At 37.6% G+C, this 72,089-nt stretch overlaps 5 protein-coding genes across 7 annotated transcripts; 2 read left to right on the forward strand and 3 right to left on the reverse strand.

The window, feature by feature from the left end:
- The first annotated feature begins 24,108 nt into the window (after nucleotides 1-24,108).
- Nucleotides 24,109-28,246, forward strand: LOC113311088 (ethylene-overproduction protein 1). Its single transcript, XM_026559938.1, has 4 exons — nucleotides 24,109-26,462; nucleotides 26,627-26,918; nucleotides 27,006-27,315; nucleotides 27,522-28,246. Exons 1-4 carry the CDS (start codon nucleotides 24,427-24,429, stop codon nucleotides 27,755-27,757), a joined length of 2,874 nt encoding a protein of 957 aa, XP_026415723.1. The 5' UTR covers nucleotides 24,109-24,426; the 3' UTR covers nucleotides 27,758-28,246.
- A 66-nt stretch (nucleotides 28,247-28,312) lies between these two features.
- On the reverse strand, nucleotides 28,313-32,883 carry LOC113311089 (sorting and assembly machinery component 50 homolog A-like). Its single transcript, XM_026559939.1, has 4 exons — nucleotides 32,271-32,883; nucleotides 30,863-31,348; nucleotides 29,109-29,606; nucleotides 28,313-28,841 (listed from the first exon to the last, which is right to left on the reverse strand). Exons 1-4 carry the CDS (start codon nucleotides 32,781-32,783, stop codon nucleotides 28,758-28,760), a joined length of 1,581 nt encoding a protein of 526 aa, XP_026415724.1. The 5' UTR covers nucleotides 32,784-32,883; the 3' UTR covers nucleotides 28,313-28,757.
- Nucleotides 32,884-46,239: 13,356 nt separating this feature from the next.
- Nucleotides 46,240-48,028, forward strand: LOC113309424. Its single transcript, XM_026557856.1, has 2 exons — nucleotides 46,240-46,542; nucleotides 47,114-48,028. The coding sequence occupies exon 2, from the start codon at nucleotides 47,116-47,118 to the stop codon at nucleotides 47,905-47,907; it is 792 nt and encodes a 263-aa protein (XP_026413641.1). The 5' UTR covers nucleotides 46,240-46,542; nucleotides 47,114-47,115; the 3' UTR covers nucleotides 47,908-48,028.
- LOC113309425 (non-classical arabinogalactan protein 30-like) lies at nucleotides 48,026-48,730 on the reverse strand. The gene has a single exon (XM_026557857.1). It carries the CDS (start codon nucleotides 48,691-48,693, stop codon nucleotides 48,142-48,144), a length of 552 nt encoding a protein of 183 aa, XP_026413642.1. The 5' UTR covers nucleotides 48,694-48,730; the 3' UTR covers nucleotides 48,026-48,141.
- A 564-nt stretch (nucleotides 48,731-49,294) lies between these two features.
- LOC113311029 (inactive receptor-like serine/threonine-protein kinase At2g40270) lies at nucleotides 49,295-52,967 on the reverse strand. 3 transcript variants are annotated; one of them, XM_026559873.1, is made up of 9 exons: nucleotides 52,633-52,967; nucleotides 52,389-52,536; nucleotides 51,791-51,862; nucleotides 51,535-51,678; nucleotides 51,302-51,442; nucleotides 50,708-51,216; nucleotides 50,421-50,626; nucleotides 50,210-50,342; nucleotides 49,295-50,072 (listed from the first exon to the last, which is right to left on the reverse strand). In XM_026559873.1, the coding sequence occupies exons 1-9, from the start codon at nucleotides 52,742-52,744 to the stop codon at nucleotides 49,477-49,479; spliced, it is 2,061 nt and encodes a 686-aa protein (XP_026415658.1). In that variant the 5' UTR covers nucleotides 52,745-52,967; the 3' UTR covers nucleotides 49,295-49,476. The 3 variants fall into 3 exon arrangements, with proteins under 3 accessions (XP_026415658.1, XP_026415660.1, XP_026415659.1); XM_026559874.1 differs by having other exon boundaries at nucleotides 49,477-50,072; nucleotides 50,421-50,611; nucleotides 52,633-52,966; XM_026559875.1 differs by lacking the exon at nucleotides 52,633-52,967 and having other exon boundaries at nucleotides 52,405-52,532.
- Between the last annotated feature and the right edge of the window lie 19,122 nt (nucleotides 52,968-72,089).

Consider the following 72,089-nt stretch of genomic DNA (forward strand, 5'->3'; position numbering starts at 1 on the left):
GAGTGTCCTCCGATGGCTGAGGCATAAATTGCTTTTAATATTTTCTGCTTGAGGCAACCACTTTTACCAACATAAATTCTATTTTTGAACCTCATGATTCCTTGTTGGTAGTTATAACCCTCAACTGCATCAGATTGAATGAGCAACTTGGAGATAATGTCCTTTGACATCAGATCTTCTACATAACTTTGTTGGATGTCCTCTAACCAAGTTGGTTGCACTTGAGTTATAGCATGAAAACTGGAGTCTTCATTTAATACAACTCTGGAAAATGCATCTTCCACCTTATTGTCGGTACCCTTTTTGTATCTCAGTTCATAATTATAACCCAAAAGTTTGGAGATCCATTTCTGTTGTAGAGTTGTGTGAATTCTCTGCTATAGAAAGTATTTAATACTTTGGTGGTCAGTGTAAATGATAAACTGATTTCCCACTAAGTATGTCCACCACTTAGTCATTACCATAACTACTGCCATCATTTCTTTTTCATATGTTGAAAGAGCTAAGAATCTGGTTCACATTTCTTTACTAAAGTATGCAATAGGCCTCTTGTTCTGCATCAGAACAGCTCCAACTCCATTGTAACAAGCATCAGTAGACAAATCAAAGGGTTTTGAGAAGTCTGGTAATATAAAAATAAGAGTAGTTGTCACAGCTTCCTTTAATTGTTCAATTGCCAGTTGTGCCGCCTCATTCCAAAGAAAGTTATACTTCTTAAGTAAGTCTGTTAAAGGCTTACAAATCAACCCATAGTATTTTACAAACTTTCTGTAGTATCCTGTGAGGCCTAAGAATCCCATAAGCCTATAAAGTTCATGAGCCGTTTCACCAACATTACCCAGTGAACGTTCAAAAGATGCTCAAAGGCTTATTTTTAAAATATGTTTAACAATACTATGACTCTCATAAATACCTCTAAGACATAGTTGATAACTAAAACACCTTGTGTTTGTTTATCATGATTAAATTTCTAAGTGTTTGAATAAACATCATATTGCTTTAGTTCATAAGGCATACTTTCCAAAGAACGATCATTCTATACAGTTCCATAACCAGGCCACTTTGTATATTCTTCTATATGATTTCAAGACTATCTCACATGCTTACTTGAAACCCTAATTTAGTTTCATCTAAACAGAAACTAAAATAGAGATGCTCTCAAGCAACCCTCAGTCTTGAACATCTATAAATAGAAAGTGTTTAATTGAATCTCAAGTTATCTTAGATTGAATTCTAAGCAACCCTCAGTCTTGAACATCTATAAATAGAGATGCTCTTTCAACTAAGAAGTTTAATACCTGAAACTTTGTGTCCTAGTGGATTTTTAGAGTCAGTACTCTATTGACCTAGGTTTCCTCTTAGAAACATAATTAGATCCACGACTTAAAGACTTCACTTGGGGAATCGTGAAGCCAGGTCCAACTATCTTTACCTTGATAGTTCATGTATCCTGACCTTGTTTTTTTATTGCCGAGGTTCTCGTAATCTCTTTCAGGATGATAAATAGAAATCACAAAGCTAACATTGACTCAGACTTTGTGATTCCTCAAGGTAGATATCTGAAAACTATTCTTAATTGATTAGTTAACGATTTTTTTTGAGAGGTGGTTCAGAATCCAGACTTCCCAGCTAACTGAGTTTAAGTGTTCCGGATTTGTGAGGTTTGCTAGCTTTGTCTATTGCATTTCCAAGCCTTAATCTTTGATATAAATGAAAATTAGATAGGCTTATCTGTTATAGGAACATTGGTATAAAAAATGCTCTCTTTGGATGAAGAAACTCTTAGGATGTAAAGGACGTCAACTAAGGGAATCAATTGCGAGCCATGCGAGGTTCAAGAGACGTAAAGAATGCGACTGTAACTGAATCACTTGGAGGGTAGATTCAATCTCAACTACATTCAATCTGAAGCTTGATAGTAGACTAATGTCGGTATCGCCTTAATACAGTTTGGTGTTTAAATCTGGATGAGGTCTCGGGGTTGTTCTGCTATTGCGGTTTCCTTGTTAATAAAACTTCTGGTGTCTTGTGTTGTTCCTTTTCCACATTATATTATTTATCTTTATAATAAGATTTATACAAGTAGTACGTATTCAATTATAGTGGATACGTCCATATAATTAAGATCGATTATGAGACTTGTTTCTTGTAGAATTCGTATCTTGAAAGATTGATAACAAGTTTCACACTTGGCATAGTTCAGATCTGAATATTTGGATATGACTAGATTGATCTTGGATATTGATTACTGGAATTATCAAAGTATTCTTCTTAACAATCAGGTTCACGGACTCCATTGTCTAGAATTTTTGATTGAGAAGAGATAGATATATAAACTTTGTATACATATTATAAAAATTCATTAAGTTTGTTTTCCTGCATTTGTATTAGGTTTTGTCCGTACAGGTTACTGAACGAAAAAATGGGTGGTTTACTTGGTGTTAGAGCATTGCTCGGTCGAACTCACAAGTGTTGTTATCTCAAGCTTGTTGTCAAGTTTAGTTGATGAAAACTATATCTTGATTTATAGTCTACATTTAGTCAAGTATCGTATTAGGATAGAAGTTTGTAGTTGAGTACCAGACATCACTGCATTCTACCGTTTGAAGGCGAAGATCAACCGAAGCTTTTGGAGAAATTCATCAACAAAAGGTAAGTGAATACTGAACGACCTATTTCTCAAGTTTTCACCTTTTTATCTATGAGACATTGTCGCATGATTAAATTAGACACTACATGCATAACAAAAATTTCGAGTCAAGTTAATCTTGATAATCGTTCTCGAAATATACTAAGCTTAAGAACATTTTTTTCATACTTGATGAATTTGGTTAAGAAAAATTTATTGTTTATGACCTAAATTATGATTCAAGATTTAATCATTTGAAAATAGCCTGGAACAGTGATATGTATCATTGATGTTATTCGGGAATGTTTCAAATCGATTATTAGACAGATATAGAACTGATGTAAATATGGATACATGGCATTATGCATACCAGTTCACATACTAGGAGACTGTTATAAGTCCGGAGCCGCAGTACATGTACCCAGTACATTTACCAGCATAACTATAGTTCGGCAACGACTTTTTGGCACGCATATCTATCCATACAATAAATAGTCTACTGACTCGTGAACCGGGAAGGTACACATACTTAATATCCAAACCTGAAAAAATTTGTTGGTTTCTAAACCGAAAAGTTACGCATACCTAGTATGCAAACTGAAAAAATATGTTTGTTCCTGAACCCGTTTTTGTCTTAAGGATATACATACCCGGTACACGTACCATGAAAAAAATATTCACGAATAGGTATACAATACACGTACTTACCCGGTCGAGTATTTTCAGATGCAACAAAATTATTTCTATTAGATAATCGGCATTTGAACAACTCTTAGAAAACATTATTTATAAATGTTTGATCACAATTGTGACTCAAGATTGAAATCTTAAAATGTTATATGAAAATGTTAAGCTTATCGTTCAATTAGCTAGTTTCGGCTCACATTTCATGAACAAGTCATTGTACACGGTTCAGTTATGGTTCATCTTAACCAGAGTGTATATTCTATTATGTTAATCTCAAGTCAAGTTTTTCATCTAGCGGTGATTATTGATTGCTTGATTCCAAAGATACCTTAACTTAAATCTAAAGCAACCTTGATCTTGAAAGTCTATATGAGGAGAACCTCAAACAACTGAGATTTTTGAATCCCTAACACTATTCTTGTGTGTCCTATTTGTAAATTAGAGTCATCCTCTCCTTTAAACCTTTTTAGTTTTAGCGACTAAAATGACTTCACCTAGGGATTCGTGAAGCCAGGTCCAACTATCTTTGTATTGATAGTTAGTGTATCCTGAACTTGTTTTGATTGTTGAGCCTTTATATCCGACAAACAAGATAGATAGATATCACAAAGTTTCTTCGTCTCAGACTTTGTGATTCCACAAGTTTATACTTGTGAGGTGAATAATAATCTAGGATACTCTTCGGGAGTCATAAGACCGGACTTTGAGGTTTTCTAGACTTTGTATATTGCAATTGATTTCCTACTTCACCTTGATCCTTGAACAGAACGGAAATCACATATAGGCTTATATATGGGAGGCAGACTGGTTTAAAGTCTTCAATTGCGTTGAAGCAACTCTTAGGTTGTAAAGGACGTCAACTAAGAAAATCAATTGCACGGAGTCCGGATGGGATTTAAGAGGCGTAAGGAGCGCGACTGCACTGAATAGTTGTGACAGTAGATTCGGTCTCAACTACATTCTAGTCTGAAGTTTTGATAGTAGGCTAGAGTCTGTAGCGGCTTAATACAATTTGGTGTTCAAATCTGGACTAGGTCCCGGGGTTCTTCTACATTTGCAGTTTCCTCGTTAACAAAATTTATGGAGTGTGTGTTATTTCTTTTCCATATTTTATTGCATATCTTTATAATTGAAATATCATAGGTTGTACGTTAAAATCAATTCAAGTAGATAAGTCCATCGCAATTGTTGTATATGAATTGATTGATCTTGGATATTGATCTTTGAAATCGTCCAAGTACTCTCATGGAATAAACAGATTCACGTACTTGTCTATGTTTGCATTCTGATTGTGAGATAACAAGATATAAGCTCTTCATATAATTCCTGATTGAGATTCGTTAAATTGTAACTCTCGGAATTGTATTTAAGTTTAGTACATACAGGTTGCCTAAGAAAAAGTTGGTAGTGTATTTTGGTACCCCCCATGTTTTCAATTGGTATCAGAGCAGACAAATAAGCGAAAGACCTAATAAGTCTGTGTTTGATGCAACCTGACTATATGGACATAAAATCTCTGATAAACGTTTCACCAGTTTAAAAGAAAATGTTGTGATGAATTTTGTAAAGGAGTATGAACTTTCAAACTCTAACATATATGAACACTCTGTTCCCATAAAACAATTGAATATTGATAAGTACTATCCCTATTATCTTACTGATGAGTGTAAATCAGAAGTGGAACGGGAAGCAGCCAAAGAAAGTACTGAAATTTTAAAACGTGTAGGATTTCAGTCTTCTGAGGTCAATCGGCTGAAACACAAAGTCAATAATCTCATTGGTATAATTTTTGAACGTGATTCTAGAACAAGGATTCTTCTTGAAGAACATGCAGAAGTGAAATTGAAAATTATTTTACTTGAGGCTAAACTTAAAGATAATGCCTTAGAGATCGAACGATTGTTGAGTAAGAACACTACTCCATGTTGGGATAGTGAATCTAAAGAAATTACCATGAACATAGTTTCTGAAAACGACGATGAGTTAGAAAAAGTAAGAACACCAATTGTTCATGATAAGCTAACAAAATCGCATTCAGAAACTGATACACAAAGTATTAGTATTTTGTCAAGAGACAATCAGTTAAATTCCTCTGACCAAGAAAAAATTGTTTCTCTAAGAAGGAAAAGTTCTTCACAGAACGAGTATGATAATATAAAACTACCTATTGTGATTTTATTGAAACTCAGAAAGTTTGCTTTTATTGCAACACTAAAGGACATGTTCAAAGAAAGTGTAAATTGAGGTTGGAAAACTATCAGTTCGGCTGTCTCCAAAACACCTTAGATTTAATTCTGAAGGGTGTGACTGATATCTGAATGTCTAAACCACTTGGGGTGAAACACATATTCAAGCAAATTTGCTTCTAGGAATGCCAGTTCTGCTTGGTCCACGAATATTAGAACAAGTCAAAAAGGTAGTATGCAAAATCGGTTAAACAAGAACTTAGAAAATCCGTCACAAATATGGGTTTGTAAGGATACTCATACTCCTCCTTTGAAAATTGGTGCTTTCATCAATGAAACGATTTAACAAGCTCACATGAATTTGATCATTACAGGATATAAAGATCTTATTGATATACTGTCATCGTCTTCCAGACAATCAACCTCAGGTAAGGGTTCTAATCTTGTCTCTTTTCATGATGACAATAATTTCTATGATCACTTCTCTTGTCAAAAAATATTTTTCTCAGTAAAAGGAAGACGTAAAAACAAAGGTAAACGTCAGCATAATCCCTCTGGTGAGAGTTCCGCTCACCCTTGTGCAAACTAGTCACAAGTCTTAGAACCTTATCCATAAAAATCCTGTTGGACAAGGAATTGTTGTGTAAGAGGTGTACTATATGTCAAATAGTGCTTTGAGTGATGAGCTATAATCTTTTTCATACTACAACCTTTACGTATTTCTATGATTATCCCTATCAGACAAGATTTTTATAATTTCCCATTGAGCCAGGCTCCAGAAAAGATAAACATTCAATGATTTTTCTTTCATTAATATTAATACTCTTGTGCTCTAAACTCATTTATTTATTGAGCTAAGAATAATTTTATATTTAAAAAGGAATATATTATCATATAAAAAGGTAGAAAATTGAAGTATTGAAAATTATTTTGTGCTCTCTAAATAGATATTCTTGTTTACCTCTCAAAAAAAGGGAGTCCCTGTTTTAAAACAGTTTAGGGACGTCGGTTTGCGTACCCTAGGTAATTACATGTTTGTTTTGGAGTTTCCATATAAAACCCTTATTCTAGGAAAGGCCACGAACCGGCTTTGTACCCAGAGAATACCTTTTACAAACTTGTTTCTATACCCTAACTTGTGTTGAGAATTTATTATTCAAGGAGTTCCGCAACCAAGCATATCTTCTGTGTCACAAACCTTTGAACGCATGGAAGAAGTTGTTAAATTTTGCGGTGGTATTGAAACAAGAGGAAAGAATAGAACTCTGGTTGATGACGAAGTGGTTGATTCATCTGAAGATTTTCCTGGTTTGAATTATTATTTCGCCTATGATCATCAAGATGTTGAGCGTAAAGAGATGATCTCTGCTAATGTTTTTTATTATTTTCTTAAAAAATTTGAGGAAGTAAAGTTGGAACTTGTTTAGACACTAAATATATTCTAGATTATTTTGTTTTCGTTAATGTACTAGGAAACTTCTTGTGAGAATTTATTCTTGTGTTCAAGAAGGATAACTAGGGCTACGTATAGCAAATATTGTGAGTACTAGGATAACTAGGGTTTGCATGTTTTTAGATTTATTTATTTAAATTCTAGAGTTTTTGGAAGATGAACTTGCAGTATTTAATCATTATTGGTTTAATGTATTGAAAAATAAATAAATATGTGTCATTTACTTTTTGTGAATTGAACTGATATCTCACATATGCTCAAAAGTTAAATCTATTAAGTTTTATGAACTAAAAATAGAACAAGCTTTGTGAGAATTTTTCGAAGTATTGATCTATCGTGATCACACTCTTGTGTAATTATTGCATTATCTACTCCGTAAGATTTTCTTATGTTGAGTCATATTGATTAGAATTATCTCATTATTAATAACTGGCGTTGAGAATAATCTATGTCGGTGTTTAGGACACAAATCCATGTGATTTTTTAATGTTCGGAAAAATCGTTATTTTTATTAAAGCAAGGTCACTCATGTTCTCTTGGTAATGACATCAAAATTTATTTATTTATTTTTTTTTGGGGGGGGGGGGGGGGGTGTTCTTTATTGAACTTGTGCTTAATTGTTATATCTTTGTGGGGAGAGTGGATGTGGAACTTACAGGGGATGCATGTATCTTAAATCTCCTAGATGAGATGCTAAGTATTTTATACTCTTTGATATCATCTAAATTAAAAGTTTATATGTGTTTCGTTTAAGTCTTGAAGTATCTTTTGTTTGAATTCATTACGATCTCATAGTTTTCGCACTACATACATATAGTTTACGGATCATTATGTAAGGGGGAGTGAATCAACATCTATAGGTTTCACCTATTATATAGAAGATGTAAGTATTGACTAATAGGGAGAAACATATCACCTTAGTATTACTTAGAAGTTGTGATACAATGAACTTTGTAGAAGATAATAATACTATGTTTCTGTATAATGACGATTGAGAATATTTGTTTTCAAAGTTGTTATTGCTACGGATTTTCAACAACAATGATGCTGAATTGAACACGTTTAGAATCATTGTAATAGAACCAAGGAAATCAAGCATGATGAATTCTGGAGTTTTGAAGCTTTATTTTTTAATCTGTATATATTGATAGTTTTGTCATTAAATTGATAAAAGGGAAGATTGTTAGAGCATTTCTCGGTCGAACTCACACGTGTTTCTATCTCAAGCTTCTTATCAAATTAAGTTGATCAAAACTATATCTTGATTTCTAGATTTAGTCAAGTATCAGATTAGGATAGAAGTGTGTAGTTGAGTACCAGACATCACTGCGTTTTACTATTTAAAGGAATAGATTAGCCGAAGATTTTGGAGAACTTCATCAACAAAAGGTAAGTGAAGACTGAATCACTTATTTCTCAAGTTCTCACCTTTTCATCAATGAGACACTATAGCATGACTAAATTAGATACCACATGCATAACATAAATTTCGAGTCAAGTTTATCTTGATAATCGTTCTCGAAATATGCTGAGCTTAATAACATTTGTTCATACTTGATGAATTTGGTTAAGAAAAATTTATTGTTTATGACCTAAATTATGACTCGGGATATAATCATTTGAAAATAGCCTGGAACAGTGACATGTGTCATTGATGTTTTTCGGGAATGTCTCAGAGATATAGAACTATTGTAAATCTGCATACAAGACAACTAAAGTACATGTACCTATTACACGTATAGGCATAGCTATAGTTCGACGGTGACTTTTTGGTACGCTTACCCGGTATCCATACCATAAAAAGTCTATTGACTCGTGAACTAGGAAGCTACGCATCCTTAGTATGCAAACCGGAAAAGATCTGTTGGTTTCTAAACCGAAAAGGTATGCATACCTAGTATGCAAACCGAAAAAGATTTGTGTGTTCCTGAACCCGTTTTTTATTAAGGGTATACATACCCGGTACACATACCATGACAAAAAAATTCACGAACAAGTATACAGTACACGTACTAGGTACACGTAGTTACCCTGTCGAATATTTTCAGATGCATTAGAATTATTTCTATGAGATAACCGTCATTTGAACAACTCTCAGAAAACACTATCTATACATGTTAGATCACAATTGTGACTCAAGATTAAAATCTTAAAGTGCTATATGAAAATGGTTAAGCTTATCGTTCAATTGCCTAGTTCCGGCTAACCTTTTATGAACAAGTCGTTGCACACGGTTCAGTTATGGTTCATCCTAACCAGAGTGTATATTCTATTATGTTAATCTCAAGTCAAGTTTTTCATCTAATGATGATTATTGATTGCTTGGTTCAAAGCTACCTTAGCTTAAATCTAAAGCAACCTTGATCTTGAAAGTTTATATAAGGAGAACCTCAAACAACTGGGATTTTTGAATCCCTGACACTATTCTTTTGTGCCCAAGTTGTAAACTAGAGTATTCCTCTCCTTTAAACCTTTTTAGGTTTAGCGACTTAAAGGAATTCACTTAGGGATTCGTGAAACCAGGTCCAACTATATTTTTCTTCATAGTTCGTGTGTCCTGATCTTGTTTTGATTGTTGAGCCTTTAGCTCCAACAAACAAGATAGATAAAAATCACAAAGTTTCTTCGTCTCAGACTTTGTGACTCCACAAGTTTATACTTGAGGTGAATAAAAATCTAGGATGCTCTCCATGAGTCATAAGACCGGATTTTGAGGTTTGCTAGACTTTGTCTATTGCAGTCGATTTCCTACCTTACCTTGATCATTGATCAGGATGGAAATCACATATGGGCTTATTTGTGGGAGGCAAATTGGTTTAAAGTCTTCAATTGAGTTGAAGCAACTCTTATGCTGTAAAGGACGTCAACTAAGGGAATCAATTGTGCGGAGTCCTGCTGGGATTCAAGAGGCGTAAGGAACGCGACTGTAACTGAAACGCTGTGACGGTAGATTCGGTCTCTACGACATTCCAGTCCGAAGTTCTGATAGTAGCTAGGATAGATTCTGTAGCGGCTTAATACAGTTTAGTGGTCAAATCTGGACTAGGTCTCGGGGTTTTTCTGCATTTTCGGTTTCCTCGTTAACAAAAATTTTGGTGTCTGTGTTGTTTTTTTTCCGCATTAAATTGTTTATCTTTGTAATTGAAATATCACAGGTTGTACGTTAAAATCAATTCAAGTAGATAAGTCCATTGCAATTGTTGGATACGACTTGATTGATCTTGGATATTGATCTTTAGAATCTTCCAAGTACTCTCACGGAATAATCAGGTTTACGGACTTGTCTCTGTTTACATTCCGATTATGAGAGAAATATATATAAGTTCTTCATATAATTCATGATTGAGATTCATTAGGTTGTAACTCTCGAAATTGTATTTGAATTTAGTCCATATAGGTTTCCCAAGAAAAAGCTGGTGGGGTATTTTGGTACCTCGCGTTTTCATTTGGTACCCTCTCCTTTTTAAACATATATATATATCGGTCCGCGAGTTATAACCCCAAAGATGTCACTATACATCCACAAAAAACCTGCCAAAACAAAAGTAACACAAAAACCCCAAAAAAACAAAATTTTGATGAAACCTCGCAGAATTTGACGAAACCAATTTTTGGTTTCATCATAAAATTTGATGAAACCAATTTTGAAATTTGGAATTTTTGTATCAATTTTTTAAAATTTGGGGATTTTGTATCAATTTAGTTTAAGATGGAGTTTTAATGAATCCCAACATTTGAGTGGGGTTTTTGTACCACAAGTTTGGTCACCTTTAATTTTTATGATTAGTTTTGTATATATATATATATATATATATGTATATATATATATATCCCTAATAACTTTCTCATCAACGGAGTATAATCTCAAAGATAGAGATCAGTCAATAGAATAAATATGAACATAGAGAAACAAAAAAAGACGTCATTACAATAAACAAATAATGGTGATAACCAAAATTTGTTTTTAAGCAAAACAAAATAAACAAAAGAACGGGCATCTAGTTCAGCTGGTCATCCTTGTTCCCCAAAGTTTCATGTGTTCCAGGAGGTCTCAGGTTCGAGTCCCTAATGGTGTAATATTGCAGAAATTAACATGGAAGGTAGAGTTAGTTTGCCCCCCTTGTGACACAATCTCATCCCCATCCGCTTCGACTCCTTTGGCTAGGTAATCCATGAGGCTCGCTGGTAGGCTAGCACAACAACATGTTCAATTAATATAATAGTATGTCGTTGGAGCTTAGTTTGTTACGCTTCCAACTAGTTTCATGTAATACAATATATGCATACAGACCATATTTGAAAAACTTAGAGTATTGATAGAGTACGGGAATGCCATTTTGTCTAAGGCACCAGGAGATAACAAGGACATGGTTTGTTGAGGTTTCTTTGGTCTTCCCGTGAGAGCTTGACCACAAATTGTTCACTCATGTTTTTCATCATTTCATGGTTCATATTCTGGATCATAGATATAAGCACATAATCACGGTATTGTAGAGTCTAAGATTTGTTACCACAAAAAAAAAAAAAAAATATTTTATTTTTCAAAATATGATAATCCACCTGCATCCATTCCTCCCATCCGTTGATATCAATTTTCGTTAGGGGATGGACCGAATGCAAATGAAAATCTTGAATCAGTCATTTAAATGGAGAGTAGTGTTGAATTCACATTCACCCATCTGTTTCTCACCCTTATGTAATCTTTCAGTTTGTCGTGTTTTTGCTTTTTAAAGGATATTTGATCTCTTTATGTTGTATTCAACCCCGTGGATTATGTGCCTTTTTATACAATTATATTTTCTGATTAAAAAAATAAATGCATATTTAGGCCGACTCTGATGGATTTCAAATCAAGCTTTCAAAAGGAAAATTTGTGCCATATCTCATCACTTCAAGCTATGTTTCAGCTTTTTGGTTAAAGGTTATATTGAAGAATAAAGAAAGAGTGAAATGGATTAGCATGGAAGAAATCACCTTTCAGCGTATCTATTCAGCGCAAAACCACTTTTCCGCTTAACCATTCAGGGCGGATTTGCATTTGCGATGAATCAAAAAGCGTCAGCACTCCTGTACCAAACAGCGTCACATCAAGATAAATATTGACTTGGACATTTTTATGTTACACTATAGTTATACTTGTGCATCTTAACTGATTTTTTTCTCTCTGTGTCATTCTCTCCTTACGCTGGATCTTTTGGTACATATTTTTGCTTAAGTTGAGGTGTATTTTTTCTTTGTCAAAATTAATTATAACAAAAGATTCTTTCACTAATTAAAAAAGTTACAGTTACATCATCTCATTCAATTATCATGTTGTAAACACTTCATTAATTGTTGAAGGTCACGAGTGAGTACTGCTCTTGATGGTAGATTTTCATTTAAGGCTAAAATTGTAAAATCCAAAATTATGCGCTGACATCCTGTAAAGGATAAAGCCATTAATGAGTGATGAATACTTCTTCACTTTAGTAATTCACCTAGAATGGAGCATGTAGCAACAATCTCTTATACCCTGTGAATTTATAGCGTTATCAATTAATACATGACTAGCCTTGTATTTCCTGTTCCGCCGAACTCTCATTATTAGTGCGGCATGACGACTGAGTGTTGCTCTCAGCAGAGTAACATGAATCTCCAAACGTTGATAATGAGGTATGCACGAAATACTCGTACAGGCTACATCTCTCGGTGTGTTATACTAGCCCGATTAAACATATTTGAATCTGGACTGTCCATATCAGTCTCAGAAACAATCACGGCCACACAAGTCGGCCGCACGATTTAACCAGCCTACACAATCCTCAGAAGGAGCAGGATACTACATTAATGACCACTAGCAGGCCCACTTATGCCCTGGTCGGTCGAATACCTACCATGCCTCCCAAACTACCACCGAACACCAGCCTGAAGTTGGATGTCCAGACTGGTATGAAGCAGCTTGGAGGAATCGTACAAACAAAGGACGCCTATGGCAGTCTCAAGTTCATCATGTCCGTCCAACTTCACTGGCGTGGTTGGATGGCGTGGATCATCCCAAAGCCGATCGAACAAGCGTCGTGGTGTACACTGACGGACCTTCTTCCTACCTGCATGACCGACTCTTCCTTAACCTGACCAGATTGCAATATACGTTTGTCCGAAGTTGTGTCCGCGTGAAGAATTGAGGGTCGCAGGAAATTCCACTAAATGTCCCAAATTGATCACGACCATCCCATTTCACCGGCATGATTGGATGGCTTAGATCGGACCCATAGCCACCAGGCAGTTACTGACGCGTTCACCACCGGCCCAACGTCGGCCCCACATGGTCGTCCTCCCCAAAAGAGAAGCGTGGCTTGCCAATTCGTCCAGCCAAAGCAGCGTGGACGTGAAACCCTAATTAGGGTTTGCGGCACATTACATGTGTCGCAAATCAGTCTCAACCATCCATCTTCGCAGGCATAGATGGAGGGTGTGGATGTATATTCAAAGGGCCTAGAGCATGTCAACACAATCACCGTGGGCCCGCCTACATACATGACTAATCGGTCAAGACCAACAATGGTTGGTCGTCTCCATTCGTGCGCCCAAACTAGGCATGGCCACGCGTTTTCAACTACAAATCGATCTCGACCACTCAAATTTTCCGGACAAATTGAGTGGCTTAGATCACATCTTCACGGGACAGTAAGGTACGGACGTGTACACTGGCCTTCCGACTGCACGCCTGACTGATCGGCCAAGACCAACCATGGTTGTTCTTCACGAAACGCGCGCACGAAGTAGGCACGACGTGCGGTCTTCAATTCCTTTGCGACATGGGATTTCTGTCGCAAATCAATCTCAGCCGCTCCTCTTTGCCAGAAAAATTGAGTGGCTTAGATCGCATCTACATGGGGACAGTGAGGTACAGACACCTACACCAGCATGTCGTCTACACGCATGCCCAATCGGCCCTGCCAAAAACGTGTCCCATGCTTGAATTCGACCAAGCTAAAGGTTGGTGTTCGAGCACCTCCTAAACCCTAGTCTGACGGTCGCAGATGTGGGTCGCAAGGCATCTCGTCTGTCCAACTTCACCAGCTTGGACGGACAGCCTAAGACAGGAGTTAGGCGACCAGTGATGCATCACCACGATCACCGTCCACCACTCTTCCACATAAAGTGATCGGCCAAGTCAGGACTTACCTGTACAACCTCCAAACGATCACTCGAAGATGGATGGACGTGATGCTATTTTAAGATGCTTAATCCGCGACTTACTCCGTTAAGCCTTTAAACAGTTATGTTTCACACATGCTGAATATATTCGATGCATTACCTGCATAAAATACACACGATACTTCACAAATATCGACTTCCTAAATAACTTAGTTATTTAATCTAGCATCACATGCTACTTTTTATGGGTCCCACAATCCACACATTCGAGACATCAAACATGTCACAAACTGGGGGATACTTACTGGGGTATTGGTCTGGCGGTTTAAAGCGTGCAGCGCACAACGCGCCATCAGAAGAACGTGTCAGGAAGACATGAATGGTTAGTGATGATGGGAGAAGTGGGCAAGACTGATCGTGTGACACTAACACACGCAACTCCATTACTCCATCACTCCACTTTCTCCACTTCCCATGAGAGACGTGGGTTAGGCTCAATGACTTGTATAAATAGGTTTTCCTCCCTATTTCCAAGACAGAATGAGACAACAGAAACCAAGTGTTGATACAACCGTATCCAAACACCAGAACTGGTAGCTTACATTCTGCAAGCCAGTTCAGCTTTCTGATACAAGTCATACATAGCCAACACCTCCACAATCTCAACACCTTCTTCGCTTCCCTCCCTAAGATAAACCCCATCTCCTTCACTTTGTGACCGAAGCAAGTCTGGAACGACCATTTCTTGGTTTAGGCCAGAGTTGTACAGATTGATTTCTCGAATCACAAGCACTCCCATGCAGTACATTTGTTTAGGGTTTAGATTCATATCTCATCTACACACCCCAAATTACCAAAACCGGCAGAAATAGTTTTCACCCATAAACAATTGGCGACCACAGTGGGAGATTAATCTCTCAGTTGCAATTTCAAGATTTTCAAAAAGGATGGTTGGCCTCAGGAATGATTCTACCGCGACGAATCTCAGCCAGAATCCTCAAATGGTAATGTTTCTCACCCTCCTTTGAACAATTCTGTTTATAACGAATTTTCATATTTCGATACCCCCGTTATCTCTGTCGCTTCAACCAATGGAGAAATCACAACGCTGGCTGAACTAGCACGGAGGCAAGAAGTTATGGCAAGAAATGTGGACCTGATCAAAGAAGCGATAAACGACATACTCAATCTCTTCATCGAGATGACATCAAATACGAGCAGTTCTCCTGTCACAGAGATTTCTACACTGGGGACTGATCCTCGCGGCGATCCTCCTCAAGTCAATAGTTTCACTATGAACCGGAGGCCAGTGGACCAGGAAGCGACTTCTCTAATTATAAGTTTGTGTGAACTTTTACACCTCTCGAAGAATCAGCGGGCGGAGACGTTTGCTGCAATTAACCAGATAGCCCTAGACGTGCACCTGACTTCTTCACGACCAGAAGTCTCCAACACATCAGAGATATCTGTGAATAATGTCACATTTACAGAAGACGACATGATGGCGTAGGAAGGTCACAACCGGGCCCTACACGTTACTGCACGCATCAAGGATTCAGAGTTCAAGAGGGACCTCATCGACGCGGGAGAGTATTCGAACGTGATTACTCTCAAGACTCTTAGGACGTCCAAGGTTCGCCCAGGCAAGATCGTACGGCAGCCTACCACGATAACAAACTTTTAAGGAAACCAGACCAGCACGTACGGGATCGTCCCTTCAACGTATCACAAATACCTGAAGACTATGTTGAATAAAGAAGTCGTTCGTATTCCTGCATCATTGTCTCCTTACGCACCAATATGCGGAGTGGAATTGTTCGAACCGAGGGAAGCTCCGCGGGAAGGATCAAACAAAGTCAATTGCATCCCACTCCCCACGTGGGCGTTAATCCAGGAGGAGGACCGACTTGCATCATTGAGGGCTAAGCCCCACGACGCATCTTTGCTGACGAGGCATTCTTCTGTATCCGGTGAAGCCGCAATCCATTTTCACACCAAGAGGGAGCGAACTTTTGTGGCAAGCCGTGACCAGAAAGGGAAAACTATGTATCAACGTTGTTGTTATCAATTAGCAGGGGAGACTGTTACCCAGTTTCTCCACCCAACGCAATGCTACAACAACAACGAGCCACAAGAAGAAGTGCTAGACGCTCCACGACAGCTGCAAGATGGCACCAACTTTACAACTGATGAGCTCGACAATGAGGAATCTCCTAGGCCTATCTCCATCAGATCGACCTTGCGTAAGCATTCATATAATCTCCAATCCAAGCCGGTCAAACAATCTCCGAGGAAATTCAGGAGCGAGATCAGGTGTTGCATGGATTCCAGAGACTTGAACGAATGCTGCTCCAAAGACGATTTTCCTCTACCTAACATCGACATGTTGGTAGACGCCACCAGTGGACACGACATGTTCTCCTCCATGGATGGATGTAGCGGCTACAACCAGATAAGGATGTATGAGCATGATGCAATCAAATTCAAGACTCAAGCTATCCTCACAATGCCGCTGTCGTGAACCGTGAAGGAGATCCAAAGCTTCATGGGCAAGGTGAACTACATTCGACGCTCTATAACTGGTCTAGCTTAGCTTGTTGCTTCATTCACTCCCTTGCTGAAGAAGGGAGCAAGTTTCTTCTGGACCCCACTACAATAGGAAGTGTTTCGGAAGATTCAACGAATATTTTCGTCTCCAAATCATCATAAAGAGTTCGCCTATTATGTCAGCCCGGAAAAGAGCGGGCCCGGGACATCTTCAGATCTACTGGAGCCGACACACACCTCAAGGTGTAATCGTGCATCAATAGGGTGGTACCTGCCAATCGTGCTTTGTTTAAAAACCAGCGACTTTCAGACATCCTCTGAACTCCGTGAAGCTGCTAAACGCTCAGTTGCGACAACATCTGCCCTGTAAGAAATAACAAGCTTGTCAGTAATAAAGATGGCCTCATGAACCCAGCGTGACAACATCTATCAAGTCGAAGGCTCAGTGGATACTCGTGGGCAGGGGACTGTCAAGTTCGTGCCCGTAGCTGTCACGCCTCTTTCTGCAAGTCTCTTCTGATCACAGCTGCAGCTAAGAACCGTTGTTCGTTTGTTGATACTAGAGCCCGAGCTTCACCATAGCAACAACCACTACGAACAGAGGTAATCCGAACTTCTGCATATTTTATTTTCCCATGGAGAAGTAATAGAGACACGGAGGCGAAATGGCGATATCTTTATTATGATAAACCCACCGATCATACAAGATAGAACCATGTAAACCACGCTTGGGGACTGGGGATGAGCATGAAGTTCCTTCACCGTCAGCCCAGCAGAAGCTGCTTCAACGATCTCTTCAGGAGCCGTCTCAACGCTCCCTCCAACAGAAGCTGCTTCAACGATCTCTTCAGGAGTTGATTCAATGCTCTTTCCAGGAGACGCCTCCACGTTCGCTTCAGAAGCTGCTTCAATGCTCTTTACAGGAGCCGCCTCCATGTCTGCTTCAATGCTCTCAACGCTCTCTCCAGGATCCACCTCAACGTTCGCACCAGAATCCACTTTAACATCCTCTCGAGCCGTTTCAACACGCAAGCTACATCAATAATCTGTGGTTGGTCAAGTTATCTTTGATGTACTCATTACTCAACATACATCTCATTCATCCTTCAAAAAGGCCCAACGGAGCATGACAAACCTTGAAGTCGATAGGAGAAGGCAGACATTCATTCTTCCGAAGACAGAATCTCATCACAAGTGTTGAAGAAGATGATGGAGCAGTGAAGCATGCTCCCTTGGCCGTAGGAGGAAATGAACACAGCGGGACCTACACCACGTTTGAACATTCAAGGTTCACGTTTGGGCAAAGCAAGCACGCCTGGGTCCCACGTTCGAGCAAAGGGAAGACCGATGTTGGCTAGCAAGACCGGTGTTAGTCAGCAAGACCGGTGTTGGTCACAGCAGCAAGACCGGTGTTGGTAGAAATAACAACGCTGGTGTACGGACAAGGCCGGTGTCGGTCGAGGCAGCGATGTCCGTCAGCAAGTCCGGGGTTCGTTAAATCACCGGTGTTAGTCAAGGCAACGCCGGTGTTGGTCAAGGGGCAAGTCTGGTGTTGGGAGAGGCAACAGGTTTGGTGTCTGGTCGAAGCAGGCACAGCCGGACCCAAACAAAAAGGCACGCGGCGGGTCCCACTTGATCAGGCACAACCATCCCCAGATTGGTCGAAGCAGGCACAACCGACCCCAAACAAAAAGGAACGCGGCGGGTCCCACTTGATCAGGCACAGCCAGCCTCAGATTGGTCGAAGCAGGCACAACCGGCTCAAAACAAAAGGTACGCGACGGGTCCCACTTGATCAGGCACAGCCAGCCCCAGATTGGTCGAAGCAGGCACAGCCGGCCCCAAACAAAAAGGCACGCGGCGGGTCCCACTTGATCAGGCACAGCCATCCCCAGATTGGTCGAAGCAGGCACAGCCGACCCCAAACAAAAAGGCACGCGGCGGGTCCCACATGATCAGGCACATCCAGCCCCAGATTGGTCGAAGCAGGCACAGCCGGCCCCAAACAAAAAGGCACGCGGCGGGTCCCACTTGATCAGGCACAGCCAGCCCCATATTGGTCGAAGCAGGCACAACCGTCCCCAAACAAAAAGGCACGCGGCGGGTCCCACTTGATCAGTCACAGCCGGCCCCAGATTGGTCGAAGCAGGCACAGCCAGCCCCAAATAAAAAGGCACGCAGCGGGTCCCACTTGATCAGGCACAGCCAGCCCAGATTGGTCGAAGCAAGCACAACCGGCCCCAAACAAAAAGGCACGCGGCGGGTCCAACTTGATCAGGCACAGCCATCCCCAGATTGGTCGAAGCAGGCACATCCGACCCCAAACAAAAAGGCACGCGGTGGGTCCCACTTGATCAGGCACAGCAACCCTAGATTGGTCGAAGCAGGCACGACCGGCCCCAAACAAAAAGGCACGCGGCGGGTCCCACTTGATCAGGCACAACCAGCCCATGATTGGTCGAAGCAGGCATAACCGGCCCAAACAAAGAAGGAACGCGGCGGGTCCCATTTGATCAGGCACAGCAAGCCCACGTTCGATCAAGCAGGCGCAGTAGCCCCACGAACGAAGCAGGCGCAATAGTCCGTCGATTAGGCAAGACCGACATTCAAGCGTGGCAAGCACATGATCTTGACCGAAGCAGGCAAAGCAAGGTCGATGCAAGACCGATATCATGCTAGTGGAACGCTCGCCTGGACGCCTTTTGAACGTGACATGTTCCAAGGACAGGACGACCCGTCTCTCCTGGTAACATCTAACTTTATCTCATAAGTTTTATCTTTAAACTATCACCATCTCATGCCTACCCCACAATGATGCAACCATTATGCGCTAGGCAGGGGACTTAATGTTGATGGTGGATTTTCATTTAAGGCTAAAATTGTAAAAGCCAAAATTATGCGCTGACATCCAATAAAGGATAAAGCCATTAATGAGTGATGAATACTTCTTCACTTTACTAATTCACCTAGAATGGAGCATGTAGCAACAATCTCTTATACCCTGTGAATTTATAGCGTTATCAATTAATACATGACTAGCCTTGTATTTCCTGTTCCGCCGAAATCTCATTATTAGTGCGGCATGACGACTGAGTGTTGCTCTCAGCAGAGTAACATGAATCTCCAAACGTTGATAATGAGGCATGAAATACTCGTACAGGCTACATCTCTCGGTGTGTTATACTAGCCCGATTAAACATATTTGAATCTGGACTGTCCATATCAGTCTCAGAAACAATCACGGCCACACAACTCGGCCGCACGATTTAACCAGCATAGACGATCCTCAGCAGGAGCAGGCTACTATATTAATGACCACCAGCAGGCCCACTTATTCCCTGGTCGGTCGAATACCTACCATGCCTCCCAAACTACCACCGAACACCAGCCTGAAGTTGGATGTCCAGACTGGTATGAAGCACCTTGGAGGAATCGTACAAACAAAGGCCGCCTATGGCAGTCTCAAGTTCATAACGTCCGTCCAACTTCACCGGCATGGTTGGATGGCGTGGAACATCCCAAAGCCGGTCAAACAAGCGCCGTGGTGTACACCGGCAGACCTTCTTCCTACCTGCATGACCGATTCTTCCTTAACCTGACCAGATTGCAATATACGTTTGTCCGAAGTTGTGTCCGCGTGAAGAATTGAGAGTCGCAGGAAATTCCACTAAATGTCCCAAATTGATCACGACCATCCCATTTCACCGGCATGATTGGATGGCTTAGATCAGACCCATAGCCACCAGGCAGGTATTGGCGCGTTCACCACCGGCCCAACGTGGGCCCCACATGGTCGGCCTCCCCAAAAGAGAAGCGTGGCTTTCCAATTCGTCCAGCCAAAGCAGCGTGGACGTGAAACCCTAATTAGGGTTTGCGGGACATCACATGTGTCGCAAATCAGTCTCAACCATCCATCTTCGCAGGCATAGATGGAGGGTGTGGATGTATATTCAAAGGGCCTAGAGCATGTCAACACAATCACCGTGGGCCCGCCTACATACATGACTAATCGGTCAAGACCAACAATGGTTGGTCGTCTCCATTCATGCGCCCAAACTAGGCATGGCCACGCGTTTTCAACTACAAATCGATCTCGACCACTCAAATTTTCCGGACAAATTGAGTGGCTTAGATCACATCTTCACGGGACAGTAAGGTACGGACGTGTACACTGGCCTTCCGACTGCACGCCTGACTGATCGGCCAAGACCAACCATGGTTGTTCTTCACGAAACGCGCGCACGAAGTAGGCACGACGTGCGGTCTTCAATTCCTTTGCGACATGGGATTTCTGTCGCAAATCAATCTCAGCCGCTCCTCTTTGCCAGAAAAATTGAGTGGCTTAGATCGCATCTACATGGGGACAGTGAGGTACAGACACCTACACCAGCATGTCGTCTACACGCATGCCCAATCGGCCCTGCCAAAAACGTGTCCCATGCTTGAATTCGACCAAGCTAAAGGTTGGTGTTCGAGCACCTCTTAAACCCTAGTCTGACGGTCGCAGATGTGGGTCGCAAGGCATCTCGTCTGTCCAACTTCACCAGCTTGGACGGACAGCCTAAGACAGGAGTTAGGCGACCAGTGATGCATCACCACGATCACCGTCCACCACTCTTCCACATAAAGTGATCGGCCAAGTCAGGACTTACCTGTACAACCTCCAAACGATCACTCGAAGATGGATGGACGTGATGCTATTTTAAGATGCTTAATCCGCGACTTACTCCGTTAAGCCTTTAAACAGTTATGTTTCACACATGCTGAATATATTCGATGCATTACCTGCATAAAATACACACGATACTTCACAAATATCGACTTCCTAAATAACTTAGTTATTTAATCTAGCATCACATGCTACTTTTTATGGGTCCCACAATCCACACATTCGAGACATCAAACATGTCACAAACTGGGGGATACTTACTGGGGTATTGGTCTGGCGGTTTACAGCGTGCAGCGCACAACGCGCCATCAGAAGAACGTGTCAGGAATACATGGACGGTTAGTGATGATGGAAGAAGTGGGCAAGACTGATCGTGTGACACTAACACACGCAACTCCATTACTTCATCACTCCACTTTCTCCACTTCCCATGAGAGACATGGGTTAGGCTCAATGACTTGTATAAATAGGTTCTCCTCCCTATTTCCAAGACAGAATGAGACAACAGAAACCAAGTGTTGATACAACCGTATCCCAACACCAGAACTGATAGCTAACATTCTGCAAGCCAGTTCAGCTTTCTGATACAAGTCATACACAGCCAACACCTCCACAATCTCAATACCTTCTTCGGTTCCCTCCCTAAGATCAACCCCATCTCCTTCACTTTGTGACCGAAGCAAGTCTGAAACGGCCATTTCTTGGTTTAGGCCAGAGTTGTACAGATTGATTTCTCGAATCACAAGTACTCCCGTGCAGTGCATTTGTTTAGGGTTTAGATTCATTTCTCATCCACACATCCCAAATTACCAAAACCGGAAGAAATAGTTTTCACCCATAAACAACTGCTTTTGAGGAATTACATTGTTCTGTTAAATTTCGTTCTTGTGAAGGTTTATGATGAAATTGAATCATAATCAATTAAAAAGAAAAACTTTAAAAAAAAAGGTTATATTTCAAAATCTTATCTTGATCTTGTTTGTGGTCAGAAATCAAAGAAAAGTATGGATAGCTTCACATATGCGATTGGTATAAACCCAAACCAAAAAAACCAAACCCAAGTATTTATTCTCAAATAAGTTAGGGTAGGCTAGAGATGAAACCCAAGATATATACCAAGTTGTGTACGTCAAGCTTCTGGTACGTGGGTCGTTGATTTTCACGCACATCTGTCCATCGCCATTTCTTTGGGATAACTTTCGGCCCTTCAAGCCCCACTATATTGTTTCTTCCCAAGTCAATTTTGGGCGCCCTCTACCTCTCTTTGTTCCTATTACATGCCTTATGATTCCTGTCTGTACTAGTGACTCGGGAGGCCTTCGCTTGAGACACCAATACCATCTCAGCAGATGTGGAATAAGTTTCTCCCAGATCGGTGCTACCCCAAGTTTATTGCAAACATCATTATTCCTAATTCAACCTCGTCTCGTGTGGCCAAAGGTCCATTGCAGCATACGTATCCCTGTTACATGAATCTCTCAAATGTGTTGAGTTTTAGTATCCCAACATTCCGCGCCATATAACATCACTGGTCTGATTGTTATCCTATAAAGCTTGCTTTTAGAGCTTCTGTAGGACTTCTCTGTCGCACAGAATGCCCGTTACTTGTCTCAATTTCGCCCTCCCCACCTGGATCCTACGTCAAACATCCTCTTCAATTCCACCATCGCCTTGAAGCATCGATCCCAAATACCGAGAGGAGCCTTTCCAAGGTATTAGTTTCCCAGTTAAATAGATATCCTTTTCTTCAGAACTGGTCTCACTGAAATCGCATTTCATTCGAAATCACTTCGAAGTCAATTTCAGTCAGTAATCTCATTGTAACAAGGATCTGATGAAAGAACCTAGGGTTTTAGTGTGTCCTTGAGTGAAGAAAATGAGATGGAATGATGTGAGAGAACCAGAAACCGAGTTCTTGTGTATACAATTTTAGTATCGCGTGGAATAATGTAACAGGTCAACTAATATTGATTAGTCAAAGCGCTGAACTGTCTGACGTTGGGCCCATTTTTTCTCTTGGGCTAAACCATTTCATGCCCCAGCACTATACAATTTCAAGTTTTGTCTTGCAAACCTTCAACACCATAAAACTCAGACTCTAATTCAAGATGACGTGGATCTTGATTTGAAGTTCCATGAGACTCCTGCTTAGTTTTATATAAACTCATACTTTGTAAGATGTCATCCGCTCAAGCGACTTCCAAATCGTTACATCGTTATGTCCCACATCTAGAATTCAGATCTGAAAGCCTTGAACCCTTTAGGAAAAGTGATGGGTCATAAACTGAAAATGATGGATCCTACACTGAACGAGAATCCAATTATAAATCGCTTGAGCAGGAAATCATCCCGTAAGCCGCTAGAGCTGGAAATCATCCCGCGAAATCGTAGGGGATAACCTTTAAACTAAGTAATGGATATAGCTGTTCACATTGCTTGTTAAACACAAAGCATTTCCAAACTTGGTCACATTGTAGATGCTAAGCATGGCCCTCAGCTCAATAAACAACATCTGATATCACTAGCCAACTATATGCATGGATGCACGCACACGCACGCACGCATGAATGCTCCACCGAAACTTTGTTTATGCAACCCCCAGATACATTTTTGTAGATCAAAGAGTGCCTTTTTTACTTTAAATTATTACCAAAAATGGTAATGAATGAAAAAATAAAGAATTGTAAAACTTACGAACGTTAACCCGATTTATACGCAATAATCTTTAACGAACTTAACTAAAACTAAAAAGGAGGAATCTGCGAAAGAGAAAGAAAACAACAACAAAAAAGAGGGAGGGAAAGGAAGGAAAAAGAGAGATTTGCCGTTTCAACTAACATTGTTAGTTGGAGGCCAACAATTGCCACCAAATCCTTTAATTATTATTTATTTTTCTAAATTAATCCTCCTAATTAGATTCATACAATTTAATAAAAAACATATAGTTTTTAAATAAGTTTGTGGTCTGCATCACCATTTTTTTCTCTTCCATTAGGTGGTGATTTTCTTGCAGGCGGCAAATGCAGCATTAGGTATTCTTTTTCTTCTTCATCATTTCTCTGAAAATTCTCAAAATTGTAAATATAAAATTTTAAGTTTGAATTATTAGAGAAAAATGCAGCACAATATATTTACATCAATTCGTAGTTTGAAGTTACCAGATGGATGTAAAGGTACACAAATTCATGGCTTAAACCCATTTGCTGGTTGTGGAGGTATTGGTGCTGGTGCTGGTGCTGGTGCTGGTGCTGGTGGTGGTGGTGGTGGTATTGTTGGTGGTGGTGGGATTGGAGGAGATGGTAATCATAGTAGAGTTAATTCAATAGGTTCAGTATCTAATAGAATGAGTATTTCATCCATGAATGATATTCTTCTTCCATGTGGATTACCTGTTCCAGATCTTATTGAGGTACCTATTGAATCGTCTCTTAAATCTGTTAATTTTGTTCAAACATTAGCTGATTTATATCGCCGTCTTGAGAATTCTTCATTGGGTGCTAAATCGGATCTTTATCTCGAACAATGTACGGTTTTTCGAGGTGTGTTTGATCCTAAATTGATTAGAAGAAGCCTCAGAACAGCTAGACAGCATGCCGTTGATGTTCATTTGAAGGTTGTTATATCAGCTTGGTTGAGATATGAGAGAAGAGAAGATGAGCTTGTTGGGGTTGATACAATGGAGTGCAGAGGGCGGGTCTTTGAATGTCCTAAATCAAGTCTTGAACATGGATATGATCCAGATTCTGTGTATGATCCATGCCCATGTCGCCGTCGGGATTCTACGGATGATTATGCGGTCCCCATTGATGAAGAAGAACAAGAACAATGTTCTACCTCAAATGAAGATGGGGATGTTTCTTTTTGTATTGGGGATGAAGACATTAGATGTGTTAGGTATAATATTGCTTCGTTATCTAGGCCTTTGAAGACAATGCTTTATGGTGGGTTTATAGAATCTAAGAGGGAGACTATAAGCTTCTCGCACAATGAAATATCTGCACAAGGAATGAGAGCAGTTGAGATATTTAGTCGGACACAAAGATTAGACTCATTTTCACCGACAATTGTGTTAGAGCTTTTATCATTCGCGAACAAATTTTGTTGTGAAGAGATGAAATCTGCTTGTGATAAGCATTTGATGAGACTAGTGACCAACATCGAGGATGCATTGGTGCTTGTTGAGTATGGATTGGAGGAAATGGCGTATCTTTTGGTGGCTTCGTGCTTACAGGTGTTCTTGAGAGAACTACCAAAGGCTTTGTACAATACAAATGTGATGAGATTGTTTTGTGGGTCGAATTCAAGAGAGAGGTTAGAAAGGGTAGGGCAAGCGTCATTTGCGTTGTATTACTTCTTGTCCCAGGTAGCTATGGAGGAAGATATGAAGTCAAACACCACAGTTATGCTATTGGAGAGATTAGGAGAGTGTGCAAATGAAGATTGGCAAAAGCAACTCGCTTTTCATCTATTAGGTTGCGTGATGTTGGAGCGGAATGAATTCAAGGATGCTCAGCATTGGTTTGAATTAGCAGCTGAAGCCGGGCATATTTATTCTTTGGCTGGTGTAGCTAGGGCAAAGTACAAGAGAGGTCACAAGTATTTGGCGTATAAACAAATGAATTCACTCATATCTGAGTATAATTCAGTTGGATGGTTGTACCAGGAGAGATCCTTGTACTGCATTGGGAAAGAGAAGACGGCAGATTTGAACGCAGCAACTCAATTGGATCCCACCCTTCCTTATCCGTACAAGTATAGGGCCGTCATGTTGTTGGAGGAGAACCAAATTGGTGCAGCCATTTCGGAGATCAACAAGATCATTAGGTTCAAGGTGACGCCTGATTGCCTAGAAATGAGAGCTTGGTTGTCGATTGTGAGTGAAGACTATGAGGGTGCTTTGAGAGATATTAGAACGCTGTTGACACTAGACCCAAATTACATGATGTACCATGGGAAAGTTCACGGAGATCACTTGGTTGAGATTCTCAGCAAACGTGTACATCAATGGAGTCAAGCAGATTGTTGGATGCAGCTTTACGATCGTTGGTCCTCTGTTGATGATATTGGGTCACTGGCTGTTGTGCATCAAATGCTGGCAAATGATCCCAAAAGGAGCCTTCTGAGATTTAGGCAGTCTCTCCTTCTTCTTCGGTGAGTACCTATATTACTATCGTGTGTGATTTTGTTACTGACTTGATTGTTTTCATTCTTAGATGAAGTATTAGTAGATACCAAGGTTTAACTATATGTTCATCACCTCCAATTTGTGGTGTACTATTGTATTCTAAAGTACCTCTCATAAACTGAATTCATAGGTTAAATTGTCAAAAGGCTGCCATGAAAAGTTTGCGGTTAGCCCGAAACTATGCTGCTTCAGAACATGAAAAGCTTGTCTATGAAGGTTGGATTTTGTATGACACTGGCCACCGAGAAGAAGCATTAGCCAAGGCTGAGAAATCCATCTCCATACAGAGATCATTTGAAGCTTATTTCCTCAAAGCATATGCTCTGGCAGATACAAGCCTGGACCCCGAATCTTCGGCTTACGTCATCGAACTTCTCGAGGAAGCTCTTCGATGCCCTTCTGATGGTCTTCGAAAAGGACAAGTAAGCAAAATCACACACTAATAACCATAATCATGTTAATGTTATTGAAATTAATCTGACATTATGGGGGGTCTGAGCATTTTCCAGGCATTGAACAATCTAGGGAGTGTCTATGTAGACTGTGATAAGCTGGACCTTGCTGCAAATTGTTATCTAAGTGCCCTTAGCATTAGGCATACACGAGCCCATCAAGGTCTTGCTCGTGTTTATCATCTTAAAAATCAACGGAAAGATGCCTACGAGGAGATGACAAAGCTTATAGAGAAAGCGCGGAATAATGCATCCGCATATGAAAAACGTTCCGAGTATTCTGAACGTGATTTAGCAAAAAATGATCTTAGTATGGCAACACAATTAGATCCTCTGAGGACATATCCCTACAGATACAGAGCAGCAGGTAAGCCCTCATTATTGCTGATACTTAATTGGTTTTTGGGTTGCATTGATGGAAATGTCGGTTTTACACTTTTACTGATCCATTTTGCTGTCCTATGATGTGATTGCTAATTCAGTCATGGGAAATTTTATCATACTTAGAAATATACAGTTTCTTTTTGTGCTCAAAGTTGACATTTTACTAAAAATTGGTATTTATCTCACCAGTTTTGATGGATGATCACAAAGAAGATGAAGCCATCACTGAGCTTACAAAGGCTATAGCATTCAAACCAGACTTGCAGTTGCTATACTTACGAGCAGCATTCTATGATTCATTGAGGGACTCTGCTTCAACAATCCTAGACTGTGAAGCAGCTCTCTGCCTCGAACCTAACCATGCGGACACACTCGAACTGTATAATAAAGCACGCGAGCAACTTAATACTCAACAATCAAAATGAAGAGGGCATGGACATTTTTATTCAGTCTCCTGAAAATGTTAGGGGTGCAATTGAACCTGTTCTTGCAGTACAGGTGAATCCACCGTGTTTTGTCACCTCTATTAGTTAAAGTCTGGAGGTTTCAGGCATTTTCATTAACTGGGCAGAAAGATAAAAGAGCGCAAGGAACATGAAGAATTGAGACTGACAGAGAAGCAGAGGATTATTAGATGTATATAATTCTAAATGAAACTGAAGGCGGTGAAACTTGAATTGATGCTGATCGTGTAGTATTCTCAAATTTAGGCGGTGTTTGTAAATGTTGATAAAAGGAACTAAATACCTGATTTACGTGGAAAGGATTAAGATATGTTTTCCATTTTCCGGCTCATTGTTTTCATGTGTAATGTAATTAATACCCTTCACAATTTTCCCTTATAAAAGGATACAGAAGTGTCCCTTGTAATCTTGTAAACCTAAGCCAACTTAACCATTCATCTTTACCTCAGATTTTTCATTACTGATGAGTAATTTTGTTTATGGTCCTTACGAAAGTTCCAGAGGCAATCAAAATACTTTTGCAAACCCCTTTATCATAAAATACTTTTTATTGAAATTGTTACAAGAATTCCGCGCAGTGGTATGCTAAACAAACAGATAAACACATCTCTTTTGGTGCATTTGCTTTACCTTCATTCACATGCAAAACAATATTTTTCAACACCAAAAAATTTGTAGTTCTAAAAACAAATTCCAAGCCTCCAGTACAAGATTCATCAAGTTACTAAGTGTACCTGAATGATTAAAAAAACCCTTCAGGTATGCCTTCAAACATCCATGACTAATAGGATCCCCTCTGCAACCAGCCTTTTATTTGTATTAAGGTATTTTGGTCAGTTATATTCATATGCATTACAGACCAGACCGCCCTTTATCCTTTCAAATATATCCCGGACATCCATGGCCTAACAAAATTTTAAGAAAGGCTTCAGGACCTGGCGTGGTGTCAGTGGTTGAAATTTTACTTCGGAGAAGAGAAGCTAAATTGCACCCCGGTCTTCCCTCGGTCATGCTCTAGTTGCTTTAGTATGTAACAGTAGTTAACCTAAAAGAAGGAGAAGACATCAATTTTGCAAGTAAGGCAAAATGAATCGTAATAAATAAAAACAACAGTCATTTTTTTAGGGTCTAAAATCGATATATACAGGACCCAAAAACAAGAAATCTGTCTAAGCCCATTCTATGACGCAGATTTGTGTCTAGCTGCTCAGAGTCTCGTATAATGACGAGTCAATCAAGAGCACCCAATCCTACCAGAGAGACAAAATAGTTTATAAAGCAAAATGATTTATATCAAATATTGATGACTAACCTCCATACGGAACAGCTTGGTGGGAACAACAATCCCAACTCCAGCAGAGCTGCGCATTGACTCCCCAAACCTCTGGAATGAGAAACCCTTGAACTCTTCCACAGTTGCCTTGGAGAGCTTTCCAGCACAAGCAAACAAGTGACCATGGATTCCAGCTTCTCTGAGCACCCTAAGTGGAAGGTCAAAAGAAAGGTCTGCAAATGCAGTAACAGCAATGTTGCCTCCAAGAGCATATAAACTTTCATCATTGGATTTACCAACAGCAACACTTTGTGGTTCACTAGGGCCTAGTCCCCTTGTCTTGAACCCAACCAATGTTGCTGGTCCTCCCAATTTGCAAACTGGAGATGAATTACCACCAAAGAAGTACCTCTCAGACATAAGGGGAGTCGTGTTCCAGAATCCACTACCCCATGGTACAATAAAACCAGCAGAGGCACCAAAGTTGAGAGCTGCATTATAGAAACCCAATGGCAAAGCAAAACGAACATCGCACTCCTGTTCAGAATTAAAAGCAAAGCATGATAATAAAATCATTCACTGAACTGAGAATAAAAGCTGTAATGTAAAAAAAAATTCATGGTTGTTTCTCTAGTTATTAATAAAGTGGCAATACATACACACAATTATAATAAACAACAATACGACAAATGCAGCCAAAAAAGTTAACCACAAAAGAAGCAAAAAAGAATAAATAGTAGACTTTCAAAAGATGAAAATGCTGGCTTTCTAACATTTTATAAGACAAATTATGCTTTGTCTAAGTTAATTGATTAGCTTAAGTTAAGCCATAGTAGTTATAACACCGATTCAGGCATGGTTAAAGTTAAATCATGCACTACAACTTAGCTTGTGGTTAATGTCAGATAAAGTTAAGTGGGCGTGAGGTGTCCTATGACTCAATTAGTGGTGTGTCTCATCCAACTCATGATAGCAAGGATAGATGACACAGGGCTATTGACTAAGATTGTCTTCTCGCTTCTTTTTTTATCCATCATTCTAAGCAAGAGGAGATAGAAGTAGAAGTCTAAGTCAAAATCCTAGCTAGTAGTTGTGAGACTATGTAGCTATTTGCTCTTGAAAAATTCTGGTGATATTAATTAATAAGTATGTTAGTGCTGTAAAAAATGGTGATTTTACTGTTGATGATGCTATTATCATAGTGGTTTTGATGCTATTCAGCTCATGTGTGGTATGATTTGATTGTGCTATACTGCTACACCTGGAGTTGTCTTATAAATTGGAGTTGTAAAGTATGCTAATAATATGACTGAATCTGGTTTTAGCCAAAGGTTCTCTTTCTAATCATGTTTAGGTCTACGGCATGATGATTATAAAGCTGAAATTCCAACTGAGTTCCTAAACTAGCAAGACACAAAATTCTTTTAAACAACTCAGCTAATTGAAAGAAGGATTTCTGTGTGAACACTAAGAACATCTGTACATTAACTGAGACAAATAAAGGGATTTATGCAGTGAATATAACAGCAAATACAAGCACCACAATACAATAACATACAAAACAGCCATGAGCTGCACTGTAGTGAGCACAAGGCAAGATAATGATGCAATAGAAGCTAAAATATAAACAATTCCAAAATAACAACTTGGGAGCAATAAATTAGCTCATTCAAATCTAGGAAATATGATTGAGAAGCACCGTATAGGTATAGCCTACTTATATCTTTAGTCATGAGAATCAAGATATAATTATAAAGTAGAGAAATGAAGCAAGGGATGACAAGTTACTGCACCTGGCGTAAAAATCGCGAGCTACGACTATCAGGTGCCAGACCACAGACTTGTGATGTAGATTGAAATGCATATCCACTTGTAGGTCGCACAGGAGAATCTCTTTGATCAAACTTATATGTATGTTTCAGCGATGAAAGTAAACTATGTCCAAGCTGACTTCGTATTGACTTAAAGGAACTTTGTGATGGATCTGCCAAGGACCGCCATGTTAAATTGTAAGCCAAGTCATGATGCATGGTTGAAATTAAGCCAACAGACAAGCCTAATAATTGATCTTTGTAAGAAGATAGCTTCATCCAGTCTTGGGAAAGAAGTGAAACTCGAGCTGTTAATGGCGTATTTATTCCTTTGAATCTGGGTAGAGAAAACCCGCTGCCTATCTCTGCTGTTTGGTCCCACCAAAAAGCCCAAGAACCATCCCAAATGTCACCATATCCAAAAAGGTTTTTCAATTTGGCAGATCCTTCAAGTGACCAAGTCTTGGCCTACAGAATCATGTGTAAAAGCTTTAAACACCATATCAAAAGCAATACGATGACATTTTTATGATCCTTGCAAACACATATCCCATAAATGTATACAGACAGGCTCATCCAACTTGTCATTTTAGTCAATATAAGAAGGAAGCCTCACAGAGTACTACCTTAATGTGTTTGTATTCAGTATCGGTAACAAAGTGTGTGTGTATGTCTAATATGTGGTTACTTTTAAAGTATATTTTGCCGTATAACCTATGAAAACTCATTCATGAATGTATATACGTGATATATGCATTTGTTAGTGGTAAAAGGTTAGATGTGGTTAAGTTTCGAACTCAGGCCGATGGTTCAACTCCAATGACTTATGTAGTGCACATACGTCTGTAGTCATTTCAGACAATAAGACTGCTAATATACAAGAAGATGTACTGAACTTACACCTATTAATAACAAAATACAACTTATAAGTATAGCATACTATCTTAATACATTTGATGCATGATTGTTAACTAATCAACAAAGCTCAGCACCACTCACTAGTCCCTACCATATATGAGTATGTATTCATATCTTAATACATTTGTGTGACTGTATACCTATTTCAACAAAATATACGAGTACATATTCATGGCATTGTGTCGATTTTAGAAATTAAAGATTCTTATTTCAGTAAAGTCACAAACAAACACTCAACCAAGTTGCTATACACTTTCCTTATTCAACTTCCTCTTCCAAAAACAGATAGCAAGTGATGCCATGCCATTTTAGGCATCGTCCATAAAAGGAAAAGTCTCGCTAATTCCACTAATCGTGTCCCTTTTCAGGTTTTCCTAATTAATCCCAAATTTTCATGAAACAACACTAAAATCAAAATATACATATAATTCAGAAAACTCAAAAACTGAAGAAACAGAAAGAAAGAAATTACCTCAGTTTTGGAGAAAACTCCAAATTCACCAACAAAAGGATTCTTAGGCTCAACAACTTCAACCATAACATTAGTTGTACCAGGTAATTCAGGTGGTCCAGTATCAAAAGTAATTCTAACAGAATCAAATATATCAAACCTCTGAAGCCGAGAATTTACAATAGTAGCAATTGCAAGAAGTTCTTGCATTGTTGTTGCATCTTTTAGGGCTTTGATTTCTGATTCTAACAATGAGTAATTAGTTTTCTTGTTTCCTTTGATTACTACATCATGAACTTTTAGGGTTACAGTTTCTGTTGATAATCTACGAACTAAATTCCCTAATAGATGTCTTTCATAGCGTATTCTTGATTCAATACTTAGTAAATCTTCTACTTGATTTTCGTCATCATCATCATCTTCTTCGAAGAACTCTTCTTCTTCTACGTCGTCGTCATCTTCGTTATTATCAATTGTATCATCATCATCTTCTGAATCTTCGATTAGGGTTTCTTCATCGAGTGATTTCGCCATGGATTTTTGAAGAGTTTAGCGAAAGGGACAGAAATGAAGAAAGAACGAAAGAAAATGTGGAGATCTGTGGAAGCAGGTAGGACTTCGATCTGGTGCTGGAGTTATGATCTGCTGAGTTGGAAGGACTTTGGTAATTTTTGGGCCCCACACTCATTATCGTCAAGTACCTATCTCATCTTTACATCAAGCACTATGGTGGTCATTCATGTTAGTCATTCAGGCCTATTCGAGGTGGCATGGCATACCAATTGCGCCACTATGGGAAAATCAATAAGCGATAGACTGTTTACCGAGCGGTATTATAAATAATGCTGGCGATATTATGATTATCGTTGGCGTTATACATTAAACCGAGTGAGTTAAATAGTATCGCTGGCGATATTAATATTATCGACCACTAGATATTTTATAACGGCTATTTCCCCCTACTGGTTCCTATATATACGCCCTCGTATTTCTCCAAGATACTCACACCCACTTCAACCTATATTCCACCAATTTCTCTATCTCTATTCTCATTTTCAATTTCATAATCATCAATGGCGAGATCCAATAAAGAGAGGAATGTTATTATGAATCGGTTTAGATTACAACAAGAACTGCATCGAAGGAGGTTGCAAGAACTTGATGATGAGGAAGTTGAAGATAATAAACTAATCGACACTTTGATGCTTGTATATACGGGCCAAATACCTAGAGCTTCTGAGCCACAAGAAGTATTCTCAAGAAGGTATACGTATCGAGGGAGGGAATTTTACCATCAGAAGCTGATACACGATTATTTTCTTCCCAATTAATTGTGTGTACTCTGATCAAAATTTTCAAGGTCGATTCTGTATGCCTCGTCATCTGGTGATAAAGATTATTGAAGAGTTTTGTCGAGTAGAACCTCAATTTAATTATCAGTTTGATGCACTCAATATGAGAGGTCATAGTCCTGAACAAAAATTTACTTCGGCTTTAAGGATTCTAGGTTATGGCACTCCAGCGGATGCGAATGATAAGTACCTTCATATGGGTAAAACAACTTCATCCACTTACCTTTCATTGCTTTGTGAAGTAATGATTAATCATTTTGGTCCAACATATTTACGAAAACCAACCGGATGCGAACGACGAGTACCTTCGGATGCGAACGATGAGTACCTTCGTATGAGTAGCTTGACTAGCGCTGGTGCTGGAATGACCAGCGATCTCTAGCTTGACCATCGAGCGATGGACACTATATCACTCGCTGAAAACTCTGCCGTGTATGCCTATATGAGTTTGGCAGTTTGGCATACCCATAGTGGGTGCACATATGCCAAATATCAGTTTTTGGCATGTGCATAGGAATAGGCCTTAGAGCAATTCATATGGATTGAACAAATAAGAGGTTTGTTCCCACTATGGACTCAATAAACATGAAAAAGAGTGAGCAAATAGACAGTTTTATTGGTTTGTTGACTGCAGAGGAAGGGGAACTGCGCGTCTGAACTAAAACCTGGAGGGAAAATAAAATCCACCAGCAGATAAAATAAAACCGCGCGGATGAAATTAATTCGGTGGAAGTCAGGGAACATTGCGAGTGGTCTTACAAAATCCGCCAACAGATAAATCTCAATTTTAATCATCCGACGGCTATTACTCTTTTCACTATAATTAAATTTAGTTCATTTTAAACTTAAAATTCACACCTTCTACACCTGTACCTCTAAATTTCACAATTTCATACCATTTCAATACTCAATTTTTCCTTGTTTTTCACGCACAACTAATCATACCATCCCAATTTATCAGAAAAATTCCAATAATCCTTTTTTCTAAAAAATGTGGCATCCCCTCGCAACAACCACTACAATAAACGTAACAAAGATGCGGTAGAGTTTGTGGTGCTAAACATACGATGGATGAAGACGAATCAATTTCTAGGAATTATGCATTTTTTACAATAGATCGAATCAACGGTTGCCAGCAAGAAAATAATACGTTTTATGGAAAGATTTTCCAAAAAAAATTATGAAGAAACCGGTAACATTAATGGTCGTGATCCTGACGGTTTGTCTCGTCGTTTTCATGCAATTAGCAAAGAACTTGGTGAATACGTATCTTTGATCATGCAAATGTGCCGCTCCAAAAGAAGCGGTGAAGGTGAAACGGATGTGGAACGAAGATGTCGGGAAGAGTGGTAAAGATCCCAAGAATTTGGTTTCCAACAACGAATCTTGTTATAACATTCTGAAAGTGCTTAACAAGTTTAATCCATACTTGTTGGAAGGTAATAAAATGCCAGCAAGATAACCATATGGTCCAATATCGCAGGATTTTCAGAATGGTTCTCCTGCTTCCTCGCCGGAAGGAAATGGATCTCTATATGATGGGTCTCCAAGTAGTCAGTAACAACATAACTCCAACCTGGACGTTAACACCAACATCAAGAGAAGAATAGGAAGGGGGTCAGAAAGCTGGAAAAATAGCGAGGGACGCAACCCAAAGAACAACAGAAGGAGGTTCCAACGAGTTCAATTATTCTGAGTTCAAGGAATTTGAGCATAAGGTGAAACAAGATAGAACCATAGACCTGGGATTGTCAATAAGGGAACTTTGAAAAAGTCGTCTTCCGCAAGAATAACATTACAGGGATTTTAACAGGAACAAGCTACTCTTCCCGAACATTTCAATGATGAATTCACGACAACTTACTATATGGAATAGGGAAGTGGATAAGGAGGAACAACAACTGGAAGAATAATAGTACCTGCAACATGTCCAGTATGAGAATGAGGAAGACGATGTTGATGTCGATGCCTCGGAAGAATAAGAAGATGAATACTGCCTTGATTAGTTAGACGTAGTTAATTGTAATTTTTATATAGTAGTTAACTTTAATTTAAATGTAATAGTTTAGTTAATATAGTTTTCTTTAACTTATCAATCAATCTATATAGTTTCACTGCATTACACCTGATTAAATTAAATAACATCTACTAGAAAAAAACATTTATCTGTCCCGATTTTGACGACCCTGGTTTTGACGACCCCGCGTATCGGCTCTTGCTCTTTTTGTATCCCAAAGGTGTTTAGTTAGATCTTCTCTTAGCTTCCCATAGAGGTCCCAATTTTGAATTCTGTCAGTGTCCAATCTACATTCTCTTACAGGACGACCATGGTGCACAACAAACCTCGGCCTCAAATCTTCGTCTGGAAAACTAGTCCAGGTTGGATCATGTCTGGTTTCCTTAATGACCATGTTAATTAGCATAATTTTTTTTATTTCTTGAAGATAAAAAAAGTGTATCGGCCCAGCTATGATGGCGAACTTTCTTTTCAAAATGCCAAAAGCGTGTTCGACATCCTTTCTCAGAGCCATTTGTTGGGTGTTAAAATATTTCATATCCTTCGCAGTCGTTGGTCCAAACCTTGTCTAACTATAAGCTTGAACCAAAGTTGACCATTCTGGATAGATCCCGTCTGCAAGATAATATCCATGAGTGTAGTCATGACCGTTGATGGTGAATTATAGTACGATGCGATCCCATGCTTTAGTTCTTCAAACAATGATGACTTAAGGAAAACACTGATATCATTTTGTGAACACGGGAGTCCAAAAAATTAAAGCATGCCAAAACCAACAATCATAAGTAGCTGAAGCTTCCAAAATCACAATTGGTTTTAGATAGTGACCCTTATATTTCCCTATCCATTCAAACAGACACATGTACCACGTCCAATGCATGTAATTGAGACTACCTAGCATTCCTGGAAAACCCCTCTTTGAGTTTTCGGCAGTGATTCTATCAAAATCTACCTGAGTAGTCTTAAGAAAGTTGGACCAAAATGGTCTACTATTGTCTTGTAAAATATTTAGAGATACCTATATGCGGTTGTTTCTCTCATACAAATGTACTCATCTGTGGAATCCGCTGGTACCCCATAACATAATATACAGAGGGAGGCAGACCTTTTGTTCGGGATTAAATTCTCGTACATGTCGTTCATCAAACTGAAAATTAAATAAAGATTGTACTTGGAAAATCTCAGCAATAATCCTTTGAGTCAAGTTGCGGCCCATGCAGAATCCACGATGAAAATTTGCATCGGAATACATACATCCATGATTAAAATAATCATGAATCATCTTGTCGTGGTAAAAATATCGATCTCGCCACGTCCATCTTCTAGTCATAAATTCTTGCGGCTCTAGCGGCCTTGGTATTATCCCTTAATGTAGTTGTACCATAAAATTCCACCTCCTTCTATCCTCAATTGCATCTTCATCCAATTGACGAAAAATCTCTACATATATTTCTTCCTCTTCTGCATACAAGGTTTCATCAATTTCTATATATTCCTCTGAACAACCAAATCATGATTGATGGTTGAAAATTCAAAGCGACTAAAATTGAGAAAATTATTAATCTTGTTAATTCCTTCAAGAAATCTGGTTGTGAGGATAAATGAAAAGAGAATGAAGATGTGACATCTCATGCAGGAGTTACTAATCTTCTTGTCCAAAACAGTTTGGATGCTAAGAGTGATATTCTCAATCTTCGCCAAGTCCTTATCAGTACTGTTGAAACTCATCATAAATAGGCAGCATTACTAAGAACTGTTATCTGTGACCAAAGAAAACTGATTAAACTTGGAATCAGTAATAGGGAGTATGTAAGGAATATTAATCGGAAGGTTAATGCTTTAGCCTGTAAACATAATCAAGGTAATGTGTGTAGAATCCATGAAATCAGTCGTGATGTTGTAGATGAAGATCCCGAAAATTTTGAGGATATGGAGGACGATCTTTGAGAAAGACTACTCAAAGGTCTAATGGGGAAATAGACATCAATGTGTTGATTTATTTCGATATTTTGTATAAGGCTTATTTGAATAAAACTATCTATTATGAATGAATAAAGTTATTATTTTATAATCTTTGTTGCATTATTTGATAGTTCTGATTGCACAACCTACGTATGAGTGCTTATATTTTTCTATGTACTTTCGGATTTATGAGATGTTTGATTTCGGTTTTTATCAACCTAAATATTCGATCTCATATGGTGAATGCCCTTATGATTTGTGTTAATTTTTTATTTGGCGGGATTAAGTTCAAGCCCATGTTGGTAGGCTTTATCAAAGGATCATAAGGTGTTCCGATTGAAACTCATATGTGAAAAATCACAATATGTTGATAATTAATTAATGTTTAGATAAGTTGTGTTTAACATAAATATGTGTTTCGGGTTTCAACTTTTGCTATTGGCACGTATTAGTTAAAACTGATTCAACCTTTCTCTGGTAAAGGTTTCTTTTGTTGTTGTTCTTTTGTTCTTGCGAGAGGATGACAACACACAGAGGGAGAGTTCTTATTTGAACTTGTGCTTAATGATATATCTTTCTGGGGAGAAGTGGTTGCGGGAAATTGAGGTAACGATGTCGTCGTCGTTGTAGTTCGTTACTTCTTCACATTCTTCAAGTCTTCGAAGTAATACTTGTATGTCTCAACACTCCTAGACTTTCTAGTCTAACCTAAACGAAGTTGACTCTAGTATTTAATGAAGCGACTCTAAATGAGTTTTGATACTAAAATATGACAACAAAACTTGACATACCAACGCTTGGCGAGTTCAACCGAGCTATGTTATAACACATATCTTGAGAATATTTTCGGTTTTGGAATTTCCTTATTGTCCAAACAACCTTGGTCTATAAATACTTGAGTTTGCATTTCTTGCAAACTATCCTAAGATCCAGGCAAACTTCATTCTTGTTGTTTCTGGTGGATCCGTCTATCCGAAGTGGAAAATACCTTAATTAGGCGAAATCTCTTATGACCACTCGTTTAAAGACTTCTGTGGGATCAAGAAGCTCTACGAGTACCGTCAGTGGGAAACTAGATAATTGTAGTGTTATTAGTTTTCGATTATTGATATGATTGACTAACGGTTGTTGAAACTTTGATCGCACCTAGTTTGTTTATTCTTGAGAACCTTCTCTTCTGATATTAGGCTCACTCAAACTAGATCAAAGTATTGACGGGATCTTCGGATCTAAAGACATCTTGTGATAATCCATTCTTAACAGACTTCGTTCTATGCGTGATTGATCACAAGAGGATTCAAGTGGTGTTGTGCAGGTTATTGAAGGCAATAGAAGATTTGAAGACGAATTCTTATTAGTTTTCATATCTTATGGATTTAGTGCACAAACCTTGGTCGGTTGGGATCCAAATAGAATCAGTTTATCTTTGATGGACTTGATTGATTAGTTGCGTGAGATCGATATCGCTTTATAGTTTCTCTTTGATATCTATATTGATGATTGCGAATCTAGAGTTTGATTATTTCGTTAATCAAAAGATAGATTGATCTAACCAGATAAAGGAGTTTATTAGATTAAACGGAATAGCCTTTGTCAACAACTCATTAATATCTTCTAGCAAGATTGATTAGAGTGGTTACCAAACAGATTCTTCTTTTGTTGTTTGGAATACGATCCAAAGGACTTGCAATTTACGTGCGTGACTCTAGAAGTTGAAGGCGCAGGTATAATGACGAAACTAAGTAGCTAGGGGTAGTCTACTTGGTCTTAACTATACGAAGTTGGTATTAGATTTTGTATAACGGCTTAATTCTGAGAGTATTCAAAACTGGACTAGGTCTCGGGGTTTTTCTTCATTTACAGTTTCCTCGCTAACAAAATCTTATTGTTCCATTTACTTTTTTATTCCGCATTATAATTGTTTTATTACAGATAAAGTAAATTGCACTTGTATGTTAGTCTGTAACACTTGATATTGATCCTATAGAGTTTCGGTTATTACCGTACCTATTATCAAGTGCACACTTTGTTATCGTATCGTATCGATCTTGTATCCATAGTCAATCACACAAGTGATCTTGTTGTTGTATTGTCTCGATCTCGTATCCATAGACGATCACAGGAAGTGTGAACCGAATTTGTTGTATTGTCTCGACTCTGTCCATAGAGGATCACATTCGGTAAATGACCTATAGGTGGATAATTAAAAGATTGTGGTGTATTTGGGTACCCTCGTCTTTTCAAACTTCTATTATTAGCGTGACACATTAACTAATAACCTTTTCCAGAGGATATGCTTTAATTGCTGGAAATCAAACATATATATTTGAAAATTATAATTAAATGTGTTTCAATATTTCGGATTGGGATTACCTTGAGCATCAAGGAATATCTTTGAACAATTAATGCTAAGAGTTATGTACAAGTTCAAATAATGTCGACATCTAGAAATTTCTCTCTGCAAACCCTAATTCCAAAATCACACAAAACATAAAGAGATACGTGAATATTGGAAACTCAGTTTTGTTCCCTGGGATCGGTTATACCATTACTTACAATTTAAGTTGTGACTGGTTACACCACGCTTCCCAAAATAGGTTGTGACTGTTACACCAAGCTTCCCAAAGTAGCTTGTGATCGGTTACACCTTGCTTCCAGAAGTAGCTTGTGACCGGTTACACCTTGCTTCACAAAGTAGCTTGTCACCGATTACAACATGATACACATTATATGCTATGACCGGTTATACCTCAATTCTCAACATAAGTCAAGATAGGTACCTTGTCATCCAAAAGGTATTCAATAAAGAACCGGACCAACATGATTTCCTTTTCTACATACTTAAACCAATGTAATAATATATAGTTTTATAGGATGAAATAACACATATATCTTACACATAACCAAGTAACTAAATACATAGACTATGTTGATGTCGTATTTACGAAGTTCAAAAGATAAGCTTTATACTTTGTAATTCAATAAATTCCTTGACACTTTGATCATAATGATATGACCAAGTCTAATCACTAGTGTATTATATTTATACAGCTTCCCATGTTATGTTTTCAATATAATACGACTTGAAAGATACGTTAGGAATGGAAACAAGTCAAGTCAGTATTGCTAACCTCAAGTGGAAGGATGATGTCTTTGTTGTAGTCGTTACTTCTTCACATTCTTCAGGTCTTCAGTGTAAAATTTGTATGTCTCAACATTCCTAGATTTTCTAGGCTAACCTAAACGAGGTTGACTCTAGTATTTAATTAAGCGACTCTAGATGAGTTTTGATACTAAAATATGACAACCAAACTTGACATACCATAGCTTGGTGGGTTCAACCGAGCTATGCTCTAACAAAGCTGTATATGCACTGACTGCTATATAATCAAGCATTGCAAAGGCGCCTGTAAAGATGCATCCAACTTTCTAGAAAAATCTCATGAAAAATCTTACTTCTTTGGCAAAGGTAGCAATTTAAGGAAGACTATTTCATCCAATACATCCACAACTACTCCAGCACCTAAAAAAAGTCAAAAGAGTTTTGCCAATACCACATTTTTCATTCCTCCTAAGGAGGGTATTCCTATCAACATGGATTTCCTGCTCAAAAAAAGTGACAGTAGTAATGAAGATGATATTAGACTATGAAAAAGGCTTAGGACTGCTCATGATTCTTCTCCCATTCTCAATGTGCCATCACTGATCACATCACATATATTCAAGAAGCTCAAAGGTGCACAACACGAGGAAAACAAACTGAAAATGCATTAATGGAGAGTCAGGTAATTACTATACTGATTAATCTTTCCTGCATTAAATACTTTTCTAGCATCATTGTTTCTCTAATCATTATAATTTTCTTAATTATATTTCAAATTAGGTATTGCACTTTCAAACATTTATTGCTTAATCCTGCATGCATTTATTATTGTCTTAAGGTTTACGTATTTTCTCATTACAAACATCGTAAATTTTATGTTATTACTATTATTATTTTTCTTTATCGTTTTTGCATTTCATTACACAACTTTTAAATTCCATGAAGATTATTTCCTGGAACGTCTAAGGTTTAAAAACCTCTACCACTCGAAATCATCTTAATGATTTGATAAAGACCCAAAATCCTGACATCATCTTTCTTTGTGAGACAAAAATCAGTCAAGATAAAAGTAAACATTTCTTAGGAAATTACCAATACCCAAATAAAGCTTTCATTGAGCCAGTAGGTTTATCTGATGATTTAGTTTTATTATGGAAAAATGATTTCACTTGTGACCTATTAGATGCTAGCCAAAATATGTTTAATTTAGTTGTTCAGTCATATCCTAGCAATCCTGAACTTTTTCTCACATGTATGTATGGATATCCTAAATACTCTAGGAAAAAAGATCAGTGGGATTACATTCATCAAATTAGTGAAGCTCATAATGGTCCTAGGATTCTAATTGGAGATATAAACTTTCACCTTTTATATGATATTAATAGTGCAATCTTCATCTACAGATGGTTTGGCCAATGGTATCATTAACTCTTGTGGTCTTGAGGACATTGAGTTTGTAGGAAGGGAGTATACATGGACAAGTAATAACCTAGTAACTGACACTAGAAGATTTAGGATAGACATGGATTTAGGGAGTGTAGATTGGAATCATAGTTTCCCTCACTCCAAACTTATGCATCTTACACAAGTAGGAAGTGATCATGGTCCTATTATGCTTGTCACGGGTACCAATGTCCCAAATTGCTGGAAACCTTTCAAATTTTTGCTAACCTGGTTAGATGATAAAACATGTATTCCTATTATTGGAAATGCTTGGAAGATAGATGTTTATGGCTCACCTGGTTATCAATTAGTAAAGATATTTCAATCAGCAAGAAATGAGTTATCTTTGTGGAACATAACTCACTTTGGTAATGTTAATCAAAGAGTTGATGAGATGCAACAAGAATTTGATGTCTTACAAGCTCAACTTCCATCTGATGAAAACCATAACAAGATTCCCATCATCAACAAAGATTTAAGCATATTGCACAAAAGAAAGAGCGACTTCTATAAAAAAGTACAGGGAACACTTCATTAAGGATATGGACAATAAAAGCAAGTATTTCCACACCAAGGCCAACAGGAAAAGGGCAAGGAATAACATTGATGCTCAAGATCACAACAATAATTGGTTGTACACTAGAGAAGAAATTTCTCATCACTTTACTTCTCATTTTAAGTATATAAGTACTTATGTAGTTGTGGATCATGATGAAAGTATTTTCATTATTCTTCATACCGTCATCACTAAGGCTGATAATCTCCTTCTTACGAGATTTCCTTCTCATCAAAAAATTTATGATACTCTTAAGAGTACTATGGAGAATTAGAGTTCCCCATGACCTGAAGGAACTCTTACTGCAACTCCTGGGGCAGAATTTACCTTGAAGGAAAACATTGTAAAACTCTTAGGGTAATAGTAGAGAAACAACACAAGTGGTATGAAATAGAAAACTTTAATCTTTATTGCTTGTTCGAAAGAATATTACAACGTTTACCTTTTAGGAAATTCTTCCCTAGGTGTTGTTCCTTCTTCTTTGTTTGTTTTCTGCCTGTAATTTCTCTAATCTTCTACCGTGTCCTCTACAAGAATTCTAGGTGCCTATTTATAGGTTTTGGACTACGCTAAAACTAGTAATACACAGATTAGGTAATTCTCTTTATTCTTGTAACCTTCAAGAAATAGAACTCTTATTGTTCCTTATAAGAATATAAAAGTCTGTTTCTAGGATTACTTGGAGGATAATCTAGTGGTGTTTTGAACTTAGGTTTAGGGTATTCTAATAGGCCTATACCTAAAAATGGATAAGGCCTCCCCCACCAGAAGGCTTTTTGTCCCTCAAAAGTATTGAGTTAATATTCGCGGAAGTTTAGCTTGCAGCTTCACTCTTCACTCTTGAGTACACTTTACGTTAAAACATTCTTGAAACAATTGTTGTTCTCCAACTCTAGTTAGTTGTGTCTTCTTGCTAAGAATCAGATCTTATTTTGTTGCTTCCCATAGAGCTAAGTCTTGTGCAAGTTGCAATGATGAAGACTCATTTTGCTCGTCAAGCAGCTTGATTTCTGTTTCCACACGCTGTTTTGGTGGTAACTTCAACAACTGTTGCACATCATTCTTTTCGGTTTTAGTGCACTTGCAAGAGTTTGCACGAACCAATTCACTAGGTTCTTTGACAGCTTGTCGAACCGTGAGTAGGCTAAACTTCTGATTAGTGTTTACCAAGTGTTGTGCAGCCAGAAGTTGTAGTTTCTTCTTTTCTTTAGAAGCTATAATGTGAAATCTTTTTCCACATTTTACCAGCTTCCAAATATTTTCTCATCGTACGTTGCATCTCTGTCCCATACGTAATGGCAACCTAAAACAAATGGGAAAACATCGCATGTTACCTTGTCCATATCTTTCCCGTGAATGGCGAATTCGAATGTGCATTGAGCCGTCACTTGAATTTTTGTATCCTTCTTCAGCCATCCTAACGGGTATGACTTAGAGTGTGATGTTGTCTTCAAATTCAGTTTCTTCACTAGTTGTTCAGATACCAAGTTTTGTTGTGATCCGCTATAAGGTAAAGTAAGGACCCTTGTCTTGTCGACTTGAGCATACACCCAAAATAGCTCTAAAATCAGGGTAACATACTTCATCAAAATATAAATGCAGAAAACTGCTCCTACACCTGGAGTGACATATTAAAGGACTGCAAGTTTTTCAACATAATTATTTCATCGAAGTTAACAATGGCAGAAAAACAAAAATTTGACTGGATAGATGGATCCCTAGTTTAGATTCTCCACCTCAACCAATTAATGACTTACACAGATTCTATCAAGATGTTGAAGAACTGCTTTTACCAAACACCAACAACTGGAATGTAGAGCTACTTAATCAACTTTTTGATGTCAGTACTTCATAAAAGATCCAGGGCTTATTTCTTGATACTTCTAAAGAAGACATCATGGTTTGGATGCCGGCCAAGGATGGGAAATTCTTAGTCAAGAGTACATACAAGAAACTCACTATGAGCAGCTCAGAAGTACAACTGAACGGAAAATTCGTTTAAGGAAAATTTTGGAGAACACTCTGGAAGAGCAATATAGCGCACATGATTAAACTTTTTGCATGGAAATGCATACGTGATTTACACTCTACCAGGTATAAGTTGGCTCTTTATAATGACAACATTGACACGTAGTGTGCAATCTGTGGAAACAGTGAAGAAACCGTAGAACATTTACTGTTTCATTGCAGACATGCAAGACCGGTATGGAAATTGGTCAATGTAGACATAGATGAAGTGCAAAGTAGATGCAATAGTGTATCAGAATGGGTGTTGGTTTTCAAGCAGCAGCAACAACACTGATGAAAAATGGTTGTGCACACTGATGACAAGCGCCTGGATAATCTGGAAAGACAGATGTTACGTGGTTTTTTAGGGAGTTAATCTTAACCCTTTTAGCTCCATGCATAAAATCCATTATCACCTGCACTCCCATTTGCATGAATACAAGTATTATAAATGCTCATAGGATTCACAATAGTAACCTCCCATATAGGATGTTCTAAAATTTAACGTAAACGTTTCCTTTGATCATAAGACTAACACACTTGGCACTGGTATTATTTTATGTTTTCATGCAGGAAATTGTGAAGGGATCAAAGAATTCTACGCAGATGGAGTTCTAAGTCCAAAAAATGAAGAATGCATGGCTATACATGAAGCTTTGATGTGGGCTAGAGAGAAACAACTCATGAAAATTCACATAGAAGCTGATGCAAAACTGGTCATTCCATCAATCATAGAAAATTTTCTCCAAATTCAATAGGAAAACAGGAACATTATGATTCATGAATGAAATAAAGCTTTTAAACTTATATGGTTCAGCTAAATCCCACCACAAGAGGGTGGCCCATGTTATCTATGATGCTTCGAACAAGGACAGGATCCTAGCTCGAAGCCTCGAACCAATATGGATATGGTTCAGCTAAATCCCACCACCACTAATGTCTTTCAGTTTTAATCTAATCCGACTATTACTTTCCTAAGAGTGTCCACAATGGACGACTAAATCCAAATATTTGGTCCAGTGGGTAGGCGTAGTGAGACAGACCATCGATCAAAATTTGATCAAAGACTAAAACCCAGACCAAATTTGGTCGGCGACCAAGACCAAACCCAAATATAATCGGGCGTTTATATAATCCACGTCCCACCACCAGGCGGACGTATAGTCCACGCCCCACTCCAGGCGGACGTATAATGTTCGCCTGTTTTTTTTTCTTTTGTGTGGGGCGTGGTTTATACCTCCGCCCCACTCTTTAAAAGTTTGCATTTGCATGGGGCGGGCTTAATACCTCCGCCCCATTTTTTTTATTTTTTTTTATTAATTTTTTTTTTGAATTTCTCTGCACCGGGCGAACGTATAATCCCCGTCCCACACCAGGCGTTGGTATAGTTCACGCCCCACACCAGACGAACGTATAATATACGTCTGACCAAATTTAGTCTTTCCACCGTAGCGTCACACACCAGACTAAACCCAAAATTTAGTCTTTTTTTCCTCTTTGATCTTTGGTTATACTCGCACCACATACTCGCACCACTGCCGTTGCTCCAAAAGAGCTTAATATCTCTAACACCTGGCTCTCCATCAATCTTAGATTTGCAAATCATATAATTCACCTTTCGACGAATTGATTGAGACAATTGTTTTAATGGCGAAATTGGAACCAATTGAAGATCGGAGGAAGAAGAGAAATCACGGATCCACAAAAGTCTTCTTATTCATTGATTATCTATTTCTTCTCGTATTCTTCGCATTCCTCTGTTTTTTTATATTTAAGATATTTGGGATTTGATCTCAAATCCAGAGATGGCGAAAACAGGACGGACCTGACTGTTCTTCTCATCTGCTAACAAGGTAATGCCCGATTAGGCTATTCATTATTGGAATCATGATTCCTCAGAAAAATTTTGTATTTTTTTTTGGATGATTTTATATTTTTCTTATGCTAATTTTATTAATTTCTTCGAGTACTCGTCTGAAATCGAAAATTACAATTTGCTTTTGAATGTTGAATATCATTGAGTCCCTTGAAAGCAACTAGGAAACGTTCGTTTTCATGCCAAACTGTCATACCATTGGGGAAAGAACAGATCTTTATTACTTATTTTGGCTTATATCCTGCCTCCTAGGTAAAGACTAGAGATTATCACACAAATTGTACTGAAATTCATTTAGCCTGTTTCTTGATCATTAAAAGATCTTTCTAAAGGAGGAAACTTTTGTTAAATGTGTACACGAGATGTCCACATTACAACTACTTTTGCCTTAATACTTCCCCAACTACTTAGTTAGCATCCTTGAAGTTTTGTAGTACTAAACTACTTGAGCCTTAAGGGAGTAATGAATCCAAAATTCATCAGAACACTGAGATATTATTAAACACTAGTTACAACTTCTTTCATCAATTCCCTGAACATTGATTCAGTTATGGAAGATGATCTGATGAGCCTAAAATGCCCGAGAAGGTTAAACATCAATGCGCCAATTTTATCGACTCGGAAACGTAACCCTTCACAATGCGTTGATAAAAAACAACCTGGTAGTCCGTGTGATTCAAGTGATCAGATGGTCCCATTTTCATGGGAGGAAGTTCCTGGCACACCCAAAGGCATATCCAAAGAAGATCTCCAGGCTTACAGAAATAGAATTCCTGCTCTGAAGCCACCACCTAGTCAGAATATTATACCTAATGGTGGTGGTTCTTGTGCTGCAGGTGGTGATAGTGAGTTTGATATTTTATCAGATGAATTGGATATGTATTCGTTGTCAGAGTCTTTGCAGGTCGAGCCAGAAGAAAGTAGTATGTACCCAAGGTTAAATAAGTTGGATCTAGATATCATTGAGGCAAGAAACAGTAGTAGTAGCAGCAGTATTCAATCACCTAACTTTATCATTCGGCGTTTTCTTCCAGCAGCAAATGCACTAGCATTTCCATATGCTAATTCTACTAGTAATCGTGAGAGTAAACATATAGTTATTCCAGAACCAACCCAAAAACAAACATTAGGAATACGTTCCCGATCTGTTGGTAGTGAGCGTTCTGCAGAACGGGATAAAGCTTGTGGGATGGAACATTTCTTTCCATGGCGCAAGAAACTGACACCATGTGGATTAAAAAGTCCGGTTCGTGGAAGCTTTGTTTCAAATGGGAAGCTTAAATGTAATAGCAGAAGAAGTAAGGGTAGTTCTTCACACAATGTGTTTAGTTTGAAGGATTAGAGGTGCTATAGATTTGTATCGTAAACCTGTTTGGGTTTACTTGGTTTATTTATAATGATTTTTTACTTTTGTATATGAAACGAAAATGTGCTCCGAGTTGTTTGTGAATCAAATTGTGTTTTAGAACAAATACTTAAGTTTATACCTCTGTATTCAAGCAAAAATCTGTTAAATAGATCTTTCCAGTGATACATAAATTACAAAGACTGATCATACAACTAGAATGCTCAAAGACTAGTAATGATCTTCTTCGGTTTTAGGACAGAATGAAGGACGGAAAGCCAAAGGTCCTGAAGAATAAACAACAGCTTCGTAGTTGCTACTAAATAATCTCTTGTTCTCATAGCGAAAAGGAGAACCATTAATCCCGTAATTGACGTTTGAAAGGTGATTGCAATCTGAAAGAGGTGATGAAACTAAGTGAACACCACAAGCATGAAGAGGATGATCTAACAGATAATGATCCATTTTGAAATCCTCAAGTTGTCCATAGAAGTACCCATTTTTGTCGGTCTGAAACACTTTGTAGTAACTAACTCTGTTCTTGTAATCTTTACAAATTACACTAACTTTTGCTGAAGTAATTGGTTTTGCTCCTGTTAAAGACCATGTTCCATGTGCATTACAACTCTGGCAGTAAACTATACCTTCAACTGCAATATCTACGTCTTTCTCTTCAGATATTTTGTACACTGCAGCTTCTTCAATAGCATTTATGGCAGCAGTTAAACCTAGTGAAAGGAAAAGAAGTGATGAAATAAAGAAACTCAACTTTTGGGTTGCCATGTTTTTTCAAGAGAGACACGGATAGAATGTTGGATTAGAATATGCAACGGATAGAGGATGAGGAACAATGAAAGTGACAAAGATATATATACTTGCATGAATACTAACAGAGGAATGCATATCAATTAGTTGATGTCTTCACGTCTTATGTCGCCTACGTGAAAGCCACTACTATACCATAATTTGTTGTTGCTGGGATTCCTTATAAGGGAATAAACTTTCAGTTGACCTATAATGAGAAATGACAAGGCTTCAATATAAAATTCTGGTGGTTAGGCAATAATGAGAACGGTATTCCTTCTGTAAACCTGAACCAAAGTGAAATTGCATATTGCTAATCTGTACTGTTAGGAGGAGAAGTTAGGATGGATGTTTAAGTAATTCTGTTGAGGGAATCGTTTCCCTTTCAAGGTAGGATTTTGAACTCCTGGTGGTCCAATTATTTTCTGAGTGCTGTAACAAACAGAAACAAATAGAAAACTGCAACTTGACTACATTGAAGACTTTCGCTGAAAATATAACAAACAGAAACAAGTGAAAAGAAGTTTCACAGTTGTATTTGATAATGCACAATTTTTCGCATTCAACATCTACAAATGAATGAACAGAACAAAACAAATGCACTCTTTTCATTTTTACTTTGGTTATATACAAAACCATGACATGAACTTGATATGTAAGAAGTATATATCTAACTCTAAACAGCACACACAACTTCTTCTGTAAAGAAGGAAAAAATGTAAGTTGAACTTTGGAGTAGAGTATTATTTTCGTTCTCACTCTTCAGCTTGAAGTAGAAAGGATCTCAAGTTCAGCCCACCAAAGTGGAGAAGCTCTTGGTGATGCTGCATCGGGTGCCATTCCCGTAATGTCTCTTAATTGACCTACAACCTCACTTATGGTTGGTCTCTGAATTGGGTCAGGATTTAAACATGCCCTAATCACCTCACATAGCCGTTCGAGTTCATCCTCATCAAACTTTTCCAGGATTGGGTCCACCATATATCTAGCAGGTTCCTTCCTTGTTAGATAATCTGATGCCCAATCTAAAAGCTCCTCGTCATTTTCATCTGCATATGGGAGCCTACCGGTAATCATTTCTAGTAAGATTACCCCGAAGCAGTAAATATTATTCTCTGGATCTGATGGTGAATCTGAGACTTCTGTAATACGTGATCCCATCTTAGCCATAGCGGCGCCATTCCAGAAGCTAAAATCTGATAACTTCGCTGCATAATCTTCTGTCAGATAAATAGCAGTCGAGTTCAAATGATTATGGACTACAGGTGGAGTCAGTTGATGCATGTGTTCAAGACAGTAAGCCACTCCCATTGCAATCCTTAAACGAACCCCCCATTCCAAGTGCTCTGCTTCTTTTACTGCAGGACATATCGAAATGAAAATCATTTAAAGATCTTGCTGCATGATGCAATGCAAATACAGTTGACTCAAGTCACTTAAACAACTAAGGTTCTTTACACTGGAAACTGCGTGTACAAAGAATTTGGATACTCACTGTGCAGATGCTCGAAAAGTGTTCCATTTGGAGCATACTCAAAAACCATCATTCTAGTAAAAGGCTCCTCTTCCTCACAGAATCCAACAAGGTTCACATAATTCTTGTGGTTAACTTTTGACAATGTATCTATCTGAAAGCATGGCAAAAAAGAGAGCGTTACACATCATTAAACTAAAAAATGGACTGCATTGAAGCTATTGTGAATTACCTTTTTCCTAAAGTGCCCCTCTAAATGATTTGACCAATCCTTAGCAGATAATACTGTTGTAGATGTCACTGCAATTTCAACTCCACTTGAAAGAGTTCCCTTGTACAATTTTCCATCAGATGAAGACTCAATGACATTACTGAAATCTTCACAAGCAGTTACAAGCTCTGATCTATTGAGCTTTGGTACACCTGATAACATATAATCTGTTGTGATGATTGTATGCTGCACATGCATTTCACCTAAGTGCAAATGTTTATATGTTCTAACTGGAAAGAAGAACTAACCTGTAATGAATGCTTTCCGCAGCGGCCCACTTAATCCTGTGGCCCAAGGTTTTACCGTGACCATCTTTTTAGTTCGAAATATGAGTAAACCGATGAACATGATAACAAGGAAACCAGCTACTACACCTAAAGATATTATCCATTTCTGAGTTCCTGACAAGCCACCTTTCTTTCGTGGCTCTGGTGACTGAGAAGATACTTTGGTGGAATTGGAGGGTGGTGGTTTACTAACAGCGGGAATTTGTGTTGGAGCAGCGGAGATCGGGTCTGGAGTTGGTGCAGGTGAGGGTGATGGGGACGGCGATGGGGATGGCGATGGCGACGGCGATGGTGACGGGGAAGGTGAAGGTGAAAGCAAAGGTAAAAATGAAGGTGAACGTCTGGTAGTTAACCTGGGAGAAGGTGGAGACCTTCTGGAAGGAGGAGGTGGCGTCTGTCTGGGAGCAGCACGCGGAATCCTTTGTTGTAGCTGCCTTCTTGAAGATGCATATCCAACTTCCGTATTTGGCCTGGAAGACATGAACACAAATGTCATCATATGAATTTCGAAAACATAGAGATCTCGTTGGTGAGACACATTGAAATTACACCTACCATGAAAGATGTCCTCTATTACATGATGAACTCAGGGTAGCATCAGATAGCTGATCCTTACCCAGCTGCAGTTCAGAAACCAAACACAGCTCACGGAGATAAGGGGAAATGCTACCTAGGAATTTGTTGTGGTCAAGTAAACTGCAATGCGCATTAGAAACAGAGTTATTAGAAAAGAACGCAACACGGAGAAATTTAAAATGGAACCTAGATATCAAATATAGAACACTCACAGGGTTGCCAAGGAAAGGTTACTTCCTAGGTCAGAAGGAACAGGTCCTGCAAAATTATTGTATCCCAAGTCTAACACCTCCAACTCCTTCAGTTCCTCAATCTCTTCAGGGATTGTACCCGTAAAAGAATTATTCCGCAAAATACTTCACATAACAATAATGGCATAATTAAAAGATAAAATAAGAAAGACATAAACTATATTCAAATTAAAATCATGTCATCATTTTGTGAAAGAAATGCTTCTACTGCGCTTACATAGATTTAATGTGAATTAGGCTCCCAACTTCTGGAGCAAGGGCTCCTTCAAGACATAAATCTCTTAGGTTCCTGCAACGTGAAGAAACCAGGTTTTAGAATAGATCAAAAGAAAACATCAATGTGAAATGTAATACAGAACCTCATATGAATAAACTGAAACTACAGCCTTAGTTTCTGAACATCACATGCATTTTACATATAGATCTTAAATGAATTGTTACTTAGAGTTCGTTGTTTCTCTTCGTGTTTGTTTTATAAACAAGATCAAGGCTGGTGTAATCAAGTGCCACGAACAGCACTCCCATTAAATAAACGTACAAACGACCTCAACAACGAATTATTATGTTCTATAATGGTGTCACTCAATTGTATTTTCGATGTCTTTGGAAATGAACTGGAATTTTGCCAGCATACAAAGCCGAAAAGTGTTATTTTGGAGGCCAAATTACAAACAAAAATGATTGAATGACAATGATTATCTCATGCAAAATCTCCAACCGATAGAACCCAAATCAGAAACCAAAATTTCAACCATTATGATCCAGAATCTTTAAAAGAAAATTATTTTGGAGTGGGTAATACCAATTTTACTTACAAAGTCACGACTTTACCATGATGAGAACATCCAACACCAAACCAAGAACATGGGTTTTGATCTTCCGCATCCTCATTTTGTCTCCAATCTAATAAAGCACCATAGGGATCACTAATAATTCCATCTTTAAATCTCAACAGTGCCAACCCTGCAACAGAAACAGAAACTTTAAGCTAAACATAATCACCAATAGAAATGGAAAAACAGAAAAAGAAAAAGAAAAAGAAAAAGAAAAAAGCAGTACCTTCATTATTGAGAGAATAACAAAGCTGAAAATTCTGATTCAAGAGGCATAAAAGAAGTAAAAAGAAAGCTAATCGGAACCCAAAACCATTGAACTTCCAAGTTTTCTCCATTCATATGAAAACCTAAAGTGAAAATCAGAACCCGGAAATCCTTTAAATTCTTTGTCTCAAGTCAATGTGCTCGTCGTAAAACTGCTTCCCTGAGTTTACCAATTCTTTGTTTTGTCTTGTGTCCTCTTCAAACAATTACTCCTCCTACCTTTGAATTGTATTCTCTCTACTTTTTCTTCGTTCAATTAAAAAATGCGAAATGAAAGTAGCAGCAGACTAAAGAAGAAGAAGAACGGGTTACTTAAAATTGTAGTGAAAAAAGTTGTGTGAGGACAGTAAAGTGCGAAAACGCGTTTTGTCGGGGTAATTAAACGATTAATTAACTAAACGCTGCTGATACGAAATGTCCAGGTGGTGTGGTCCGTGTGGACTCTAGTGTATGAAATTGAAGACCGGTGGCTTGTTCTTTGGAATCTTTGAAAACTAATGATACGGAATTGTTAGATTTAGAAGGGGGCGCCACACTCCAATAGAGGGGCTTCATTTGGATTTTTAGTGTCCAAAAAAATAATTATGGGATATCCTAACACATATACAAAATGTCTAGCTTACCCTTTAACTAAAATAAAACTTAAAAATCGTAGAAGTGATTTTTCGTCCAGGTTAGGATTAATTCCAACCGTAAAATTTTATTTGCATGTAGTTTAACGTCCATGTTTGGATTAGTTTCCAACCGTATAAACTCATTTTACGTCCAGGTTTCTTTTAATTCCAACCGTAAAATCCGATTTTACATCCAGTTTTCTTTTAATTCCAACCATAGAAGTGATTTTACGTCCAGGTTTAGTTGAATTCCAACCGTAATTTTCAATTTTACTTCTACATTTAGTTTACTAAATTTTCTTTTCGTCAACCTAGCCGTAAATTTCAATTTTACGTCCAGGTTCCTTTTAATTCCAACCGTAGAAATTGGTTTTACGTCCAGGTTTTGATTGATTCCAACCGTAGAAATTGGTTTTACGTCCAGGTTTGGATTGATTCCAATCGTAGAAATTAATTATTATCTAATTAAATTAAATAAAATTAAAATTAACTAAAGGGTTATTCGGTCATTACAAAATTATTTGAGATAACGGGTTTTTGATATTACTTCTGGGTGACCCATTTTTGTCATGTTAGGTGACGCCCCTCTAATGAAATGTGACGCCCCAATAATAGCATTTAAGCATATGATTAACTCATACCAATTATTGGTTTCTCAACGAGCGAACGATTCATTTAATCTCTGTGAAATTTGGTAATCTGTATAGCAGTCATGGTCATTTTATATAATTCCTATAAAATTTCGTCTCATTAAAATACCTAGCGAGATTGGGGTATACCCAAACTAATTGGGATATACCCAGATTTATATGGACATAGTTCCTTACTAAGGGGAGACTAAATGTGGGTGAGTTTACTTTACTACCCTTGAACTAATTAACCCTATTACTTAATCTAATAACCCTAAAATTAAAAACTTAAACAAACCGTTAATCTTCTGTTAATCTTCTCTTCTTCTTCATCTCATCTTCCATCAAACTCATAAGAAAAAATCTCTGAAAATTGAAAAATTTGATTTTCCTGAAACATGGTTGATTCCAAACGATCAATAGATAACACAGATTCAACAGGAAGTATCAAAAGATCCAAACCAGAGAAAAAAGGTAAGGGAAAAGATGGAACTAGTAAACCCGAAAGTTCAATCCTTGAGAATGTTGAAAACAACCCTCCGCTGGTGAAAAGAAGATTGTAAGTGATTTCTAAACTCAAACCCATTATTGTTTAGTGTTTTGTGATTGTTAGATTAGGTTAGAAATCGCAGACTATGTTTTTCAGGATTCTAGGTCGGCAAGGTTTTTTTCTAATAAGATGTCGGCTTTCTCATTGTTAGTGACAGTCGGCATGGTAGTAACATGAAGATCATGCCGACTTTTCATATCAGCCATGGCGACTGCGAAAAATTAACCAGGACCGGCATGGTAATCAAAACAAACCCTTCTGAATTTCCTTTAGTCGACATGTTCTTAAAATTGTACGGTTCCGACTTTAGGTCACAGAAACCTGATTTTTCCGGGTTAACTGTCAGCATTATTATTGAATATAACCCTACCAACTTTTTATTAGTCGGCGTGTAAGATGATTATTACCATGCCGACTATGTATTAGCCGGCAATGTTTAGATTCCAAACCTTGTCGACTTGATGACTATAACCATGTTTCAATATGTAAAAATTTATATCCTTTATTTGTACACTGTTTAGGTTCCCAGAGGAAAAAAAAGAAGATCTACCTTGTTCGGTTACTGCAGAAGAGCTATTAGAATTTATTGACGGAATTTATCCCAATGTAGAAGATCCTAAAGATGAAACTGAAGAGAATTTCCCTATAAGGAAGTTACTTCTGATGGGTAAGAAAGATCCTGAAGAATTCCTAAGTTTTTTGCACAGTCCTAGCAATCCCCTCAACTATGAAGAATGCACATCATCAGAGGAGGAAGAAGAGGAGGTTGATCCAAGGACTTTTTTTCAGGGCATGTGACTTTTCTGGAGTGAACCCCTATTACAATGAGGACGGTGATTACATAGGTCCAGATAAGGGAAAAGCAAAAGTTGATGCTGCTGAAAAAGCTAGTGGTGGTGAAGAAGCTAGTGATGTGGAGGGAGATAACAACAACAAGAAGGATCCATGAAATTTTTAAATTTCATTATGTTTCACTTGGTTTAGAAACTTAGATTGTGGTTTGAACTATTACCTTATGTTTTGAATTGGTAGTTGTTGGTTTTGGACTTGTTAAACTTATGTTAATTTTTCAGTTTCAGTTGCTTTAGAAGTTATTCTTTTTTGTGCAGTTTTAGACAATTTTTCATGTTTTACTGAGTCGGCATGGTGTGTAAACTCTACCCTGCCGACCATACTAGGCTTTAGATGCCACAATGCTGTCAGGGAGTGGTGGTCGACAGGGTTTTAAATCTCGACCTTGCCGACTTATATGTTAGTTGTACTTTTTAGGTACAAAGTACAACCCATTGAATGCTCAACGGCTAGAAATTTCAAAATCAAGATATTAGGTGTGTTGTTATTATAAAAGCATTCTCAACTTCATCTTCAACCTTGCATAAAGAATGGAAGTTTCAAGTGCAACACAACCAAATATTTGTAGTCTTTGTACACTAAGTGGTCATTTTGCAAACGATTGTCCCTTTGAAGGAAGCAAATGCTCTTTTGAAGGTTGTAAGGGATTCTTATTTCTCATGAAAGCTGCAGTAGGAGATGTATATCAGCAGTATGCTTCAAAATGCACTTGTTGTGGGTTTTTCTATTGGATAGATGAGCGTCTAGCTCCGTATGAAGATGAAGTTGCTAAAATCAACCTTCTACCATGCACAGATCCATCTTGCGACGGTAAGATGAAGCTAATTACCTCTCCTAAGAAATTGTGTACCGGAAAAAGATACTATCTATGTCCCAAATGTGTTAGGGTTAAGTTTTTAACGTTTGTATTCGATGTAAAGTCGGCATTGTACTAAATTTGAAGCGTGCCGGATGCTTCACAGTCGACACGTTAGAGTTTACAAACCATGTCGGTGAATATATGGTCGGCAGGTTTCTCCTAATACACCCTGCCGACTATAATGTATGAGAACATCTAGAAACAAGTTTTTTTTTATGTTTTGATCGGCATGGTTATCTTCATAAAACCTGCCGGCGGATTTACAGTCGGCATTGTAAGAGGGAAAAACCTAGCCGACCGTCCCAGGCCTATTTTCCTGTGCTTCCATGCAGTGCAGCCGGCAGCCTGACGATTAATAACATGCCGACCTGGGAGGGCCTGCAGGGTCGTGTGACAAATACAATGCCGACCAAAGGAGTATACACAAAAAAACCACATCCATTTCATTCATTTGTAGTACGCCAAAGTACATTACACAAAACACGAATGCGATTACAAAAGTACTCCAAAAAGATTCTTTAGTTCCTACCATAATCAATCATCACTCAAATCTATTGGAGGGAGTTCATTCAAATTTATTAAACCTCCTTTAGTCAAATATATGGGACATTCTTTAGACTCATCTAAAACATTCCAAAGGTCCATGTTGTCCTCATAAAGTTTCATCCATTCCTTGCTCTTGTTGTTTGTGAACTTCTCCCAAAAACTAAACCTACAAAGAGGAGGTAATGGACATTCCTTGTTAAGTTGTAGACCAATAAAATGATTTTTATCCACCAAAGCCATGACAATTATTCTATGCTTGAGTTGCTCCACGCAAACCGCATGTTTCGGTGCAAATTCTATAGATAGTCCCTTACTAAAAAAATGTACCACGCAATTCCACGTATCCGCCAATAGATGGCCACACTCCGGCATTCTCATCCAATGCTCCCATTTGACCGGTGCATTTCCCTCCGGGCCTTTAACACTAGTTAGAAAATCTTTAAAAGTCGCTTCTTTGTCCTCCATGGAACCTTCTAGCATCATTGAGATAGAAACTCCTTGTCGTTTTCTAGTCGGGCATCCATCTTATTTCTTATGTATTGGCATTGGGTGAGATTGTCCTCAACCGCTCCACTTAGGTGTCCCAATTGTTGCGAGACAAGGTGAAACCCATAATTTCCATCTTTTGGGACGTCGTCGGTACCAATAACGAACTCTTGAATAATTGGAGGGAGTTGCAACACCGATTGTACTACCTTCCTTGGACGACCTCTTTTCTTTGCAACATCTCCTTGGATTGCTTGAATCTCAAGAGTAGAGTGCCATTTGGATTCAAGTTTGAGACCGTTGGTGTAGTTGAATCCTTCCTTGGCCGACCCCTTTTCTTTCCAAAAAAATCCACACTTGCTTGACTCTCAAGAAGTGGAGTGCTATTTGGATTCAAGTTTGAAACCGTTGGTGTAGTTGTTTCTTTCCGCGGACGACCTCTTTTCTTTTTAGCCGGCTCCTCCTTGTATTGCGCCTCGGTATAAACATGTCCGGATGAATCACACTTTTGTACTCAAATGCTCTTTAATTTGTTCCCTTTCGGATTGATCGCACTTTGTACTCAAATAATCTTTAATTTGTTCCCTTTTGGATTGATCGCACTTTGTACTCAAATACTCTTTAATTTGTTCCCTTTCTTCCGCCCTCGTCTTTGTGGGAGGTGGTCTACCGTTAGGATCTTGTTTCGCCGGTTGTTGAAGTTCTTCCATAAAAAGGTAAACAAACGGCATCAACTTGTGATTCATAGTTTCTTTGTCCAACCTATTCAACTTGGGGTACTTTTCAAGGATTATTCTACCAAGTTCCATGTCGCCAAACTCTTCACCGGGATCTTCTCCTGGAGCCGGTTTGAAAGATAATTGCTTCCAATAAGGATCGATATCATCAAGAGGAATGGGAGTTTTATACCTACCAAGCATATGACGACATGGAAGTCCGATAGCCTTCATTATCCTACACTTACAAGGAGTGCTCGGGTCGTCATACTTTTTATACTTTTTAAACAAAGCGAGATGTTTTATCATAAAATGTATTGCCCAATGCGAGACATTGCAATGTATACCAACAAGCATCCAATTATCCTCCTTAAACTCCATCAACTTCCGGAAGCTACTTTATTGGAATTGCTTTTTTATCTTGTTGATATCATTATTAGTGTACTCATGGATAGCATGTTGCACCGTCACAATCCCATTTTGACTTGTGAAAAGTAGACCTTTTAGTCTCCCATGAGCTTGCTCTACCATACTTGTGGATTCAAGTTTGAAATGTTTATAGTCGTAAGTAAAAGCATACACAAACCTCTCTTTGGGTGGCCTCAACCATTGTTTCTTGCAATATTCCACTACTTTGGGGTAATTAGTCCCCCAATCTTCCTCGAACTCCTTCCAGTTTATCTCATATATTGCAACACTCATCGACCAAACTACCTTATCCCACGCTTTCATGAATAACCCAAACTTGATCTCACATTCTTTCCATTCTTCGTTTTCTTTCTCTTTCTCCTTCTCTCGCTCCTATTTAGTTAGTTTGCTAAGACGTTCATCTTCCTCTTTTTCACGTTTAGTTCCTTTCTTTGCCTTCGGTTTTTGGATATGACTTCTACAATTCTTCCTAAGATTGCATTGTATATGCCAAGTGCAAATGATTTTTTTTGCATTGGGAAAGACTATCCTCACGGCGTTCATTATTGCTTGCTCATTGTCGGTGACTATAACCCCGGAAGTCTCGTCTTCGTGGTAGAGAAGCTTCAAAGTTTCCAATGCCCAAATATAGCTATCATCCTTCTCACGATCCATAAAACACCATGCCACCGTGAACGATTGCTTATCCGAGGTTTTCCCAACAATGTTCAACAAAGGCATGTTGTACCTATTCGTCTTACAAGTACAATCCATGAACAAAACTTGGTAAAAGCAACGCGCCAATTGAATCATATCGGGATGCGCAAGAAAAATACGATCCACCTTCCCCTCCGATGACTCATGGTATCTCACCGTGTAGTTGTATTTGTGTATTAACCATTGTGATTCTTCCATCACCTTTCTTCCATCCCATTCAATTCTTTTAATAGTTTCCTTGGCCGCATAAATTGTAGACAATGAAGAAAGATTATGCGGGTCGTCCTTCTTGAACTTACTAAGGAGCTTGCTTGGTTTAATTCCCCAACTTGTTCTTACTTGTTCGAACTCGTGCGGTATCAACTTGGCAACTTGACAATGCCCAACAAGAGTTTCCGGATCTTTATGGTTATGCCAACCAACATAAACTCTACTCATTCTCCACACGTTGTCGGTTTCTTTGTTCCTCTAAAAAATTATCTTGAATGGCGTCCACACTTCTTTGACTTCGTCTTATACACCCTAGTCGTCTTCTTATCATACAAATAACCCTTTCTCTTGTGACTTTCGTCCGGCGACCCATAACACTCGCATACCATTTCAAACCGCGTAGATTTTTGTTGGGTGTTTTTCACTAGAACGCACATCTTCTCTTTTGCTTTCTCAATAATCCATTTGACCGCGTCATTTTTATCCTCACATTCCAAATCATTAGCGTAATGTGCGGAAGTATCAGGACCCCTAATTTTCTGAGCTTGAGGATGATCCGTCATCGGTACCAATGCAACAATCTACAAAACATCAAAAGTTAGTTGATATGTATTACCATGGTCGGCAAGGTCGACATATATAACCCTGCCGACCAAAAACAGCCGGCATGGAAGAAAAATTTAACAGTGCCGACTACATTAGAGTCGGCAGGGTTCAAAAAGATTAAAATGCCGGCTTAAGCATTTTCAAGTAACTACTCCTGTGTTGTAAAACTGAAAGTCGGCATGGTTTAAATTTTCTACCCTGCCGACACGAATACTGCTCATGAAAAGTCGGCACGTTGTTGAAATACAAACCACGCCGGCGTAGTCGGTCGGCATGATCGACAATCGTCGACCCTGCCGACCCTGTGCAGTAAAAGTGAAAAAAAACCAAAATCCATCATTTGCATGGAAAAATCACAATCTTCACCACGTATGTTGTCTACCTGATTACTTGTAGCTCCATTCTCTTCTTCTTGGTCATTGGATTCCACGTTTGGCTCAAGATATTCATCACTTCCATACCCATCATGAGTTTGAGGAAAATAAAAGTGAGGGTCATGCATGTAATCCATTTGATCATGGTCTGGTAGATCATCATACAAGTACTCATCTGTAGGAGGAAAGTTAGAAGACTCCCCCACTTCAAAATCAGGATTTGAATCACTCATATCACAAATTTCTCAAAAACCCTAACTTCCCCCCCCCCCCCCCCAAAACTTCCTCTACTACTTCATTCTACTTCTCTCTCTAAATTATTTCTAAAACCCAACTTATAAATCAACTAACTAATTAACTAATTTAACTAATCTAATCATTTTAATTAAATTAGTGCTAATCATTGTGGGGGCATTTTAGCCATTTAGAAAATATAAAATTAAGAGGTGGCTTTGTTTTACTTCACAATGACCAGATTTTGTCTTATTGGATATATCCCAATTAGTTTGAGTATACCCCAATCAAACCAGGTTAAAATAGTCCTACTAAAATTACATGCAAATGTTTTTATCCGAGTTACTGTTGAACAGAGATTTTAAACGTCCAATCTGTTGGACAAAAACCAGACTTCCTGAGTTATGCATTTTATTTTTTTATTTTGGGAAATCTTAGTTGGCTAGTTTTTTCGGGGGACGTTTACAAACGGAAAGAAGAAAATAAAAAAATATTGGGGATATTCTTGTTTTTTTCCATCTTGTTATTTAATTTTTCCAGCACGTTTCCTTGTCATAAGGAAATTTACTTTGTGGAAAAAGTTTGGTTCAGGTGCCGGCATCAGCATTCGACTTTTTCAAACGCAAAAGCAAAAGCTCCCAAACACTACCTTTTATGGAAATTGATTGTGGGATTGGGCATAGATAATCTCTATTTTGGTGGATCTTAGGGGCTTGTCGACGACTCTAAAGTGGCAAAAGGGGAAAGCCATCATGCCAAGTACAACTTAGTAGAATCATTGAATCCCTGAGGATAAATCTTAACAAAAAAATGCATGTCACTGTAGTACAGTGATAAAATCATTGGGTGATGATATCGGTGATCTGAGCTCGAAACTCGCTAGTACAAATTCTTTAGCGAGACTTATTTTCTCAGTTCCGATAGTAAATGTTGGTGTCTTGTCGTCTTGGCGACGGATATAGACCCTGACGGCTCCCTTCATTTGTATGACTAATGCTTCTTCTATTCATTTGTATATGCTCATCTAAACAGCAGCTCAGACTACTAGTATTGAACTTGTCTCTAGCTTTAAAGTTTGAAACAAAATCTAGTGGCTCCTGTTTCCAACAACATTCAAATTTAGTGGCTGTATTATCCAACAACTGCTCCATCACGAAAGTGCCGATTTGATTAAATCCTGCCTAAACTTCCACTTCTCAAAAACAAAAATAAAAAAAATCTCAGCCATGACAATGTCAAAATTATACATTCTAGAACATGTCACTTCTGAAGTGTCACTGGGTTCATCTTACAAATTATATTTGTAACATACAAACCAAATTTAAAAATAAATCAACCAATTACATTTATGATCACCATGTATTTTGACATAACACCAAAATACTGTTATGTTCTCCAACAACGGAAAAATTCTAATTTAGACACAAACCTGTTTATTATTTTGAAACGAAGACAATAACATAATTCACCTTTGCGCCACGTACATGGGTGACAAGATGATGTCACAAAACTCGTATGAACTTGATATATGTATGTACACTATTGTTTTTTTAAGTCACTGAACAATTAGTTAGGTTTGGACAAAGATGTGGAACATGATTGGGAGGACGAGGAACTAAAAAAAATCCTAACGTGGCACAGCTGTTGAACTTTGAAATTTGCATGCTAGAGTCGGCATCTTTAGAGTGCGGCTGCTTAAAGTAGTAGAACAAGATTTATGGCCCCGATCGAACAGTGGTCTTCCCCACCACTAATTATTCTTTCCTATGCGATGCCTATGCAAATTCGCACATAATCCATGTTTCCGATTCACACCTTCATGCACCCTTTCATATGAAGATCATCCTTCAAAAACAAAAGCTAGATATAAAAGAATTTATTCACGTTGTTCGAGAATTTTTGATGTAGCAGAATCACAATCAACCATTTTATGATCGATAGTAATGATATTTGCAGAAATATTTGATAAATAAAAGTTCTACCTATATGAAAAGGGCAAATTATATCAAGAGAGGAAGTCACTAGAAGTGACAAGTACAAAAGGAAAAAAAAAACCCAACTAGGGGCAATGCATAACAGCATCCCAATTACAAATCAAAGTGGATAATGAGAATCCATTAAAAAAACTAGTATGCATAGCCCATCGGTAAATTGTGCATTTGATAGCCACAATAAGTTGCTTGGCACTTCTTTTTATGTTCGAAAAGACTCTAGTATTTTCTTTCATTCCGAATATTCCACCAAACTGCGAATGGAAGCATAGTCCAAATACTTTTCTTCCTTGATTTTTCCTTAGAAATACTCCATTCTCAAATCACAGCTTTCACATTCTCCGGGAAAGCACCCTGAATCCCATAGCTACTCAAAGAGTAGTCCCAAATCTTTCTAGTGAAATTGCAGTGAATGAAAAGATGAGAGTTTGTTTCGATCATGTTAGCACACAAGAGACATGATGGAGAATATTGAACCTTACCCGCTCTGAAAAGCACATCTATAGTAGGTGCACCATTGCAACAAAGTGTCCATACAAGGAAAGACACTTTCAAATGAATTCTTAGATTCCAGATTTTTTTGTGAGGAAAAACCAAGAAACCATCTGTTCCATAAGTAGTACAGACCGAAGAAACTAAAAATCTTTACCATCCAGCTGTTGTTTTTGATCATCACCCTATGATAAAAGGTTTGATGGAGAACCAATCAGAGAAAGAAGTTGCACAACCGAGCCCAATTCATTTTCACTAAGATTTCTTCTGAATTTCGAGTCCCAAGCATCGTTAGAAACCATATCACTTATACAACAACCTTTTCCCCTAGATAATTTGAAAAGATCAGGGAAAAGAGCTTTAAGTGAGTGATTTCCAATCCAAGTATTTGACTAGAAAAGAACACTAAAACCATTCTACACTGTCAGATTAGAATTTGCAGACACCAAATCTCTAGATTTTAAGATACCAGCACATAAACTGTGACCAACAGAAACCTTACTAGCATTAGGAAAAAGATCCTTAAAATTTCCACCAAATTTCTGATGAATAATCCTTCTCCAAGGAACATTCTTTTCAGATCCATATCTCCAAATCCATTTAGAATGAAGAGTTGTATTAACAATTTTCAACTTTTTTTTATACCTAAACCTCCTCTAGCTTTAGGTAACAAAACTCTGGACCATGAAACCCAGCTTCTCTTCTTTGTATTCAAAGATGAACCCCATAAGAAGTTCCTCATAATTTTTTCTTGTTCTTTAGCCAGGGAAGATGGCATTTGAAAGAGAGAAAGGAAATAAATGGGTAAACTTGATAATACACTTTGAATCATAATGAGCCTACCTCCTTTAGAAAGGTAAGATCTTTTCCAAGATGAAAGTTTTTGATTGAATCTCTAAATAATAACCTCCCGTGCATCCCTACATTTGGATTTACTTCCCAAAAGGATACCAAGATAATTGATAGGAAGACTTACAATATCACAACCAAAAGTTTCAGCACAACTTTCTCCATTGTGCATATTACCAATGCCCACCACTACACTTTTCCTGTAATTAACTTTGAGACCAGATATAGATTCAAAAGCAATCAAAATATGTTTCAATTTTCTCACCTGAGACTCACTGTCATCCAAAAAAAAAATGATCAAGTCATCAACAAATTGTAAATGGTTAATCATTGAGGCATCAATTGAGACTTTGAAACCCCTAATAAGATCATCAGTTGCAGCCTTCTTGAGCAAAATTAAGAGAACCTCAGCTACTAAAATGGAAAGGAAAGGGGATAAATGGTCACCTTGCCTTATTCCTTTCTGACTTCTAAACATTCTAGTAGCTTTCCCTTTGAGCAAAACAGAAAACCTTGCTTGAAAAATACACCATTTAATCCAACTCCTCCACTTAAAACCAAAACTGGAAATAGTGATATCTATACAATCCCAAATGACATTATCAAATGTCTTTTCAAAGTCCACTTTACAAATGATACCCGACTTATCTTCTCTAATTCTAGAATCAGTAAGCTATGTTGCAATAAGAATAACATCATTGATTTGTCTACCATGGACAAAAGCACCTTGATAATCATAAATAATTGAAGGAAGGACAATCTTCAATCTTTCAGCTAATAACTTGGATATAATCTTGTAAGTTCTACCAATCAAGCTTATTGGTCTAAAATTATATGATGAAACTGCTCCATTGCACTTAGGAATAAGAGTGAGATTGGTACAATTACGTCTCCAATTCAGAGAACTTGAATTCTTAAACTCTTTTATTATCTTCATTTAATCAAACTTAATAACTTCCCAAGCATGTTTAAAGAACTCCATAGTAAACCCTTCTGGACCTGCAGATTTATTGAGGCCAAAATGACAAACAATATGTTTAACCTCCTCTACCTAAATTAACTATATTGATTAAAGGACGTACATATTGTAAAATGGCTAGTTGTAATGATGCTAGATAAAAAAACGATTGAGCATCGTGTGAGTAGAATTTTTACCTGCTAAAAATAATATTATCAAATTGAGCAGTTTTCTTTTCCCTTCTTCTTTATAGGTTCACTCAATCTCATTCAATTCATAGCATGCAGTCAACTAAAGTTTCTTTTTTCTTTTCTTTTATTTTAGAGTATATTTGAAGAGTTGTTTTAAGTTGTTTTGTTCAAAGAAACTATTCTTCCGACAAAACAAAAGTTAAGTAGGGGTAGAAATTAAACTCGAATAATTATATAATTTCTCAAATGAATTCTTCTCTAGTTAGAAATTGATTGAGCATAGAATGTGAGGACATTGATAATCAAGGTTGTTTTTTTCACGAAAACTTCGTATCAAACTTGCGACAACTCCAATTCCAGAAACTACTTGTTTCCGCAATACTCACAATATTTTTTTATTTTCATTTGTTTTCCAAATCAAGTATACATTAAATAATTAGTACAAACAAAAGGTTACTATAGTTTCTTGAATCAAGTGGACTAAAGATATGAATGTGAGGGAGTTATTTCTACCAGCCTAATATTAGATTTATCCACTAGAATATTATGTCTGTGCTTGATTCCCTATTCAAAATAAACAAATAAGTTTTTGTTTTGTTTTTCTCTTTTGCAACAACGTTAGATACATTTTTCATAGATATTGGAGTAAACTTAAACTTAAAACGTTCTTACATTGTTGAATCACTTTTTTGGTTTCCCTAAGAAGCGAAATGCATTACAAACTCATGAAAGTTTGTTTCCCTTGATAATTAAAATGATTTTCCGGTAATCATTATAGAAGTTTGTGATGGCCTTTTCATTTTCCTATGTGGATGCCTGACAAACAACTGATGCTTCTGCTTCTTCTACTGTAATCGTTCTGCTAGGTCTTGCTACGGATCCTTGAAATATACATATACTATTTGTACCTACATTATTTCAACTAATTAAAGCAAAGCTAAAGTTAGATAAATGTGATATTTAAGAGGTTTTGATGTTTGAGTGCAATAATCATAAATGAGAAAATCAAATAAATAAAAGTTGTTGATACTTAGCGCTTTTGTAATGGAAGTGACTTTACGCAATGCATGATATCTCCAAATTTCCGCTTCTCCTCAACATGGAAAAACTTTGAAAAAACAGAGTGAGTCACGTGTTTAACACGCTGGCCTTAAAACATTAGCGCACAACTACACCAAAGAGTAATGCTATAGCCTTCAGGGAACGAATGCCTCCACAATAAAACACCATACTACACCTACTTCTAGCATATGTATTAGATGCTCAATTTGAGTTTTGAAATTTAGAAAAAACCTTCAAGGATCTCAAAAGCTTAATAAAAACAATAAAAACATTGTTCTTTAGGTCTCTTTAAAAAATATAGAGAAACTCTTTTCCTTGGATGTCTCAATAAGTTGAGAAAAACTTGTTTATATAATCTTATAATACAACTAAAGAAGTAGAAACTCTCCAATGTGGGACCAAAAAGTTTATGTAGTCTCTTAAAACAACTTAAGAAGTCTTCGATGTTGGACTAATAAGATATTCATTCACAAAAAAAAAACAATAATATGTTTATTTCCTTAAAATCGTTATTATTTTTCTAATATTTTTTAGCTTGTTTGCTTCTAACCATTCCCGATTATCTTCTGTCATCTTTATTGATTTATATTGCTTATGTTAGGGAAGAATTTTATATGTCTTTGGTTTGCAAGAAATACTGTGAAGCTTTGTTATTGTTTTTTTTCCGGAAGCACCCTATTACATAATTATTTCCATATGAACTAGCATTTTGTAGTTGCACTTTCGATGCATATGGTTGATATTATGTCTCTTGTCTAGTTATGGATTACTTAGTCATGGTCACCCATCTTGTTGGAAACCTTTGGTATTGGTTGTTTTTGGAATATCGTATGTTTGGCACATGTCGTTGGACAATCCCTATTTAGCGTCTTTCTGTAATCGTGAATCTAATCAATGAACATAATTGTATTGTTCCCTTTTTAAGGTTTGTTTTTCATTTCTAAAGTGTAGATCATGTAGAATTGGATTTTGATTACTCATTTGTAGTGTAGATCACTACAATTAAGTACTTTTAAGAGGACCAAATCTTGTAAAGATCGGCAAAACTACGATGAACATTCATAAAAGATGGATGATGATGACATCCAAATAGTTTTAGTATAATGACAATATATATAAACGAATAGATGTTTCACTGATTCATTTTCCTGAAGTGCAACAAAAGGTACAACCTTGATTAAAGTTTTAGACAAATCTGGAGAATTTATAGTAAGTGGATAAGGCATCATTCAAGCATTGTCATAGAAAAGTTTTATTCTTTGTGAAATTGTTAAGTTCCAATTTTTTTTTCAGAAAATATTTACTACTATTGTTATTAGATATTAGATTGTTACGATCATCGAATGATAACAGAGATTAACTCAAAACGGTATTGATATGATGTGTCCTTGGGGTGTAGTCTGTGTGGACCATAGTGTGAAGATTGATGGTTTATATTCAAGAGTAAGATAACTCACATTCATTATTAGTAAAGCTATAGGTATAGCCCAATTAATTTTTTCTACAGAAAAAACTCCCATTAATGATAATCTCAGTTACTGATAAGAAAAAAAATGGGAACAAAGCACTCATGATTTGTAGTCAAGACAAGTCATGTTTTCAAAAAATAATGCACATGACAATTTTGTATTTTTCCTGCAGAGTGGAACAATTCATGTAATTTTCTTCGAATTTAATAACCCCTGTTGCAGTCATGATTAATTCATGTATTTTCCGTGGAATTTGAAACCTTATAGAAGTCACGATTAATTGTGTCTCACTTAAACAACGCCCTCCATAAATTACATGCAAATGTAAGTATAAGTATTTGCTGAAAAATGACAAAGACATTCGTTAATCTTTGTACAATACTAGATAATGTTTTCTATTTGAGTTATGTTTGTATTACATTGCAGTGGTTTACAAATAACAACCTGAAAGCAGTTATTATTCAAACAAATGTATGAATAAAATATTACAGAGAATAGTAAGGGAACAGATCCGTTGGTTAATTGTTATGTTGGTTGATTGAATCCAACGAAGAGATGCTCTACTTGATTGCATCATGTGAAATACATTTGTTCAAAGCATTGCGACTTTGAGTCAGGGGTCTTTTCAGTATCTATATATAAATAGAATAATTGATCTCCGTAACACCAAAAACTGACAAGCAGAAGCATTCCATCTTTGTTTTCTATATGAAAAGACTCTTGGAAAGCATAATGTATATGGCAGAACTAAAAATATTGTATAGGGTGGGCTTAACAATTCATGTATCTGGACTTAAGTCTGGCTTGGCTTCTGCCCATGTATAAGGTTAATATGGGACCCATAAATTTATTTGACTAGGTAAAAGTAGGAAAACTATGCAAGTGTAAGTGGGGCACCTTATCACTTACCAGTTACCACTAACTATTACCCTTCGACACAAATTGAGCGGGGTCAACAAACCTCACTTTACCCTTCTAAGTCCACCATTGCATAAAATATTTATGTAGCGGTTGAAAAATGAGCTTAACTAGATGATTTATTTTGCTTTCTTTTGCATAGTGTCTATTCATTGATCTAACCTACCTATGTGATGCTTTGCGGATAGAACGATTGAGGAAATGATGCAGGAGTACCATTCATGCCATCTCAAAAGTCTAATATAACAAGTTGTATATATATACAATAGATAATCTCTTCTTCTTCTTTCTAAAAAAAACACACATAATTTTAAACTTAAAAGAACATGAACATGGACAGGTAAGACACATAAAGTCGTTAAATAAAATTTGATTCAAAAAAGATTATATACTTTTAGGTTGTTTCCTCAAATAATATATGATGACTTTCTCCAGGTAACTGTACAGATCAGCCCAATATAGTTTTTTTTAGTGGAATTTTCAAATATGTAGAATGGGATTGTGATTAAATTCTTCCATTATGAAGATGATATTATTTTTACTTGATGATTCAAGAGAAGAAATACAAAACTTGTTGTCTTCTTTGAAGTGTTTTGAATTCATTCAGATTTGAAGATCAACATAATGTAAACCAGACTAATCCCTATGGGTAATTGTCCTAATTTGCATACTTGGTTTGTGGTGCTTGGCTGCATGACTGACAATTACCATTCATTTACCTGGGTATGCGAATAGGTTCTAAAGTCAATTATGAAGCCATCTGGAAACCTATCCTGGCTAAGTTTTGATAACAAACAATCTCAATAGAATCAGTGCTTAGTTTTTAAGGGGCTTACTATGTTGAAATGTAATATTTCTTCTTTGCAAATGTATTACTGCTCCTTGTTCAAATCTCCATCATCTATTATTCATCTATTTGAAGAAAAAAAATTAGATACCTTTTTGGGAGCATAAACATGGTTCAAAAATATCTCACTTGGTAAAATTGAAAATGGTTTGTGCATCAAAAGACAAAGGTGGTCTTAGAGTGTTAAATTTCAAACAAATGAAAATTGCTTTACTAGATAAGTGGTGTTAGAGATGTGCGATTGAGAAAAACCATATGTGGTATAAGATTATTGCTGAGAAGTTTGGTGCAGTTTCTTCTAATTGGATATCCATACACTAGAAGATGTTCCTTAGGAAACAATGGAGTTCTTCATCAAAATTGTATATGCTAAATTTATTGAGGCTGATGGTGTGTCTGATTTTCCTCTTAGTTTCGTATGGAACTCGAAAATTTGTGTATTATTCATGATAAGTTAAACACTTTGGATATGCTAAATCATAAGGGTATTATGCTTGATAAGTGTTGCATTATGTGTAATTCAAATGAGGCTTTTGATAATCTTTTCTTATATTGCATCGCATATAAGGTCTGGAGTAAGGCAAATCCTACAACCTTCTTGTGGAACTTCCACAAGTCTAATTATTATGACCTCGGAAAATATTGGTATTATGGTTTTCAGGATGGTAATAAGGTGGTACGGAATCTAATACTAGTGACTATTTTTTGGGTTTTATGGAGAGAAAGAAATGCTTGCACCTTCAAAAATAGGCACATTTTTAAAATTAGATCAAGAAAAAAAATAGATGTCAAACGTGAAAGCTTGGGATGTTTTTTTAGTTGATGTAAATTAGTTTTCCATTTTTTATTGCTACCTCTGGTGGCCCCTTGTATATTCTTTCTCTAAATCTCTCAATTTTTTTTTTAAAGAATGTCGAAAACAAAATAACAAACCAAAAAAAAAAGATATATTTTAACAAATAGACAAAGCTAAAGCAAAAGAAATGAGATCATTCCAAGATCGGGAGGAGAAGATATAAACAATATAGTGAGACATAAGAAACATGAATATCGAGAATAAAAGTCTTCAAGGTCATAAACTTCGACCATGATGACTTTAGGACTTTTTTGGGCATAGAATTTAACCAAATTTTGGTGTGTAGAGACGTTAGGGTCGTGAGATGGACCATGATGACTCGCGGAGTTTTTTAGACAAAGAATCTAAGTTATTTTAGGTCTTTAAAGTATTCGGGGACGTGGTGAAGGACCGTAACGGATGTAAAAATGTCTTGCGTGAGTTTTGACATGTTTTTGACTTCTAGTTGAAGAAACTTGGTCCCGATGGGTTTCCAAACCTAGAAAGAGAGGGTATGAGGGCCAAGCATTTACTGTTATATAAGAAGACATCCAAGGCTCAAATAAGACCACTTCTTACCTATTATATTACATCTCCTACATCTTAAATCTAAGATTTACCCTTTTAGTTGGAAACCATCATTGTTATTATTCTTCCTCTTATTTGTAATATGAATAGATAATATTTTGTTGATTATTGATAAATCTAATGTTCTGAGGTAAATCTTTAATTGGTTACACAAGTTTATTTGGAGTTTTAAATATTCTATCATTAGTATAAAATTGGGTGATAAGTGTAATAGTCAAACAACGATATAGCAAAATGGAAATCATGAGACCTTGCAGAGGGATTCTTTAGAGCAATGAGTAAACACAATACTAGAAAATGGACCTTGAGTTAAGATTTTAACTAATGTGATCATTCTAAATTTATAAAGCCTAGAATATTCGGTTGGGTTACATATTGAATGAGTACTACTTGGTGATTCAGGCGAATATAATCTAGTATTGGAGAACATCTGTATTCATTGATAAAAGGAGTTTGAGGGATAAAACTAAGCAGTTATTATTCTACGGTTGGTGACGAATGGTTCTGACGAAATATAGATATGTGTGTTGGTTAAGTGAACATTTGGTAACGGCTAAGGAGTCCCAAATCATCTCTTCTTCTTATTTTTATTTTTTTAGTTAATCAACCAACCCCTTCTTAGTATTTTCTTTTATTACAGTTTTATTAATATAAATAATATCTCAATGACATAGTTCTCTGTCGCTTTTTACTGATCAGTATTGTGGGAAATATCTTAAGTACTTTGTTACATTTACGACATGCATCACGTAACTAAGTATTATTATCATAGTGATAATAGTTCTTTTTTACCCCAACGAGGCTGACCTCAATTTGCATAATTGTTTATCATAATAGTATCTACACAAGAATGTGAGTAATATATTACTCTATAATTCAGTATGTTCCCCCTGAAATTATTTATTTTTGCTACATACGTCGTTATCGGGCACATATTACCTTCTTATCATATAAAAATGCCTCCGCGCAAGTCTTACATGTGAGGTAGTATACTACTAATGACATCTCCCTTTTGTCATAGAAATATACCGTAAAATGTGAAAGATTTTAAGTTCATATAATTCGATCCTACCTTTAAGAGATTAATCAAGACAAGTGTAAAATATACAAATGAAGAAGTGGTTTACTAAGTCACCATTACTTAGTTTCTCAACGGGGGGAGAATTGAAAAAATCCTCTCTTAAATTTTAGTATACATCGAAATGGTTATACTAAAACCAACCAATACCTTTTAAATTGAAAAAAGTTCTTATATCAATTTTAACGATCACTCAACTAAGATCGACCATTCATATGTATACCAATTTAATCATCTAGTTACAAAAACATTAAAGGTGATATTATTTTATATGACATACTATGAGATCCAAAAAGGATATATTTTTCAGGAATTTGTATCTTTTAGTCAAAGTTTT

This window comes from Papaver somniferum, chromosome 9 (genome assembly GCF_003573695.1).
Source record: "Papaver somniferum cultivar HN1 chromosome 9, ASM357369v1, whole genome shotgun sequence".
Lineage (NCBI taxonomy): Eukaryota > Viridiplantae > Streptophyta > Magnoliopsida > Ranunculales > Papaveraceae > Papaver > Papaver somniferum.

Bases quoted from the DNA above. Each gene is read 5' to 3' on its own strand.
- LOC113311088 (XM_026559938.1), top strand. From the start codon at position 24,427: ATGCAGCACAATATATTTACATCAATTCGTAGTTTGAAGTTACCAGAT. The intron at 26,463-26,626 runs GTGAGTACCTAT...CTGAATTCATAG, and splicing joins CAGTCTCTCCTTCTTCTTCG to GTTAAATTGTCAAAAGGCTG. The intron at 26,919-27,005 runs GTAAGCAAAATC...AGCATTTTCCAG, and splicing joins ATGGTCTTCGAAAAGGACAA to GCATTGAACAATCTAGGGAG.
- LOC113311089 (XM_026559939.1), bottom strand. From the start codon at position 32,783: ATGGCGAAATCACTCGATGAAGAAACCCTAATCGAAGATTCAGAAGAT. The intron at 31,349-32,270 runs GTAATTTCTTTC...ATGATTCTGTAG, and splicing joins GAGTTTTCTCCAAAACTGAG to GCCAAGACTTGGTCACTTGA. The intron at 28,842-29,108 runs GTTAGTCATCAA...TCCTTCTTTTAG, and splicing joins CCAAGCTGTTCCGTATGGAG to GTTAACTACTGTTACATACT.
- LOC113309424 (XM_026557856.1), top strand. From the start codon at position 47,116: ATGGAAGATGATCTGATGAGCCTAAAATGCCCGAGAAGGTTAAACATC.
- LOC113309425 (XM_026557857.1), bottom strand. From the start codon at position 48,693: ATGGCAACCCAAAAGTTGAGTTTCTTTATTTCATCACTTCTTTTCCTT.
- LOC113311029 (XM_026559873.1), bottom strand. From the start codon at position 52,744: ATGGAGAAAACTTGGAAGTTCAATGGTTTTGGGTTCCGATTAGCTTTC. The intron at 51,217-51,301 runs GTAGGTGTAATT...CATGTCTTCCAG, and splicing joins AATAGAGGACATCTTTCATG to GCCAAATACGGAAGTTGGAT. The intron at 50,627-50,707 runs GTTAGTTCTTCT...TCATCACAACAG, and splicing joins GCGGAAAGCATTCATTACAG to ATTATATGTTATCAGGTGTA.